We start from the raw sequence: 71354 nt of genomic DNA, 5'->3' as shown, positions 1-71354 counted from the left end.
CTCCAAAATAAGGCACCTCCTGGTCTTTTTATGCACAGAAAGTATGGTGAGGTTTCAAAACATTTCAGGCTGCTGCGCAAAAACGCTGGTGTTCAGCGGCGCGTACTAGAGTGCACCAGAGTGGAAGATCAAGTGCACTGGGCACCAGTAATCTAGACCCAAGAGAACTTGTCAAATGAGGGCCTTCAAAGGTATTCCTTCGGCCTATTCTTCTCCCCACAAAAGCCACAGATTCTATGATCTAAGTGGGAGCGCAAGCAGCCTTCGTGCAACACTATTTAGACCTTTGCCGACAGAGTCTTCAGCCAGTGCCCACGTTTGAGGACACAGACCCATTATTCCCTATTGAGCCACAGCAGATCAAACCTGATGGCGTGAGATTGGGCGCGCACACACCTTCCAAAATAAAAAGAAAGAAAGAAGTGCAGTTGCAAAAGCCGGCGAATTTAAACGTGCAACACAATCCTCCGAATCCTCCACTCGGAGTGGTTTTGCCTTGCCCGCAGGTGCGCCGTAGATCATACAACACCGAACGACAGCCGATGTACCAAGGAGGAGAGTTATCAGCCTGCGCTTACGGCGCGTACAAAAAGCGCGTGCTTTTCATCGTAAACAATGAAAAGCACAGCCGACCTAAACATGAGTGCCGGCACGGCCGCTTAGCACGGCCGGCATGGTACTTCGTACTAGTTTCGGCCATGTTTCGGCGATCAACAACGATGACCAAATCCAAGAAATAATAACAAAAAACAGGTGACGTCACTTCCGTGGGGCGCTCCAGCCAGCCGCGATCGGGCGAGGCTGGAGCACCCCGGGGGAGAGGATCCCGGGGGTGCAGCAGCCTTTGCCCAAAAAAAATGACGTAACTTCCTCCACACTTTTCGCAATGCATTGGGATGCTAGGGGCCTCTCCTGAGTATTCTTTCCTCCATGAGTGGACCAATCTCAGGGCCACTTTTTGATACATGGGGCCTATGGGGAGTTTCGCAACTCCTGCTACAAAGCGTGTCTATGACGTCACGGTGACTAGGTGACGTCATATTAAAAGAGAATAAACTCAGGCTAAAAATAAATCTTGATATTGTAATATTAGTGTGTCACTGCCAAAGATATATGCAATACTATTGAAGTAATTGCAGTGCAATGCATTTACGCATTTTTTTTTTGTTGACTTACGTCACTTTCGTGGGGCGCAGCAGCCAGTTCGTGGGACCTGACGTTCAGGAACGGTGGACGAGCACTACTGCGCATGCGCCAACTAGACATCAAAAAACAAAGAAAGCGACTTTTTTTGTGCCGGATGTGACGTTATAATTTAAGAAAAATGGCGCGGTCATCTAGCTGCGCTCTTCTCGTCGTGATTTTGCCCATTTTGCCTGCCGTTGCAGCGGTGCATAGGTGTTTGGCTTACGATTGTAATGAAGGCGCTCTCAAAGAACTTCTGGAGAGCACTTACGGTGGTGTGCAGCGTGTGATCGGGACGCTGAGTGTGTGCGACTGCCTAATTTTCGCGTAGAACGTTGCGACGGTGACACAGGCGCTCTGCATCAGTTCTGCCGCCTCCATTTACGACAGTGATGAGTGCGTTCCCGTCGAACTTCTGCACTGTGTTTTATTAGAGCGCCGTGTTGAGGCCGCTGGACGTTTCATCGCCTACGTGCCGTGGCGAGAGGCAGCAACGCCGGTCAGACGAGGGCACTGGGATGGCGCATGACCACTCCCATCGTAACCAAGCTAGCCACTGCAAACGTAGACCACTTCTACGTAGACCACAGGGTTGTGTTTTTGTTCCAGTACAACGGAGTTAACCTGTGCGAAGGTATAATTGTGTGTTCGGAGTCGTGAGGCAGGCAGGTAATGTTCGCCTTTGCGAAGGTGTAATAACTACCATAATCTGTCTGCTAATCATTTTATTGGTCTGAAACCTTAAGCCAGCTGATAATAGGACATGCAGCCCGGTGGGAGGTAGGGCTGCGCACAGGACAAAGGTTTTTTTTGTTGTTACCAGCTGTAGGAACCAAGCCTTAATAATACACATCCAGGCTTCAAGTAGTGAATGAGAAAATATTAACTAGTTGCACTTAGCCCTGGTGCCAAGCATTTTTTTTCCGTGGCCCTCTCAAGTTACCGTTTTTAAAATTACCCCTTCTAAGGCACGTTCAAGCTGGTATAATGCCATGCATTCAACAGATGCTGGACAGTTCACTCAATATGTCCTTGATGTGTGCTGTCACATGCCGAAGAACAATATTGTACTTCAGTTGGTACTTTTAGGAACAGATCTTATGATGTGCAATGCTTTCAAGTTCATTTCTTCTGTGTTTAGCGTGACTGAGGACTTGTCTGCAGCAATCTTACCGCAAATAAGTTATTGCTTGTCGAACAGTACCACTACAACTTAAAACTGAAATTAGTCAGGGATGAGGTTTTGCTTGTCAGTTTTCTCTCTCCAGAAGTGTGGCAATGGCAGCTGAGCAGTGGCGTTGCTCGGTAAACTTGCACCCGGGGCCCAGAAAATTTGTCTCCCCCTCACATATACAAAACAATTATTAATAATAAAACTAGTGTTATTGTTATTATTGATAATATTAATGTCTTCTATTGTTAGCATATGAAGGCCGGTTCACACTTGGGACTGGAGTTACCAAAAGCGATTTCTGTCACTCTTGTCACTTGGCATTGCCCTCATTGTGCGACAAGAGCGATTGGTCTCGACAAATTTTGTGTCTTTCATTTGGATACCAATGTAAAAAAAACTTTTTACAGCTACTGAATGCATGGGCTTCGAAACGTCAATGCAAGCATGCATAATATGCGACATGCGATGCGAAATGAAGCCACAGGATACTTGATCTGTAGTTATTTACAATGAACTGGCAATATATTAGAAAAGTAAGCAGCAAGATAAGAAGCCGTGTGTTATTTAGGCAATAATAGCTACACGAGCTTGGTTTAGAGAACCCCAGACGATGACTCTGGTGCAGATCTTGATACACAACACCGACCTTTTCAGTGAATTAGACATCGATAAAAATCCTAACAGTAAGGAGCATCATGGTGTGTCACTCGTGAGCATGAAAACACCATTAGCAGCCGAGAAAGGAGTGGCCAAGAGCTACTTGCGGCAGCACAGGGTGTAATGCGCCAAACCAAAGTAGGGTAGGGGAAAAGTGAAGGCTGATATGCGGCAGTGTGAGAGTACCACATCTACAGTCGATACCAAGCGAATGGATGCCTGCAAGAGCAATGGAGATGTGAGAGAGTCTCGGGCCTTGTCAGAAAACGACACTATAAGGTGGTCGCCACAGGCGTTCGGAAAGCTTTGCAGCCCGCTGTGGCGACTAAATCATGCAGACGTCCCGCGGGCCTGGAGGAGGGTGGCCAGCAATGATAGGGCTGTTTAAAGGCAACACATGCAAGACAAATAGTCGCTTCATTCGCATCAATTTTCCTGTGTCTAGGAACACACCTTGAACAAATTATGCTTGAAGGACCACAGGCGGAGCCTGGTGAAAGAAGGCTGGGGGAGAGATAGAAGTTGTCCCAGCAAATAAACAGCCGGACTTAAAAAAAAGCTATTTCCAAGTATTGTGCAGGAAAAGTGGTATAAAATGTGAAAGAAACAGCCGCCCCATAAATTCGGAAAAACCGCCTGCGCCTGCCCGTTTGTCACTAAAGGCAGCCTCTGTGGCAGCATGCAACTGCTGGAAATTTCTCTGAGTGAGAATTTCAGTACGTTTGAAATAGATACATTGTCGGGTCTCTTTATTTCTATGGTTATGTGATTACTGAGAATGGAAGCAGATAGAAAGGGAACATTTAGCGTTGAAAGAGACGACTGGCCGTACACGAGTCGTCTAAGTGGCTAGTGCACGGCTAGTCGTGTGGATGTTTGTCTGCGACAATGTTGTCGTTTCCTTTCGTACGTTGTAAAAAGATTCCACCACACATTTGCAAATACGTTAATTGACATTGGCGTCTTGGGAAAACGAACACAGTATAAAGTATAAAATGTGAGGTTCGGGCTTACCAGTGAAGCAGCCACCAGCAAATGGAGGAAATCTGAATCGAAGGAGGTTATGAAGCTCTTGAGTAAAATATCAGATTCGTACGGGCCCAAGTGTATCAGCGCCACACGCTGGCTCACAACCGTTTGGTCGCGTCTATCCCGATGTGTTGGTGACAACGATTTCATTGACGTCGTACAGTCAACTAGTCCAAGACAGATCCTAGATGAAACAACCTTTTCCCAGTAGCTGAGGAAATAATATCGCCCTCTCCAACCAAAAGTAATAACCAAGAACAAGACGTTTGGGACCCATCTCGATTCCCTCTTCCTTCAGGGGTGACTGGGGTCGCGTTGTAGCGCCGGTCACTCACAAAGCGCCTCGCTGTGGAGCACGGTGCCTGCATGTACACAAGTGGGAGGGTTCGGAGGGAAGGATTTATGTTCTTTGCATCTTTTCCTCCAGTTGGTCACGCTTCTGGAGCGTTTCACCGAAGCCTCTTTTGTGGTCTGATGTTTTGCAGCCAGACGTCGTCGTCGTGTTGCCTGAGTCGTTCCAGTAGATTTTTCCTCCCCAATGCATGGGGAGGGGCACTCAGCTCAAAAATCTTGCATACGACACCGGGCGTCCTGTCCTTTGCCGCACAGTCTTCAACATTTTTTTTCTAGTAATGTACACAAAGCACTCAGCAGAATGCTTTCACTAACACAGAAACTGCCCCTCACTCCCACCTCAATTATCGTGGGGTCTCCCGACCATATTCCGGGATGGGAGCACTCAGCGGATCGAGTGCCTAATGATAGAAAGTGGGTGACGTACCTGGTGTTTATCTTTTTGTTATGCACTTAATTTCGTTGTCCTGTCCTTTTTTTTCTCACCCTCCACCTTGAAAGATGAACCTACCAGAGCAAAATATTTAGGTCATCCGCTTCAAATATTTCTTCACTTAAAACTCCTTGGGACGGCCACACGAAAGCCATGATAATATGGAAAGAAGATGAACACACGGCTGTCCGCTTTATTTATGTTCGCAACGCAGATGCTCATTTATATTGCTCTTAACTTACAGGGGAATGAAATAAAAAAACGTAGACTGACCTGATTAAAAGTTAGGTAAATAAAATAAATGCCTACATAACTGTTCTATTTCTTGCATAATTTGTTCGACAAGCTACTTGTCCGTTGTTCTATTAGTTTAATTACACAAGGCTGCATGGGATACGCCCCTTCCATATAATGCCATCTTCGTACAATTGCCATGTGCTGGCTGTGTCGCTTGGCACGATGAAGGAAAGTCAACGACAAAAAATATGAGCTATCAACACCCGATATCAGATCCTTCGCAATTGCTTAAATCGCGAATCGGTTGGTTAGTGCAAGCACTGAAGGAATCGGGTGCAACCAAGGGGAAATCGCGACAACCCATTTGTCTCACCTAATGTTGGACACCTGAGCTCCCACCTCTCCTCTTCCACTGGCGCCCCTCCTCCCAACACAGGCTTAATTTGTACAGTTAGCTCCCCCGCACCAACCTTCATTGCATGTTTCACTACTTTCATTTCGTTTTAATTATCAGTCCCCGCTTCCTCAAGATTCAGTCTTCCCCATATTTATTTTTTCAGGTCATTTTCACCTTGGTTTCCTTCTGAAAATATGACAACCGGACCAGGGTACACGGTCTTCGACGCGTCACTGCGAAGACTACAGAAAATGCTAAACATTCACCATGACCCATACACAACATCTCATGTGCGTAAAAAAAGCCACATAAATAACCGCCGAGGACACATGACCAAAGTCTCGTAGGCTTGGATGCCTCCCCCCTTCACTCCTCCCCACTACTGATCTCGTCCGCCGCCCCAACAGTGGTCCTGGACGTGGCTTTGTTAGGCCCCTGTTGTCCCATTGAAAAGCAAGCTCGCTCGCTACACCCCTCCGAGCGTCACAGTCATATACCGACGCATCCCCTCTCTAGGAATCGTTCCTTGTTCGCCTCCGCTCACCCTGCAGCCAATTAACTCCTCAAGCCGTGCCCATCCTCGACTACCGTGACATTCCTGGATGCCAAAATTCTCCTCGCTTTCTTCCATTGTACCAGGAAACAAATTTGAATAGACCAGTGGGGACGTAAATTGAACAGGCCAAAGCTGTGGTCTCGTTACAGTTGTCTTCCAGTTTTCGACGTCAGCATTACACATTGTAGCGGCCCAAGTGGAACTCCCCCCCCCTTTATCGAGGGGCTGGTACCTGGGGCCCAGGGACCCCCGGCCCCCCCTTAGCGACGCCACTGCAGCTGAGTGTTTTTTGTCACTACAAATGACAACTTACCTTTTGTATATATATTTAAAGGTGTGTGATTACCAACTTGGCATTTGTGAATTGAATACAAGTTAAACTTGGCTGTGAATTCAATAAAATATTTTTGAATAGGAATAGTAACAGCTGGCTGCGAATTGAATATTTTCAAACCACACTATCTTTGTTTTGGTGTTTCTAGAGTGTATAAAACATAACTACACCAAAAAAGACAGCTTAGGCAGTCAGAACTAGACACATCTCTGTTCAGGCACTTGTGCTTGACATAAAAAAAATTTAATGTAGCAGAGAAAATAAAACATAGACATGCAAACCAGTGCAACAAGAATTTTGCATACATTGCCATAAAGAAATATGGGTTCCTCAAAATACTGTGAACACAGTAAGCATATTAGGTATATTTAATATGATAGGCAGCAGCCCCCCACTCTCCTCAATGATTGAAAGGAGGCTGGGCATGCTAGTTGCCGGTGGGACCTCACCAACAAACCAGCAATAACGTTTTATTTCTCACTTCTGCTATTATATTTATAGGAAACCTATTCTAGATTATAAGTTTTGCTTTCGTAGTGTTGCACTTGACCTAACATACACCACAGTTAGCGAACACTTGCTTGGTGCAAGGCTTCTGCATTAGGCTTTTGGCACGGCTTCGGTGTCATGCAGAAAAACCAACCCGCAAGGTCTTATCATGTAGTGAAGCTTGAAAGTTTGCACGTCTTCAGATAGAGCAAACATTCGTTCCTCTACTATTTGTAAATTTCAAATATTTGAAACAGCTGCAAATCGAATATCAAAAAGTACTCGCACAGTATTCCAAGTTGCGAATGTTCACACACCTTCAAATATACTGCCTGGTCACTTCAGTGTAAGTGTACAATAAGTTTATACAAATAATTTCATGAATGAAAGTTAAAAATGCCATAAGGTGTTCATTATGCTAGTTTGATGCATTTATTTGAAATCACTGATAAGCATTGGGTGCAGTTGATTGGATGGTTAACCTCTCTGTCTTCCCTGTACTATCTCCTACATCCCCCCAAACTCAACGGGTATGGCTTCATTTCTCCTACTCCCTTCTTTAGACACTGCTATGCTTTCCTTTCTTTCTCCACCAGATTCGACCTCCCTCAAAGAATACGCCATTGCCCTTGCAATAGAGCACGCTACTCATACTGTTCCTACCACCACGCCAGTATATATCTTCTCCGACTGTCAGTCAGCCCTTCGTAATTTCGCTAACCATGAGACCCACCCACACACCACTGATTTCGTCACTCCGGGACTTGAATCGAATCCTCGGCCACGCTTCACACTGGTTTGGGTTCCTGGCATGTGCGGAAACGCCTTAGCAGACGCGCTCACCCGAGTACCTTTCCCGGGTTCTTGTACCACCCACCGACGGTTCGTACTCAACACCGCGCTTCCCGCCATTACCAATTACACGCCCAACGTCTATCACGCACCCTGTACCCACCCCCCAGTTCCCGTCTAACTTGTGAGGCTGCGTGCCTCATTCGACAGGCTCAAACCTCTTCACTCCCCTCCCATCACATTCTTCACCACATCTATCGGTGCCCTGGCCATCCTTCCTACCCCAGGTGTTCTTCCTACCCATCCATCCCTCATTCTAATCGGGACTTCACCCCACCATCTCTTACCCAATCCCTCACTTTCATCACTTCCTGGGAGCTCTGGCTGTCTTCCCCGCTGACAGTGAACATCCAGGCTGCCCAGGAAGCTCTCTACTAACACGTGCACCGGATCCGCACAGGCATTCAGGAGTACTGTGTGGATCCGGTGAATTGAACTTTCAAATTAGGACCAGGCATTCAGGAGTACTACGTGGATCCGGTAAATTGAACTTTCAAATTAGGACCTGGACTTAGAAATAAGTGTTTGTTCTCTCTCCTTCCTTCCTTTACAGGGTGGGCATTCATAGGGGCCTGTGTTGGGTAATATGTTGTGTTGTAGTATGTGTGGGTTTGTAGACATCTGTACAACGGCTTCGGACTTAGAGGTTGGTGAGGGAATCTGGCAGGTCTTTTCTGCTTTCTATGAATCCGTGGCTAGTAAATTTGAGGGCAGCAGTGCGTGCCGCCTCATTCCCTTGTAGAAAGGCGTGATGTCCTGATGAGGTAGATGATCACTAGCTTTTGTATGCGTCGTAGTGTATTTGAGGTGTGATGCATCCTCCTTGATAAAGGGACATGATACTGGGAAGCACGGTGGAATCTGTCATGGCTGTGCTTGCATCTGTTTTTTGCAAAGTTGTGGAAGTGGTAGTGGTGAGTGTGGCGGGCATCAAGGGTTTCTTATGAGTGATTAACGGCAGACGTCCCAGGGTTGGGTACCAGGGCATTGTGGAATCCCTGGCAATGAGGCCGCCGACCAAATGGCTGGTGATGCTGCTCTCATGACTACAGTTGACGTTACAACAGTACCTTACACCGACCTAAAGACACACATCAGACGACAGCTTCGTAACACATGGCAATTACACTGGAGTCAACAAACAGACAACAAACTACACATAATAAAACCACAACTTGGACGCTACATAACTGACTCACACAACAGATACACTGAAGTCGCCCTGGCTAGGCTGCGGATGGGCCACACACATGCGACGCACTCCCACCTGCTCACTGGTACTTCGGGACCCACGTGTAGCAGGTGTGGAAAGGGCCTATCCGTAGTCCACATACTAATCACATGCAAGGCACTTGACACAACACGACACAAACATTTCCCTGAATTATACAGACAACACATTCCTTTGCACCCATCATACTTTTTAGCCGACGAACCAATGTTTTCTAGTCAACGTGTTTTTAAGTTTTTAGCTGAGGTAAACTTTCTGCAGCTCTTGTCATATCATGTGTAATCACCCTGGCCCTATACACCAGCCATCTCCATTGTCTTTTGTTTTGCATCACCTTTACTTTTAGTTACATGTTTTAGTACTTACGGTCTGATGAAAACTCAATAACTTCTTTGGCGCTCTTTGCCCTCGTTGGCCTTGCGCCATAAAACACCAACCATCATCATCATCAACGTCCCAGGGTTTTGTGCTTAAATATGCATCAAAACAGTGAACTGAATGAAGGTGGCTACGCAGGCTAGTTGAAACTTCATCGTGGAAATTTTGGTCAAATGTCAGGCATGACTCAAGGAAAGGATAGGGACAGGAATGAGCTTCGTCAACGAAGCTTCATTTCCCTCTGAGAGTGATTACAAAGTAAACAAAACCCTCATATGACACTGGTTTAACACCACATGTAAAAAGCAATCACAGCTGCTGCACACTTCACACTAATTATTCAGTATTGTATAGTGCATCTGTCTCCCACATTTATCACATAGGCCTCAAAGATTTCTCGTTCCTGTTTTGTGCCATACAACTTCAGCACTCTCGTCGTATAAATTCTGGCATGCAGCCACCTGGCGTGCATTGAGTCTTGGAATGGAGCACCAAATCGGTTTCTGTTCCAGTCGTCAGCAATGCGGCATGCTCCCACCACCGCCAGTTGGGGGCTTGTCTGCCCTATCTACCATTAACATACATTGAAATAGGAACAACAAAGCATGTGACTTTTAGTACATGCTGTGCATCATGGTGACGGGCTGTGTAGCCACAGGAGGAACAAAGTTACAAGAATTCGTGTCCAACAGTGTTATGGAAATTGCATTTGAGAATGTTAATTTGGCCCACTGCCGCATGTCGTGCGGGGTCCCGCTACGGTTATCAAACTTTGTCACTGTGTAGGAACAAGCAGAACACGACGAAGGCTGATAGCAGAAGCACAAACGGGCACCAAATATGGTGGTGGGCGAAATAAATATTTTCACAGACCGAGCAGTGCCCTCTCGACACCCACATGCAAGTTGGTCGAACTGGAAGTACATAATACCTTAGATAAACTGCACGAAGCTTACCATCACTCCCAAACCTCCCGCCTCAACCACCTACCAGACGAGACACCCTTGAACTCCTCGTATATCCAGCGCCCCAAGAACAGCTACAAAGTGTGCCCCTCCACATCCGTCAACACATTTGTACAGCTCCCATACCGCGATATACGCATCAATACGCTCGTCAGGAAAGCAACCCTCTGGAGATCAACGAAGCTAACGTGGATAATTACAAACTTTTCATTTCTGCGCGCCAAGAGTCCTCTGCAATGATTTAACAAGAATATGCAGCCCCGGAGAGATTACAAGACACGGGATTCGACGAACCAAAGCGACGCGCAGGAATCACCTTTGTAGGTCGCAATAGTCTTGTCTTGTTATTTCTTAGTCAACGACCGTGTGGTGAGCGACAAGAGTTTCGTGCGAACGATCGTTCGTGGCTGGCCGGTCGCAATAGTCTTGTCTTGATATTTTTTAGTCAATGACCGTGTGGTGAGCGACAAGAGTTTCGTGCGAACGATCGTTCGCGGCTGGCCATGATAGCACCGCCGTTTGAAGTTGAAGGCATACGCGCACTCGCACGTCGGAGATGAAACGCCCAGCGGCCTCAACACGGTGCTCTAATGAAATGCAGCGCAGAAGCTTGTCGCGAGCGCACTCATCACTCTCGCAAATCGAGGCGGCACAACTGATGCAGAACGCCCGTGTTCACCGTCGTAACGCACTACGCGCAAATAAGGCGGCCGCACACACTCAGTGTCTCAATCACACGCTGCACGCCACCGTGAGTGCTCTCCAGAAGTTCTTCGAGAGCGCCCTTATCACAATCGCAAGCCGAACACCTATGCACCGCAGCAACAGCAGACAAAAATTACGGCGAGAAGATCGCAGCGAAGTAACCGTACAACAGCCGCCATTTTTTTAAAACCATGACGTCACGTCCAGCAAAAAAAAAAAAGTTGCTTTCTTTGTTTTTTTATGTCTAGTTGGCGCATGCGCAGTAGGGCTCGTCCACCGTTCCTGAACGTCAGGTGTTCGTGGGGAATTAGCTCTTAACATCCCCGGCAGCCACCAAAGCACGTGCTGCCTCCACCGGTGCGATAACGAAGACTGCGACATTCTTTGTAGACTTTTCTTTCTCGCAGTATAGTGTTCTACTCGCAGGATTGCAGCATTTTTCAGTCCTCGGGAATCACGCCTTAACGCAAAACTGATGCAGCATAAAAAATGTTACTGGTTTGTCGACATCCCCTTAGAGACATAACGCAACAAAGTTATTCATTTTGCGTCTGCCGCGAGTTAACACTTCTTTTTCCGTCACTTTCGCTTACACTGAGATGGATATGATAATGACTAACCAACTTCTTTGTTCGGGCCGATTCGGGATTCGGCACTTCCCTGTCCGGCAAGTCCGAATAAGCGTGAGAGCAGGCGTTTCACACATGTAACAGCCAGTTTTGACAGAGAACTGGCCATGAAAAAGAACTTCGTATTAGCATAATGTGAGCACTGTGGATCGAGAAAAAATTTTACTTGGTGAAGCTTTTGGAAAAGGAGTTCTCAGCGTTCTCAACGTGGGACTCTTTGTCATCGCGTGCGAGTGTGTGATTGGTGTAAAGGGGCCGTATACTAATTAGAATATATTATTAATTACGCGCCCGCAATTACGCGCGCCCGTTAAGCGGTCGCGCATGCTTGGGAAAAAATAAACGTCACTGAGTACGGCTCTCCCTGCTAGGGGCAGTGCATCGTGCCGCGATCGCGTCGCGCTCAGCCGGGCCAGTTCGGCACCCCCGTAGCGGCGGTGACGCGCGGAGAGGCATAGCCGAGTGCACAGCAATGTCCGCGCGCGGCAGTCGGCGTGGAGTGGCTGCGTCCCACAAGTTCGAACGAGCGGGCCGTCGTTGGTGGTACCGCGTCGTAACGACGCCGTGAGAATTCCCGGACGAGTTGGCGACGGCGCCGGTGACTCCGAGAGAGCAACGCTGCCGAAGAGCGCGGTTGAGATCGGCCTCGTTTATTATCATAATTTATAAGTTGTCCCGCAGTTGGCGGCGGCGTCAACTGCTGGAGTGCCCGGGCGCCCGTTGTTGTGGTGGCGGTGACAGGAGAAAAGTGGAAGGTATTCATCAGCGGCAATTAGCATCCGAGGTGAGTCGATGGCGGGCCGTGCGCGGCAGGCGTCGCGCAGCGCGCAGTCGCCGCCGCCGGTTATCATAATTTATCGCAGGGCGTCGCGCTCGATCGCGGGCGCTCCGCGAGCGCTGTGGCGGCCCTGCGAGACGCAACTCGCGCGGCGGGAGGAATGCAATTAGCGCGACCGTCGCGGATCGCGCTATTTGCATAATTTATCTTCTAGCTTGTGAGCAATGCGCGCATTGTTCTTGCAAAGTTAGCAGCGCGTGCCGAACCCCTGCGCTGCGGCCGACAGCGTTGCGCGAGCGACCCTTTGTCCGGCGGCAGCATCTGGCGGTCGTGCTTTTAGCGCTTGGTCGCGCCAGACTCACCGCCGCTTTGCTTGTCCGTGGGTGCCGAAAAGAAAGCTTGTGAGGACAGCTAAGCTAAGCAAAACTACGAGTCTCTAAGTTGGATCTATTGAGCGGCCCGTCCGAGCTGCTCAGCCTGGTTGCTTTTGTTTTTCCTCGTCAGGGAGGGAAAAGCGTCAGCAAGCTTGTTGTCATGTGCTACGGCCGAGCACGAGGCCGCGTGCTTGAGTCGCGACACTTGCCGCGGCTCCGCCAAGCAGCGGCGCTGTGCTCGTAAAGATAACTCACCAAGATTGTGGGGAGTGACAACAGCAATTTCCCGTGAAGTTTGACATATTTGGGTCGCAACTGTCTTTTACCCAAACGACCTGTTTTGAGGACGAATGCAGCTTATAATTGGCTTCAACTGAACAAGCTCAACAAAACCTTGGATGTTTTTTGTAAGCAGCATGCATTTCATACCTTCAGCATTTCATACCCCAACCCTTGCTTTCCATATTTCAGCATGGGGTGAAGATGTAATGTGCATAGACAATATGCGTGGGACAATTTTTCAGAAAGTCTCGTCTATTGCTTTTTGTTGGGACCACCTGCATACTCCGTTCTGTGTAGTCCAGAGTTTGACGGAATACCGTCTGATCAGGTAAAAGCATGGTTGTGACGATGAAACATAGGTCACTGACCAAGTCAAAGAAGCGGTTTGACGTTTCGGTACCCCTACGGGTACCTTGATCACAATGAGCATGTGCGTGGAAAACGAAGCTATATATTGGGCATGAGGCGTCGCAATGAGGTGGCATAGATACGGTGCAGATTGCCGTCTGTTCTGTTGATAGTGTCGGCCGTCGTCTGAATGATGAGGGATTCAAGCAGCAATCGGGAAGACAGATTGCGCTCGGTTGTCAGAACTTTCGCCTCGTCCCAGTCGACCACGTGTCCCGTTTTCTCACAGTGCTCCGCCAGTGCGCTTGTTCTTGCATGGCCCTTGTTTACGTCGTTCCGGTGCTGCGTTAATCTTCTGTGAAGATTGCCCGTTTCGCCAATGTACACTGATTTGCAATCGGCGCACGGAATCTTGTAAACAACACCTGGGAACTTGGAGCGTGAGAGGGGGTCTTTTACGTTGACGAGGTCAGAACGCAGTTTGCTAGTTGGCACGTGCGCGATGTGCACACCGCGTTTCTTGAAAATGCGTGCGAGAGCTTCACTGATATGTGGGACGTAGGGAACCGGAGCACGCTTTGGCGCGCTTCTTGTGGACGCTTCTGCTCGCTCACCTTGATGCATAGTTGTGTTCGTCGCCCTCTTTGCCTCTTTTCGGATAAAGTGCTTTGGGTAACCATTCCGTTGCAGGTCTCTTTCGATCTTCTTCATTTCTAATTTCAGGCTTTCCGGTTCAGAGCACGTCCGTTTTGCTCTGTTCACAAGTGACGTCACCACTGAACGTTTATGGGACTGGGGTGCGCCGAATGGAAGCTCAGGTACCTTCCGGAGTGCGTAGGTTTCCTGTATACGCTGAATGATAGTCCACTCGGGGAGCGTTTTACGAGCGTGTCCAGAAAAGGAATAGAGCCATTGGATTCCTCTTCCACAGTAAAGTTGATTGAAGCCTCTGTATCATTCAGATGCTGTAGGAAGCGTCGAACATGCTGCTTGTCCATGATGCAGAAGCAATCGTCGACGTACCGTACGAAGAGCTTCGGCTGTGGTTGAAATGATTCCAATGATCTTTCCTCAATCGCTTCCATCGTCAAATTTGCGGTTGTGACCGAGATCGATGCCCCCATGGCCGTCCCAAACGTCTGCTTGTAGATGTCGCCGTTATACGTAAAATACGTATTGCTTAGGCAAAAATGGAGGAGCTTGCAAAGCTCGGCGGCATCAAACGGAGTGCGGTCCGGAAGCCTTTCGTCCAATTCCAAACGTTTTCTGCAGGTTTCGACTGCCAGTTCGACAGGAATGCTTGTGAACAGTGAACACACATCGAAAGAAACCAGGACGTCGTCATCTTCCAGAACTATACCCTTCAACTTGCCAATAAAGTCTTCCGAGTTTCGTAAATGCTTACCTGTATTCCCCACCAGCGGTGCAAGGACCTTGTGCAGGTAGCGGGACAACCGGAGGAGCGGCGAACGTGTAAAATCCACAATTGGACGTAACGGGGTTCCATCCTTGTGAATCTTGGGAAGTCCATAAATTGCTGGCGCAGACCCGTTCGTGCAGAGAAGGTGATAGTATAGGCTTTTCTTTGACGGGGGTAAGCCACTGAATATCTCGGAGAGCAATTTCTGCAAATCCTTTTGAATTCTCGAGGTGGGATCTTTTGTAGCTTTGGAGTACGTCGTACGGTCCTCAAGTAGTGCCGACAACTTGTTCTCGTACGCAGAGCGGTCAAGGACGACTGTAACGTTTCCTTTGTCGGCAGGGAGCACAGCAATATCTGCGTTCAAGTTCTCGGAAAGGGCCTGAACTTCAACCAAGGTAAGTCACCGGATGCCCGCAAGATGATATGCGCTGTCGAAAGCGCAGTTCAACTACTGGAGCAAGACGTACAAGATGAAGTATGCACAAGCGCCATCGGTGTTCTCTCCAGGTTGCGCGGAACAAGAGATGCACAGGCCATCACTAGAGCGGAACAGAAGGCCATTCAGTCTCTGCGGTCGAACGCAGATATTTGCCTAAGCAATACGTATTTTACGTATAACGGCGACATCTACAAGCAGACGTTTGGGACGGCCATGGGGGCATCGATCTCGGTCACAACCGCAAATTTGACGATGGAAGCGATTGAGGAAAGATCATTGGAATCATTTCAACCACAGCCGAAGCTCTTCGTACGGTACGTCGACGATTGCTTCTGCATCATGGACAAGCAGCATGTTCGACGCTTCCTACAGCATCTGAATGATACAGAGGCTTCACTCAACTTTACTGTGGAAGAGGAATCCAATGGCTCTATTCCTTTTCTGGACACGCTCGTAAAACGCTCCCCGAGTGGACTATCATTCAGCGTATACAGGAAACCTACGCACTCCGGAAGGTACCTGAGCTTCCATTCGGCGCACCCCATGTCCCATAAACGTTCAGTGGTGACGTCACTTGTGAAGAGAGCAAAACGGACGTGCTCTGAACCGGAAAGCCTGAAAGAAGAAATGAAGAAGATCGAAAGAGACCTGCAACGGAATGGCTACCCAAAGCACTTTATCCGAAAAGAGGCAAAGAGGGCGACGAACACAACTATGCATCAAGGTGAGCGAGCAGAAGCGTCCACAAGAAGCGCGCCAAAGCGTGCTCCGGTTCCCTACGTCCCACATATCAGTGAAGCTCTCGCACGCATTTTCAAGAAACGCGGTGTGCACATCGCGCACGTGCCAACTAGCAAACTGCGTTCTGACCTCGTCAACGTAAAAGACCCCCTCTCACGCTCCAAGTTCCCAGGTGTTGTTTACAAGATTCCGTGCGCCGATTGCAAATCAGTGTACATTGGCGAAACGGGCAATCTTCACAGAAGATTAACGCAGCACCGGAACGACGTAAACAAGGGCCATGCAAGAACAAGCGCACTGGCGGAGCACTGTGAGAAAACGGGACACGTGGTCGACTGGGACGAGGCGAAAGTTCTGACAACCGAGCGCAATCTGTCTTCCCGATTGCTGCTCGAATCCCTCATCATTCAGACGACGGCCGACACTATCAACCGAACAGACGGCAATCTGCACCGTATCTATGCCACCTCATTGCGACGCCTCATGCCCAATATATGGCTTCGTTTTCCACGCACATGCTCATTGTGATCAAGGTACCCGTAGGGGTACCGAAACGTCAAACCGCTTCTTTGACTTGGTCAGTGACCTACGTTTCATCGTCACAACCATGCGTTCTGTGTACGTGCACTCATTGTGATGAGCACGGCACAAGAAGTGAAGACAGTCACTTGGGAGCAATGCACACTGCTTGTCCTGATCATCCCCTACTTTGCTTTGGCCAAGGCCTAGCCATTGAAACGTGTGTACAAGAGCGGCATTTCAAGGACAGTTTGCTCTCCCTGAATTTTGCCAGTCGCATCCAACTTCACAAGGCCTTGGAAACAGTGCGGGCAAAATCCTCCGGTGCCTTCGTAAAATTGGAGCGAGTGCAGAAGTGCCCTTTCGATGGACTCCCATTTTGGAACCCCTCCATTTGGCTTGCGCTGCTCACTTTTGGAACAGAGTTGTGGTCGCTCGTGGCAGTAGATTGGAGTTGGCAACCGGGCTGTGAAGTCTAAGGAAGTGTGTGAGGCCATCTCATTTTGTCGTAGTGGCGGGGATTTCTGAGCAGCACAGGCCCTGGCGGGGTGTGGCACTCAAGGACATCTCGTGGGAGTGCCAATCTTCCACACTCTCATGGGGCCTCCTGTGTAGGTGCAGTAAAACCTTATTGCAAGAGACGCTTGCATGAAACCGGTTTGGTTGGTTTTTCTGTGGTTGCCATGTTAGCCACACTGCATGCAAAAGATCTTCGTTACAAGAGACATGTTTCTCGCATCCCTGGAGTAACGAGCTCGTTTTTCTGTAGTGCGGTTTACTCCAAACGTTGGTGGCACTAAGCTAATGCAGGAAAAAGAAGCTAGCAGAGCACGATTGAAGCGCGCACTGCTAAGTGTTTTTCAAAAACCTGTATGAAACTTCTCAGTTGCACATAAACAACATCCATCATTGCACCTGCAGTGGCCTACTACTATTCAGCAGCGTCATCTCTGTCTGTTTCTTTACGGATGGCCAGGAATTCCCATGTCCTGTGCGTGAACTTATCTGCAGTCGTAAAGCGCAATAAGATTCTGCCGAGCAGGCAGCAACCTACGCAGGCAACCACTTGGCTGCCTGCGTAGGTTGCTTTCCTTTCGGAACATTTCGTGGACGCAACGTCTCGACTGGCCTATGCTCCCCCACATGACTGCAGTAGCCTATGTTCCTTAATGTAATGTGACACTCCAGTTGTTGACTTTCTTTGTTTTGCATTGCGCTTCTTGTTTTCTCCGTGGAGAAAAAACTACGTCGTGCCTTGAGCCTGCTTTCTTCCCCCTGCATTGAGGAACAAGGGCCAACAGTCGACAACAGACGTGATGCTACTACTGGCACCCTTGCACCTACAGTGGTGAATGTTGTTTAGCTAGAAAGTGACCCGATTCCCTGTCGCATGTACAGCCGGCCAAATCTTTCCCTAGCGTGCGCAGGCGGGGATTTTTCTGTCTGCAGGAACAGCCTTGCAGACGATAGGCCCAGCTTAGAGCAGTTTCACCTAATCTCGACCTGTTTGCAACTTGCCTTCTGTCATACGGTGCTCACACATGAAAAGTTACTGCTCGCGCATGCTAGTTAAAGATTTGTCCATCTGTACCTGAAGGTTTCCATATGAGCTCCGTTGTGGCTTCCATATGAGGGTTTCCATATGAGCTCTGCCCCCACTTCTGGCAATGCCGATGCAACCGGTTACGCAACGCGATACACCGTAACGCGGGCCCTTCCCACAGCTGCGGAAGTGACGTTGCCGACTTCCTTCCTGTCGACGTCGTTCACATCGTCGGGCACCTCGCCAGCTCTTGACCGACCAGGGCCGGAATTTCCTCTGTAAAGTCACTGCCGACATTCTTCATTCGTGCTCCACTAGACCACAGCTTCCATCCACAGGCAGAATGCCTCAGCCGCACAGTGCTCGACATGCTTTCTGTCTACGTTTCCTCTGATCACCGGTATCGGGATGCTGCCTTACTGTCCGTGACCTTTGCCTACAATGGCGCATGCCACGAAACAGCTGGTTATCCTCCTCTCTGCATGCTCTTTGGCTTCACCCCTGGATACCTTGCCGCCACTTCGCCTAGCCAGCACCCGGGCTGGTCTCGCTCGTCAGATGGCTCGAACACTCCCCGCTTCATGCCGAGTGTGCCAGAAGTACCTTTATGACGGCTGCCACACCAATGCCCAGTTCCGTTTGGGTTCACTGGTCCTGCTGGCGTCACGTTAGGCTCTACAAGACTACTTTCTCGCTGAACAGGTGCCGTGACGGTGCCGTCCGGCTCTGCTCGGGGGGCTGAATTTAGAAGGGGACGACGGACGCTTTCAGCCACCGCTGGCACTGTCCAGCATCGTGAATGTCCTCAATGTTCCCTCGTAACAGTGTTAAAAACAAGAAGTTGGCAGTGTGAGCTGACTGCTGCGTTAGCGTAGGGCCAGCAGTGTTTGCCGTGAAAAAGCGACCAGCCCCGTTTCAAGCTCCAGTGTGGCTTGTTTCCGTTCTCCCTCCCTGCCCAGCATGCAGCCGGCGCCCCAGCAGCAGCTGGTGGCGCTGGGGAGCCACCAGGCGGCGCCCAAGCGGCTACTCGAGCCCCTGCAGCAGCAGCAGCACGCCGGTGAGTGGCCGCTTTGGTCGGGGGCACGCGGGTGGCGGGCTCCTCAGTTCCATGGCACTTCCCCTCGTGGGGTGTCCAGGCCTGCAGTTGTCATGGCCTTACAGCTACCGGCTGCTTTAAACGAACCTTCATGGTTTTCTTAACTGGCAGGCACGTCAAATAAGTTATGTGGCCAGTGAGGTGATAATTATTCTTTTGAAGGTAAGTTGCGCTTGTTGTGAACACTGAGACCGACACGGGAAAATAAAACGTAGACTTTCACGAGAAGACGACGCTTGTGAAAGTTTGTACGTTTTTTTCCCCGCGTCCGTCTCAGTGCTCACAACAAGCGCAACTTGCCTTCAAAAGGATGTTACACCACCTAGCCCGACATCAAGCTTTACTGATAATTATTGCTGCCAGCAGCCCAATTGCTGTGTTTAGTCGCGCAATGGACCCACTTTTATTTTCATAAGATGTGGCGTGAATTTGGGGGGAGGGTTCATTGTGGGGGAAAAAGTTGCCACAGATTTTAAGAAGATGGAATGCCATACAATAAGGGTGGTAAGACAAGTGCTAGTGAAATCTTACCTTTTTGGTAAAAACACCTACGAAATAATGTGACCCAATTGCTTGCTTTATTGACAACATGCTAGTGTCCCAACCCTTGTGGCGTGTCGGTTCGTCCCCCTACTTGCCGTCGGAGCTCTCTTCCTGACTGACATCGTTTGCAGCTTCCTGGTCATTGTCGGCCCACAGCGCATCATCTTCCGTGCCGTCAAGGCTGTGGGATATTGCCGTGTTTTTGACGCTGCAGACGGTGAGCTCAGAAGGCTCCATGCCGGCAGCATGCATCGGCAGAGCATGTCGATGGTTTCCCCTCGGCCGTGTGTTGTGAACAGAGAACGGGACGGGCACAGGCAGAGGAGGGTGCCCACTGCCTCGCTTCACGAGAACGGGGTGGGGCTTCCCTCTTGCGGGGGCCGTGAAACCTGACTGTGACGGCGCAGCAGCTGCGTGGCTCGCAAGGCCTTCACGCTACTTGATCCAGGAGGCCGCTGCCAGCCGTAGCTCGTGCCCGAGCCTGCCGCTCATCTTCCTATGCTGCTGCCCACAGTGATTGGGCTCATCGCAGTAACCGACGCCCTTCTCCAGGACTCGGCTGCGCGCAGGACCGATCTTGTCGCCAAGGTTGTCCGCTTCAACGACACGCAGATGCGGTGCTGCAACGCTAGGAAGGGATGAGCTGAAGGATGCCCCAATGTGCTCCTTAAAAACGCGTGCGCTACGCCACCCGGTTGGCAAAGCTGCCACGAATTCGACCGCCGGTGGCTGCGCCTGAACCACCTGCGGGGTGAGTCACCGTCGAGAGCTCATGGGTGCTCCCAGTGTCACCCACTTTGTAACTCTCCACACGTTCAAACTCCCAGAGCAATGTGAGGAGAGTGTCTGCGATAGAAATGCAGCTGTTTGGCATTGACCGCGCGGTTTGACAACCCGGTTCGCGAAGCTGTCTGTGATCGCACATGAAGCCAGACACCGACCAAGTAGTGGGCCCTCTAGACTTTCCAGAACGATTCCACTAATGTGGGCGTCCGCAAGAGTGTGCGACCCTCCTGAAGGGGTACTGCCACCTGGGCTGCGCGTAGCCAACCTTTCCCTCCGGCAAGCTTGCAAGGGGCCTCCAAACAGGAAACGAGCGGAGCAGCCCCATGGGCTTGACAGGGGGACTTTGCTGGCGGCAGCCGTGACCCCACTGGAATGCTGTGACAACACCTGACACCAGGAAAATCCACGCCGTAAGAAGGTCGGGCAACACAGGCAGAAAAAGGGGCACCAGTTCTGCGTACTCCTACCCAATCAGACTCCGGCAGGCACCTCGGTTCCTGCCTCCTGGTGAGATGCAGAATGCAGCACGTCCTAAAAGTGCCGTCAGTCGAGGCCCGCAGGACAACAAACCGGGATGACGGCCAGCCCGCTACCAAGAATTCTGCGTGGTGCCATTTGTCTGTCGCTGCCACTGTCGTTTTTGTACCAGCCGACCTATATAGCAGGGGGTGCATGCTCACCATCCAGAATTACCTGGAGGCAGCCCTCACCCCGTCGGTTGCCACCTGGCGAGGGGCACGAAGCTCGCAGTCCTGCCGCACGGGGACGCAACCACGGGTGCGAATCATTCCTCCGGGCAGTGCTTGCAACGCACGAACGCCACATGTGCCCCAAGGAAAAGAAAAAGGGCACAGTGAAAAGGTTTCGCAAGAGATCTGAAAGTCCTGCAGCGGCGTCGAAGACGCTCCTGTCCGAAAAACGCATGAGCCTGACTTCTACCGCAAGCACGGATGGGACACAGACAGTCCAAGTGCTGATGAGTATGCGAAGCTGCATTCAGCATGGAGATCACAACAGAGTAAGGCGTCCAAGAAAGCGCAGTAGTCAAGCCATGAGTTCTGGCAACGACGTTGTTGGCAATACCGAGAGTTTGCAGGACTGCTCAGCTTGCAGTGATCCTCAGAAAGGGCCCGCACTGCAAATTCGACCCCTCCAGGACCCCGGCTCCACGTCCGGGAAGAACATGCGCCCGCAAGCTCTTTTTCCCGCGCTGCCTGGGCCGATCGCTTGGGGGCCGTGGCGGCAGACTGCAGGCAGGCTGGAGGCACGAGAAATGGTGCCTGCGCACAGACATCTTTCCCAGCGTAAGAACTGCGCTGGTTCAATTACGTCTTCTGCGGTGCTTCAGAAGACGCCAGCCATCATTGAAGCACCGCGCCCTTGTCAACGTGAACGGTGCAAGGCGACAGAGATTGCAGTTGTGGGACACCGGTTTCGTTCTTGGCGGTCGTCGCGGTCTTACTGCCCATCGGACAAAAGGAGCCTTTGCGCTGCAGATCTCCTGTCGCCCGGGTCACAGTGCAGGGTCGCAGGGCGGCACTGCCACCACGACAACCCTGCACAATGTTGCCTACCTCCGCTCTCGGTTGTACCATCGCTGCTGCGAACATTGCGACATTCCTGGCCGTCTGATCACCGGACGAACCTCGGGACTTTCTGGCAGGGAGGGAGTGTGTTGTTGTGTTGTAAAGTAAGAATACCATCTGCCTCATCACGTGGACGGGGTGGTGTCCACGTACAGCCGCCGCCGCACGTTGTTCTGAAAAGGAGCCGTTGAGCAGCCAGCTGGGATCACGGCCGGGTCAACTCCTGCATACAGCCCACAGGAGGCCCAGCAGCGGCAGAAGCAGAGCCCTCGGTCACCGTACACGCACGGGGTGAGCAATGCAGTGCCACCCATGCGTCACGACATCCTCCAGCACGGGCTGTGTGGCTCGTGTACCTGCCTCGTGCACCGCGCAACAGCTGAACCAAAATGTGCAGAGAAATGGGGAAGTCGTGGGGCAGCACAAACGTAGAATTCATGAGCACGAAGCGGGGAAGAAAAGCGGGATGCAGGGTGCGTTTGTTGCTTTGTTCACACTCCTTGGTTGCTTCTATGGCTCTATATGCAAGAAGGTTTGTCTTATGTTCAGCAGTGTGCAATTTTTAAGTTGTGAGCCACAGTTGTGCTCGTGTCGCCGGCTAGTGTTTTTTGTGGAATGCTTTCTCAGGGTCCACTGTGGCGTCATATTCAGAGACTGCGATCGTCAACAGCTTCAGCAGCCACGCTGAGGTAAAAACGGTGAACAGTACCTCTTGTATTTGGGCTGCATTTTTTATGCAAGGGTAACAAAACGGGAATTATCACGCATAGAGGGGGGGGGGGTTCATTACACAATAAATACGGTAACTAAAATTGAATAACTAACTTTTTGTTGACTGCAGAAACTGGGTATGTTTGCATTGAAAAATTAGAGGCAGTCTTGTTTCTGCACAGTATCAGAGAGAGAGAGAGAGAGAAAATGTTTATTGTAAGAGCATTTATGGTGTCCTTGTTGGAGTGGTTCCCTCTTCACAGGAATCCATGAGCTGTCTTAGCACCGGCTGCCCTCTCGGCGAGCAGGAGCTGGTCCGAGAGGCAGGGGCTGGACAGCACTGTGTCCCACTGCTCTTGAGGATTTGAAATGCGGGGAAGGGGTGGTGGGTGCATGTTTTTTCGACACTCTAGAATGGTGTGTCGTAGTGTGCCAGGTTCTGGGCAGTATTGCATTCTGCTGGATACTGGGTGGGCGATATCAGGTGAAGCCTAATTGGATGCGGGAAGGTGTTAGTTTATAGGAGTCTAAGTGTTGTTTCTTGAGATGTCGTGAGGTTTGGGGGAGGTAGCGGGAAAGTCCGTCGATTAAGCGTGTAATGTTGTACACGGTATCAGTTGGAAGAGTTCTTCTTCCAGCGTGCCTGTGCTCCGAAATATCTGACCCCAAATTTGAATTGTCGTTCGCATGATTTACGCATGCAAGAGAGCTAGGATTGGCACAAAGCTCCTCCACGATGTGACGCGGCTGTTGCGTGCCACATTTAGTCTGACAATGGAGTGGAGGCATTGGCAAAGACGATAGCTGTCTCCCTTCCCCTCTCAGCAGGCGAAATCGAGGTACGACAGCTCAACAGTCGCTGCAGTCAACAAAAAGTTTTATTCAGTTTTAGTTCATTGAGCTGTTGACAGTGATAATTGTGATCTCACTTTGTGTCCCCCTCGCCACAGGTCTTATCTGCACAGGTGGTCTTCACGTGCCTCCCAGTGCCTAATTTTAAGAAAACCATACAGCTTAATTTTAACACCCGATGTAAAAAGGGCAAAAGGGGCTCCCATGTTTGGGGGAAATCATCGAGGTAACTGGGCCTCATTTTGTTGTGGCTGCTCTGAAACACACTCCAAGTATTCAGCAAGTGTGCAGAACTTCACAAGGGAGCTTTGCTGGTGGTGTTTGTGGTAGAACGCGTTGCACTCGTACCGAGCAGTGCTGGCCAGGAAGCATTGCAGAAACAATCTCTCCCCTCCAATAACAGAAGAAAGACAACAAACAAAACATGGAGGGCTGAGAGAATGCGTGCATACTCCACGCGGTCTTTCTTTTCACTTGTTTATTTTTTCAGGGGCGGCTGATTGATGGGAAATGACAGTAGTGGTCATTACTCGAGCGGAGGCCTTTTCGATTGCCCCCTTGGTGGGCCTGCTTTGAAGCGAACTCGTGGAAGTACTCTGCCTGGTTTCCTGTTTGTAGAATTCACTGCCTGCTCTGGGCCGCAGAAACCACACTGCTTGGTTGCGCATGAGTCCCCCACCTGCCCTTGCCGTTAGCACAGGCCTCGCTCAACCACTGCCCAGCACACCTGGAGGTTCTGAACTTGATCGGGGGGCGGGACAACCGGGCATCGTCCTAGCGACTTCTTGGCAGCCCAGAGAGAGAGGTGGTGTGCTGAGCGTGTGGGGGGGGGTGTGTGTCGCAGCCTCGGCCAACGGGGTGCAGCAGCTGCTGAAGGCGGTGTCCATGGGGGCCACCCTGGTGGGCGGCAGCAGCGGCCAGCCGGCCCTGTTCACCATCGCCCCCGGCATGCCGCCACAGGCCTCCTCACTGGTCAGTCTCTCGGCCTGCCTGCATGCCAAGGGGCCCAAGTAGGGCGGGCCCCTGGTTGCCTCCTGCTCCCGTGTGCCCTCTGCGTAGCCAGCAGCTCGGTGGGGGGGGCGTGTGCCTGGCCTGAGCTCCGTGGCACTCTGCCACTTCCCGTGGGCCTCGCGTGCTCCCGCCAGGCTGTACAGAGAGGAAACTCCCCCAGGCGTCCACTGCCATGCAGAGGCACCTCGCCTGCCTGCAGAGTAAACAAGGCTCTCAAAGCGCAGTGTCCAAGGTGTGCACTGGTACGCCTTGCGCGACTCGCTAGCTGGAGTGGAACGTGGCTGCTTGTGTGAGCTTTCCGAGCTGAAATCCAGTTAATGCGGTGACATGGAATCGAGAGTTGTGGTTAGCAGTGCGTGCACTATGAATCACTGGCCCCACCTAGGCTCGCTTCACTGGAAGGGTCAGTCAATTACACTTCCTGCACTTGTTCATGGCAGTGCATGCCAGGATTTTGCCCCTCTGCTGGGCCATCTTGCCTTGGTGTTTTATTTGTTACTTTTGGGTACAATTTCCTTATCAAGCACTGCTGCATGGACGTGTTGATGTGTTAAGCCCTGGTTGTCTAAGTTAACATTTTCGTAGGCTTCTTTTGTGGTGATATTTTAGTTCGAAGCGAATACTCCTTGGGGTCGAATACTTTCGAAGCGAATTCAAATAGTTGTCAGCTATTCGAAGAAGAAAGCTGAACAGTTTGAAGTTTTTCTATGCAAAAATTCTTTATTTCTGAGGTTACAGCATACAAAGGCATCACAGAGAATCTTGTGATAACATATCTTAACCAGTAAAAAAAATTTCTGTACATGGATGAGTTGTAGAAGAAGGTGCTCCCTCCTACACAGGTAACAACCTAAGCACATACATGCGTAAAACAGCTATGAAAGTCATTTGGTAACATATTTCAAGTAGCAAAATAGTGGCATTATGACTAGCAGCTGCACATGCAGTGCAGAGGGCACTCCCTTCGACCAGTTACAAGGCCACATCACACATAGAAAATAAAAAATATCAGAAAATCGTTTGATGACATGTAGTCTCTCTTCATAATGGCACGGCATTTGGTACACTGAGCTTCCTGGCCTGGTGGGACCTTGAGGAAAAAAGTTCCTTATCGCGTTGGCACCAGTGGACACATTGGCCATGTCGCTTGACTGATGGAGGCCCACTGATGCAGTTCAAGCGCAAAGTGCAATCAACACTGCACACGTGCCACAGGGTGGGGCACGAGTGACTACCATGACTGTAGTGCCAGTCTATTCTAGGCACTACACCTTGACGAACATGCGTGCGTAAGATGGCTACAACAGTGCTCTGAATGTGGCTTCGCTTGTCTTCACTCCACATGTAGTCGAGATGTAGGCCTGATTTCAATGGCACTGCTGCCTGCCTAACGAAACCGAAACTCCTGATAGTACTTAAACGCAGTTTTGACATTTGTTCACCCCGAATACTTGAAAATATCAATAATTTTAAATTCAGGTCGAAGTGAATTCGAATATTGTAATATTCGTTTGAATATTCGTAGCGCTCGAATATTCGCACAAGCCTACCATTTTCGTTTTAAAAGACCTTGGGCTACTTATAAACCCGCAAATTCTGGTCTGTACAGTCTTTAGCCTGTCTGCCCGTCCCTCAATTCAGCCTTTGGCCAAAAGCTTAAATAATTATTGACAAAGAGGTTTATATGGGCAAAACATTTCCAAACTACTGAATCTGGTGTCAATGCTCATGCTTGTCAACATTGTCGGACAAAAAAAACGTTCAGCATATTTGAGAGAAAACATCAATACGCAGTGTTCTTTTAATTAAAAATATATGGCGGATTGATTTTCACGATAGCAAATAGAAAAATACATCTTGAAAACAATGGTTGACCCAGAAATACAGAGCGCTCGCGCACGACACTAGCCCTCGTGGCGGCATTCCAAGGAGATCACCAGTAATGGAAGGTCTCAGTAGATGGCGTGCGATGAAATAACCTCCACCGTGTTCATCGTGGGAGGAGTGAGGTGGGAGGCAGATGGGATGGGAGACATGTATGTGGAGAGGTGTCATTTGCTGCAGCTGATTTTTGTAGCTATGACAGTGATGCTACCGCTGCTCCAATTGCGCCAAACTGCGCCCAAGTGCTCTGGCTGCTACATCCTGCTACATTTCCTCTAAATTTGGCGATTCTGCGCCCAACCTGCGCCCAAGGTTGTACGCCGACTTTCAGAAACGAAACTAGCTACTTGAGGTTCCCCATTGAAAGTGACATCGCGGTGCACCGTTTTCAGGACGCAATCCGGGCCAAACCAAGGCAAACTGGCCCTTGTTGTGATAACGGCGATCATGGTTTTGTGGCTGGCGCCTCGTAGGCGTTGTGAAATCTCCCCCCCTACCCGAGACTGAATTCCCGGCACTGCGCTTCGCACCTATTAAAGGGGCCCTGAAAGGCATTTTGAGCACACTAAATGAACTAGCGCAATCGCTAGATTGGGTCGCCAACGTCACCTGTGCCAAGTATTACTCTTTTACGCGCAGCGGAAAGCTCACACTTTTGTTGCAAAGTTTGTCGCTTTTTTCTCACTCTTTCCTTCGTGTTTTTGGACGCCGCCATCTTCACATGTCTACATCACCGATTCCCAGATGTTCGTCATGAGCTAGACATCCTGCTATTGGGCGGCTTTTTCACGCACTTCCGGCAAAGAGATTAGTCATCTGCTCAGCGTCGGCTCGCCGGCTGATCTGCCAGCGGAGTGCCGGAGTGCTTTGACATTTTACGACAAACGAAACAAGTGTAAACAAACGCTTAACCGTTTGTGTTGAATGCAACACGGGCATAACACGACGTGGATTTTATCTTACGTGAGTACGTACCATAAAGAAAGTCCCGTGGCACTTCTTTGGTGCAATCGCAGAGAACGCCCTGAGCCGAATGCCCGGGTTTGACGCGTACATTTTATTCAACTTCAAAACAATCCAGAGATGCGTTTCGAACGAACGCAACGTCACAACATGCGTTGCAAGTCTGAACCGCGATTGACAGACGATGAGTTGCCTCCTCCTGCCCGTCGTAAATTCGGCACTCACCTCACACCCGGTTTGCGGGGACGAGCAGCAAGTCACAACTCTGGCGCGCAAGCGAGAAGGCTTTTAGCCACGCACACTGCACATACCCCATGCGAGGTTGAGTGGTACGTCGTTCGAGAAAGATAATCCAGACCATGGGAAGCACTATCCACCCGCAGAAGTACAATGTCGCATTTCATCGCGAAACGAACGCGTCCACAACACACAGGAGGCGATGCACACACACACACACAGCTTCGGTCGCTGCATTGGCTTAGCTGCAAGCTTCGTTCGGACAATCAGCGATGCTACGATGATACAGAGCTGCGTGAGGACGACGTGCAAACCACTTCACGTATTTAAAAACACAGGGGCAAAGAACTAGGTTCATCGGAAGCAAAAAATCTTTCCTCCATTATAGTGCCTGAAATATACTGGCTAGTGTGCCGAGGGCGGGCTCCAGGCGGGCGCCGGGAGCGATGTACGCGGCCGTCTGCCGCTTGGGGCGCTGCCGTGCGGGAGTGTGCGCGTTCATCCGGCCCGAGCAGATCGCGCGGTTACCTCCGAGCTGCGCAGCAGACGGCAGCGGCAGAAATTTCCATTCCCGCTTGCGACGAAAGCGAGTGAAAGCGACGGGAATTCTGTCGCGCAACCAAAATTTGTCCCGACCATTCGACAAAAACGATCGTCGCGCGACAAAGCGACGGAATTCCTGCCGCTCTCACTCGCTTTCGTCGCAAGTGGAACGGGCCTTTATGCGCAATCTCCGCCCCACATAAAACAAGCTCTTGCTTGTCGCCTGAGCATACGGTTGATATCTGACTACGTTACACTGTGCTTGCCAGTGTATTTAAACGATGTCACTAGGTTTGAAACGTACGCGCTCGGCGTGCAGCTTTGTAAACGCAAGCGGTTTCACATACGCACGCTATTTTGCTGCTAATAGAGTTTTAGTACAGCGTTTGTGGCCTTTGCATACGCTAAACGCTAAATTTTTGCGTCCCGCTACGTGACACCGCGATGGGAGCTTTAGTAGAGCGTCTCATCAGTTTTGCGTAGCGACACACTAAGCATACGGCGCCATCTGTCAAATGTTTTCCGAAATGTCTCGCCGGCTGATCTGCTAGCGGAGTGCCGGAGTGTTTGGACATTTTACGACTATCCAAACAAGTGCAAACAAACGCTTTCCCGTCAGTGTTGAATGCAACACATGGGTGCAGCTTGTCAGAACACGGGTTCTCGCTGATCGAGTGCAGCGTTGGTTTGCTCTTCGCCTTCACGTTCATCGCCGCTGATAAAGCGATCCGATCCGGCGCGTTTTGTGCGCGGGTTCTGTGTCGGTTGAAAATGTCTTTTTTCACATGCCGCCGGTAGTAGGAATTACAACCACCGCAAAATAACACCCGGCACCAGCGGGGCCAAATCTGAGACCGCGCTTTTTGGATAAACAGTGCGCGGTGCACCAAAGGGAACGAGCGCACGATTCTCCCCTGCGGCTGCGAGTTCGCCGCCGATACCAACTGCAGCTACGTGCACCGCGAAAGGGCAAGGCCAGGCCGCACACATGCGGCCAGGTCATTCGTTCGCTTTTCCAGCCTGTGACCATGGTGTCTACAGAGATGAAAAAGCCGAAAGAGCTGGCCCGTAGCAGACGGCAGTCTGTGGGAGCGCAATAGCGGAAGTACGTCACCGCTGAGGAGCGGAGCATCATGGGAGGGGAGGCCAACAGCGAAGAAACAGTTGAAAGGAGGAGGAAATACGGCGCGACGATAATTCGCGGTTTTTGATTTACGATTTCTCAGCTAATACTCATCGCTTTAACAAAATTCTTGCAGGAGGAGATTGCTAATACATTGCTTTATTTGGTTACATGTACATCCATGCATCGGCGGAAGGCATTTCAGGACCCCTTTAAGCTCGCGAGACCGGCTGCCGCCGTCGAGACCGGCCGCCTCGCGGTCTTCGGGCCGCGATATGCATCGTGATATGCGTGCCGTATTCGCTCGCCAACGCGCCCCGACAGCGTACGCGTCGACCGGGTGCCTGCGGAGTTGTGCTGGATGAAAAGTAGGCAAGAGATGAGGACGCAGGAGTTGTAGTTACAGTGGAATCTAGATGATACGAATTTCTGATAAGTCCCGGCGAAATTGCACTGTTTGAAATGGGAAAAATTTTGGCTCTTACGAACGGACCTGCGGTGCCCGGCGGATGATTAGAACGAGTCGGCGAGGCGCCCGACTGCCGAGCGAGGAAGCTACGGCGGCGTATGGGCTCTCTGCCCTCTCTGTCGCTCTTTCTCCAAGAACGGCCAAGCTGTTTTCTGCTCGCGAAACGTGCAGCGCACTCCACAGGCATGCTGACGCCGCCGCGAAACCGCCCGCGCGCTGCGCGGGGCACGGCCGGTCGCGGCAACATGGCGGCGGTTTCGGTCGCGAAGTGGTGTGGGATGCTCGGGAGACCACTTCTAACCAGTCTTTAAAATGCCACTCAAAGCACACACGAAGTTTCTTGTGCGGTAAATAAGCTAATAATGTGAGCGAAAACGGTGCTATAAAACATCATCCGCGCCGCTAGTGAAAGCGTCCATGAAATATCTGTCGGGGGTACTAAGCCTAAACATCTCCGTCGGAGCCAGCCGGCTGTCTAGAGCGCTTCATAACTGCCGCCATGAGGCGTACGCCTTCCCATTGGCGCAAGTCGTCAGGCTCCTTCCACTGCCACACGCGTCGCGTGTTGCGCCAAATCGCTGACGCGGGCGTGAAAATATCGCGCGCACAACGCCGATGCGCACGAATCGCGTGCAAAAACGCTCCTGTAGCGAGTGAGCTTTGGCACCGCGAGTGAGGAGATGAAAGTCCAGAAAGGGCCGCTCGGCGACATGGAGGTTAAAAAAAGCAGAAAAACGTCACGGATTTCGTCACGCGAAAGTAAGAAAAGAAATAATCGAAAACTTGTTTTAGTGCTTAATTTTTTGGTCTGTGTTGTTCACACGAATTTCGGATTATACGAATATTTTTCACGGTGCCGCGAGATTCGTATCATCGAGATTTTACTGTGAACAGATGAGAATTTACAAAGTGCAGGGGGGAGACAATAGTATGCAAGGGCAGGAAATGGTGACATAGTTCGGGCCGCGTGCCGGCGAGCGAGTACGGCAATTTCACGACGCCTGACGTTGTTTCCGAGCTTAACGAGTACGGCAGGCATATGACGACGCCCGTCTTAGATTTCACCTAGAGTTCATAGAGGCATAGAATTCACATACGTGGAAATTGAAGGTGAAATGCGCGCTGGTGATCTCGCAGGGAATTAACATATACAGTAAAACCTCGTTATAACGAAGTTGAAGGGGGAGTCGTAATTACTTCGTTATAAACGTTAGTTCGTTATATACAGTATTCTACCGCTAATTAACAAAGAAAAGAGGATGTACTCCCCACCGAACCTCACAGCAGCCGCCACAAGAGAAAAACGACCGTGGCGTGGAGAAAAACCACCGAAAAAAAATAAGAACAGCAAGAATCAGAACTTCATTCGCGCAAAATGGCTCTTCACTGATCGAAACAGCACATCAGCCGTTGCGGCTCACTTCGCAAAAAAGAAACACTTGATGGATTGCTGCCGCGTTTTCTTCAGACGAATGATGGCTTTTTCAGCTGCAGCCGCTATTTCGATTCCGTCCTCGCCGTCATCATGCGCGCCAAAGAAGCGGCGCAGCAGGTCTGCCGCATCCGGCGCTTGTGCGGACGTCGGTACGCTGGACTCGCCCGCTGTCGTCGCAGTCCTCATTAGGAACCCCGGTCACCTCACGTCCAATTTCCTCCTCTGTTAGCTCCTCCGTCGTTACCGCGTCAGCATCGGTACTGACGTATGTTAGAAGGTGTCGCAGTCGGGGATGACACCGGCATGAAGAAGAGCGTCCCACGACGCCAGGGATTGGTCGCCTGCGGCACCCTCATTGACGGCAGCATCTAGATCGTCGCTGTCACCACTGCTTATGCATCTGCCATCCGATTGAAAAGCTGGCACTGCTGACACTTGAATGATCGCACGCAACACCAAAAACCGCGGTCGGCGCAGCGCCCCAAACATGCCCGGCCTCCGGACGCGGAAGAGCGGGCGGGTCCACGCGTTCAGCACGGAGGGGGAGGCCGGCAGACGCGCCAGTTCGCGCGGGTTGCCAGGCGGCTTGTTGCCATTTTAGCGCGCGGGAGTTGGCAGCGGCCCTGCGAGCGGGAGTTTTCAATTACCTCGTCCGTAATGAGACATAACCGTCGCGCGCTATAAGACATTGATCTGTCGGTCGCAAAGCGGTCAGTAAGTGCTCGTTTTGGGGGGGAAATGGTTCATTATACCCATTGCGAGGACATTTTAGCTTCGTTAAAACGAGGTTTTAAATACATGGGCATCTATGGGAATTACGATTGCTTCGTTATATCCATTAGTTCGTTATATACCGTTTCGTTATAACGAGGTTTTACTGTATATAGTCTCGGGGTAGGGGGGCAATGGGCTACCTTGTCATTGACGGAGGCGTTTTGGTTGCTTGCGGCAGACGTGTCGTGAAGGGGCAAGATTCAGCCTGGTGCTGCATGTTTGTGGCCAGAAATGGCTGCCCGCTGGCTTTGTAAACAATAGCAGTACTATCGGTAGCTTGTCGTTTGAGACCCTTACGGTGGCAGTGCTGACGCTGCTAAATAGTGATGCATGTGCAACACGGGGAGGAGCGTGATGTTCAATTATGCAGTCAAAGCCGCGGCGCTACTGATGTTGGTGGTCAGTGCTCCCACGATAGCCTTCCAATAGTGCTCGATTTTACATAGCATGTTCGTTGTGACGAGCATTTTTTAGTTTGTTCATAATAAATCTTCTATTGTGTAAAAGTGAGAGCTTGCTTTTTTATTTTTGTTGGGCAGGCCGCTGCACAAAGTTCAATGCAGACATTCTTCAGGAGACTGATGAAAATGGGGACAATATCCATGTTCTGGGTTCTTTTAATTTTCAAGTGCGAATGCACTTTATAAGCGACCCCAAACCATCCACCGCCGGCGGCGGCGGCGGCGGCGTCCGCAGTGCTCCTCTATATTTAAAAATGTCTTTGCTTTAGTGCGCACAGGAGCACTAAATCATAGCAGTGATGCCACCGGCTTAGGCCGCTTTGGAGCAGCTTTTGGAGCAGGCAAAAATGCGTTTCGGAGCAGCAAAACCAGCTTTCGGAGCAGGTGTTGATAGAAGCAATTTTAAGACAAGTATTGCATTCATGATAAATAATCGCTAAAAGCACGCCCTTCAAGATAATAAAAAATGTAACGTCATTAACGGTAAAAATTCCCCCGCATTTCCCCGAGGGGAAGAATGTGAAAGTGCGAATGCACGGTTGTCGGCCCGCTTGCGGCGCTTGCGCTCGGCCCCCGCAGCCCACCGCCTCGCCGCCTTCTCTTCCATCTCTTCCATCGGGTTTGTAGTATCACGTGTACACCACGCAGTTATCAAGCCGCTATAACGCCGCTGAGTCGCCAACGCACGCCGCTGACGACGTAGTTTGAATGCGTTAAAGATATAAGGCGCGTCACTAACACTGATATCACCGTCGCGTCCATGGCTTAGTCGTTAGAGCGTCGCGCTGCGGCCGCAAAGTCCTCGGATCGAAACCTGGCGCCGGATGCTGTTTCTTTTTTAAATATAGAGGAGCACTGCGGACGCCGCCGCCGCCGCCGCCGCCGCCGCCGGCGGTGGATGGTTTGGGGTCGCTTATAAAGTAATGCACTTTATAAGTGACCCCAAGCCATCCACCGCCGGCGGCGGCGGCGGCGGCGGCGGCGGCGGCGGCGGCGGCGTCCGCAGTGCTCCTCTATATTTAAAAAAGAAACAGCATCCGGCGCCAGGTTTCGATCCGAGGACTTTGCGGCCGCAGCGCGACGCTCTAACGACTAAGCCATGGACGCGACGGTGATATCAGTGTTAGTGACGCGCCTTATATCTTTAACGCATTCAAACTACGTCGTCAGCGGCGTGCGTTGGCGACTCAGCGGCGTTATAGCGGCTTGATAACTGCGTGGTGTACACGTGATACTACAAACCCGATGGAAGAGATGGAAGAGAAGGCGGCGAGGCGGTGGGCTGCGGGGGCCGAGCGCAAGCGCCGCAAGCGGGCCGACAACCGTGCATTCGCACTTTCACATTCTCCCCCTCGGGGAAATGTGGGGGAATTTTTACCGTTAATGACGTTACATTTTTTATTATCTTGAAGGGCGTGCTTTTAGCGATTATTTATCATGAATGCAATACTTGTCTTAAAATTGCTTCTATCAACACCTGCTCCGAAAGCTGGTTTTGCTGCTCCAAAGCGGCCTAGGCCGGTAGCATCACTGCTATGATTTAGTGCTCCTGTGCGCACTAAAGCAAAGACATTCGTATCGAAAATATTCAAGTTTAATTGCAGTTAGTGTTTACTGTATTCGTGTTTTCTATATACAGTTGAACCTCATTATAAGAGACATGGATGTAAGAGACAAATGGGTATAAGAGACACTATTCACCCACATGGTTGGCTGCCCTATCTTTCCCATTAAATTGACCTCTTTTATACCAGACGTCGGATGTAGAAGACTGTTGGTTATAAGGGACAAGTCATCCTCCTTGAACTTTAGCCAATAATCTCGCTTGTAACAGACATTTTAACTTCAGATGCAGTGCCACCAGTCACTAATTGCAGTTGCTTCCATTGTGGAAACACAGGTGGATGACAGATGCCTGCAGCCGCTATTTATTATAACTTCAGCAAACACACAGTGGTTCAGTCAGTTATGAAATGATGATGAGAAGCCCTGCCAACGGAAATGCAACTTACAGAAGTGGTTGAAGCTTACTGCCATCCATTGGAGCGCGACTGCACATGCGGGCTCTCCCACTCGCGTAGCTCTCAACCAAGAAGCATCGCACATGTTGAGTCCTGCAAGCGTAATGAATACACAGCGGAAGAAGCTGTGCGCTCTGGCTATTCATCAGGCTTGTGAACTCAACATTTACGATTCATCTTCCACAAACAGTGAAAGGAAAGAAAGCTTGTAGAATCGGTTGTAAAAAACAGTGTAAATATGGTCATGAAGCAAACAAAAATGCAGAACTGTTTCATAAATTCTGGGAGCCAAACATAAATTATAATGAATCTTTTACAACATGCTGTGGCGTTCTTTTGAGCTTATTTTAGTCATACGGTGCCCACATTGAACTAGGGTCTGATTAGTAAGTGAAAACATGGTTCCCTGCTTATAAGAGACATCTCATATAAGCGACAGAAACTTCTCCCCGGTACGTGTCTCTTATAAAGGGGTTCGACTGTTATGCAATTGCAAATTCGATATTCGCACAGCTCTAAACAAAATAAGGTGTCAGGTAATGTTCATCTTTGCTTACAAAAATTACAAAAGAAAGGACTTCTAACAAAGAAACATTTTTGATTTTGTAAATAATTAAGCCTTCTAACGGTTTGCTGTCTTTAAGCATAACTTTAAAAACCAGTAAACTTTTGTTTTGTTTTCGTTGCGTGGATGTCTCAAAAAACATTTTGACATTACTTTGTCTTGTTGTAACTTGGAGTGTATTCAAGAGCAATTTGCCACAAGGCACTGCTTCTCGTGCACAATCCTTCCCACCTGCTGTGCCGACGTGCTTGGGAACTGTGAGGGCATTCGTCCTGTGCGGTAACAAATGGTGAAGAAGTGAGACGGAGCCGCCATGGAGGGTGCCTGGCACCTTGGTAATGACCAGCGGACGTGATGCGGCCACATCCCCTATCCAAGTGTGTGTGGCCCGCCATGCCGTTGCTCGTGGGCTGCTCGTGGCATTTGCAGGCATCGAGTGGCTCCCCCGTAATGCAGCGGTGGCCACCCACCTGGCGGGGGCAGGGGTTGTGTGGGCGCAGGGCAAAGTGGGGACTCTCCTCCTCCTCCAGGGGCAGCAGCAGCAGCAGCAGCAGCAGGGGCAGCTGGCCGCCCTGGGGCTTGCTGCCCACCAGGGGGCCTCCTTTGTCCAGCAGGGCCACCAGGCGGCGACACCCGTCGGGGTGGTGGTGGCCTCGAGGGGAACGCACGCAGTGAGTCTCCCGCTGGGCAGGGCCGAGTGGGCAGGTTTCCCAGAGCTCGCCTCCCCTCGGCCGTAGACTTGCCTGCAGTGTGACCGAGCTGCCCCCAGGGGCTCGTGGGTGGGGCCGCTCGCATGCGCCACACCATGCACCGGGGATCGGGGGTGCGGGGAGTGCGCAGACTTTGAACCTAAATGCAGCCTCACCGCACAGCCAGCCTGTTGCACCGTGACGCATGCGTGGTCACCAGCAGTCACTGCGGTCGCTCCGCTCAGTGTCAAACCAAAAGAACACAGTAGTTTTACTGTTCCGTCGAACCCTGGCCGTTTTTTTTTATTTATTTATTTATTTATTTAGATAAGTGCCCACAAACAGCATGACGCCTTCAGCGTGGTGCACAGAAGAAACAAGGGAAAGGATAGGAAAGGGAGATGTGTACAATGGGGAAAAAAGAGTATAGTAAAAATAACATCAATGGATCAAACATTATAAGGCTGACTCACACGATTCTACAACGCAAAAGAAGAACACACTCAGAACACACTCAGAAGATGTGTACCATAGCGAAAAAAGAGCATGAGAAATGAAAATAACCTCAATGGAACAAGCATTACATGGCTGACTCACCTGATTTTACAACACATAAGTGCACACTCAGGCTTTAGATGTATTTTTAACAGCTTGCACAAAAGTGCTGTAACGATCAAAGATACTCAGATCAGGCGCTTCAAGTGAGTTGTAAAGGAGTTGCATTCTCTGGACAGGGCTTTTATGATTGACGGCAGGATAAAATAGCGGCGAGGAACGGCATCGTGTGGGGACATGAAAATTGATGGAAGTTAGCAAATCGGCAGAGTCAACAGCTCCATGAATGAGCTTGTGAAGAAAGCACATATCGAGGAGTGTTCTTCTGTCACTCAGTCTGCTTAATCCAGTGTGGTCGAGTATTCTGTCATACGTGTAATATATTTTCCTGAAAAGGTAACGATCATAATAGATTCTAACAAATCTCATCTGGACTCGTTCCAGAGACAGTGACAAGTATTGAGGAACAGAGTTCCATACAACCGAGCAGTACTCTAGCCGGGAACGTACAATAGCCCGAAACGGGGACAAATAGCAGGTAGGATCAGTGAATTCTTTCGTGACACGTGTTAAGAGTCCAAGGGATTTCATTGCATCGCTGGCTGTTTTTTCAATGTGGTGTTTAAAACTTAGTGATGAGTCAATGTGCACACCCAAGTCCCGCACTGTTGACGCTCGAGTAATGGAACCCCCATGCAGCTTATACAAAAATTGAATCGGCACCTGTCGACGATGGTATGATATCACATTGGTCTTTGATGGGTTGATGCGAAGCATGTTTGCTGAACACCATGCTGACACGGTGTTGATGTCATCTTGTAGAAGAGAGCACTCGCTAGCCCTGTCGATAGGCCGAAAGATCTTAATGTCATCAGCAAAGAGGAGCATTTCAGAGTGTTGCATGCGCTCAGCCAAGTCATTGATAAAAATCAAGAACAACAAGGGGCCCAGGTTGCTTCCCTGAGGCACTCCAGAAGTTGAGCGAAATTCACCAGAGAAACAGCCCGAAACTCACACAACGTTTGTACGGTTAGACAAGTAACTTTCAAAAAGCATCAAGTACATCTTACATATTCCATAGTTGTCCAGTTTCTGTAACAGCAAGGAGTGTGACACAGTGTCGAATGCCTTTGACAAATCAAAGTAGATTACATCAATTTGGTGTCTTGAATGCACTGCAGGGACCACTTACCACAAGTGCACTTACCACAAGTGCACTTGCCATTAGTATTTTTCAAGGTTAGATGCTGCCGTGCCTGCCGTCTCGAACAGGACGAGATAACAGGCGATGCCCTGGCACAAGCAAGAGGGGAGATTCTGTTAATTAAGCTAGCTGCTATCTGCAAGTAATCAGCTCCGTAGGGGCGTCTTTTTGCTGCACGGCACTGCTTTTCTTCCTGGCAGGGGGTGTTGCCTGCCTTTCTCCTTTTGTTTGTCACCGAAAAAAGTTGGATCAGCGCTGTTGTGCTTATTTGAATTAGCACGGCGCAGTTGCACGCTATTTTTTACGCAGATTCAGGAGCACACATTACTTGGTCAACAGACTGGGCTGAGGTATTTTTTTCTCATGTTTTGTGAACATCAGCATTTATTTGATTGAGGTCAGGTTTATAGTTGTGCAGTGCATAAAATTAATTATCTCTTGTTTCTGCCTAGTTGTTTTTTTTTTTCCTTTCATTTTCTTTCTCTCTTACTTTCTCTTGGTTTCTTGTTTTTTTTTTGTTCTTTTTTTCTTTCATTCGTTTGCTTGGTGTCGAACAGCTTGTCTGCAAAAGGGACCATTTTGTCTACTGCTTGTCATGACTGCTTCATTTGTCTCAAGGGCAGGTAAATGTAGCCATTCAAAGCATCGTTCGTCTCCAGTTTTCTCATAGTTACCGCTCTGTCTGCCGTTTTGTTTAAATTATGTAAACGTACATTTTCTAACTCACTGGGAAAGTGGTCAATGACAGCTGAGAAAGAGCGATATCGAATTAGGTGTGTGTGTGCTTAGAAGAAGCCGAAGGTTGCAAATGAACGACGCTTGCCCCTAGAAATGTGCTAAGCTCGAGCAGCCAGCCCTGACAGGAGGCTGTGTTGTTGCCCTTTCCCGCGGCAGCAACTGGTGAACGGGCCGACGGGAGCCACGGCCCAGGTGAACTCGGCGCAGCAGATCTTCCTGGCAGCCCCGCAGAGCACCCAGCTGCTGCTGCCCAGCCCCCCCAGCGGTGAGCAGAGGCTGGTGCCTCACTGGGGAAGCACTCGTTGCCTGCGAACCTCAAATCTCTGCTCCCAGCTGGGAACTTGGCTCAACTGTGGATGGGCTCGGACATTTCAGCAGTGCAAATAGCACCACGGAGGCTTAGAACACCCCAGTGGAGGCCAGTGGACTGCTGCCATTTTTGCCTGGCTGGTGACACCTGTGGGAGACATAGAGTTTCATACTAATATATACTAGAGGGAAATCTGGCGCCACTGTCTAGGGGAGCCGCGCTTCAGCGAGCGTGCCGTCATGCACCGAGCAGGCACATTACACTTGTCCTTGGCATGGCTCACGAACAGTCTGAAAAGTTGGCTTTGGCTGCGAAAATGCAACAATATTACTGCAGAAAATTAATCGAATTTGTTCTGTTATTATAAAATTAAAGCTGCAGAAAGATTTATTTGTCAGGGATTATTTAGAAGCTTCATAGAAGATGAACAAAAAACAATGTTACCCCTTTTGGCTTTGAGATGAAAAAGAAGCCGTGTGGCTAACCTAGCCAAGGAGGCGGGGAACATTGCTAGCTGCAATGGCGCCGCCCACGGCGGCCCGCAAATGCAGCGCCAGATTTCCCTGTTAGTATGAAACTCTATGGTGGGAGCATTGCCGAGCTCCTCCTGCAGGGATGATTTTCGTGCATGCTCGCCTGGGCTGCTCTTCTGCTGAGGAGTGTGCCCTGCATGTTTCTGTGGGCGCCCTCCCAGGGGAGCCACCGAGCATGGAGGGTCTGGAGATGAGGCGCTGCATGCGCAGGCTGCGTACCCAGGTTGTGCAGGGCCCTCCTGCTCCTCTAAAGTTCCCACGGGGCCCTGGGCCTGGCCACTCTCGTAGTGCGCCGGGGCGCTGCTTCTAGCCAGGGGCCACAGCTGGCGCAAGCGAGGGGGGGTTTTGGCTGGGCTGCACTGGGCAGCAGTACCGGAGGCGGCTGTGCGACCTTTGGTGCAGCGGCGGCCGGCATGCTGGGCCCCCTGCTGCCCCTGACGGCCGGCGGGAGCCAGCAGGTGGTGCAGGTGGTGGCGGCCAACGGCACGGTGCTCACCACCACCCTGGCCAACCTGCCCGCCCTCTCCCAGCAGCTCTCCCTGGCCGCCGCCCTGGCCGGCCCGCCCAAGCAGCAGCACTTCGCCGCCACCGGCCACGGTGAGGCCCCCTGCCATCGGCACGCAAACTGTGCGGGATGTCCCTCCCGTTTAGCCCCACTTCCTCTGCCGCGGTGTGCAGGAATGGGATGTTGGCGAGTGCGCATTTCCCCCTTCTGCCTGGCCGTGGGTGGACAGTGCAGCAGAACGGTGTCGCTCTTTGTTCAGTACTGCAAGCCATGGGTGGCCCCAGCGGGAGTGCAAGTGTACACAAATTGTTACAATGACAGTAGAAATAGACATCAAAGGTAAAGGTCAGAGAAAAAAAGAAGTGGGGGGGGGGGGGATCGATGAAATAATCATCAATCTTGTAACCGTTCAATAAAGGAATGTACATTTCTTGACATAAACATTTCTGGAGGCAACGCGTTTCAGTCACTTGTAGTACGAGGGAAAAAGAGTGTTTGGAGTTGTTTGTGTGAGCAAAAATCTTGCTTCCTTTAGTTTCAGCCATAGAAGAAAGAAAGGCATTCTCCATTTATGTTCGCTCGTGCATTTTTCTCCGGTATGGCCGGGAGGGCTGGAAAAAGGAAAAGAAACAGCAAAAAAAAAAAAAAAAAAAAAAATTGCCTCCAATGATTTCCCGCTAGGGGGCTATGGAGTTATAACCTACTCCACATGAGCTGTCGCTTTTGCGACTTTTCATGCGGAGAAAGGCCATTCAACTTTCTGAATTGTGCGTCAAGAACATTGGCAAGTCACAAGGAATCTCCTATGGCCATGTTGGCCACAGTGAGTGCATTTTACGCAAGATTTCAGGCTGTTTAAACATCGCATCAGCTAGGCCTCACGAGAGGAACGTTGCAAGGCCGGCGAAGGAGAGCGCCTCGAGGAGCCAGCTAGCACATGCTCGCACCACGCGCATGAGCAGCAGCGCGAGCTCTCATCGGCGAGCTGCGGCTGCCTAAGAGCTGCACGAGCTGGTCCAGCCGCAGCTGCTCGTCGCCGGCGCAAGCTCCCACTACCCCACCATGAGCCAAGCACCCGACGCAGCGATACACGCGCAAAGCAAGGAACTGAACGAGGAGGACAGCGCTATGCACACCGACTCCACCGAAGAAAGCGGCTCGCCAGCGAAGTGGGCATGTGATGAAAACAGCGGCAGAACAATCGATTTACGGAATCAGTGGAAAGTGACCGAAAGGAAACAAAACAAGACCGTCGCCACTCGAGGAGCCGCACCAGCCGCACAACCAACCTCCCAGCACCCGGCCCCGGAGACGGTGCAGCTTAAACGTTCCCGGATGCCACCATTACCCGTAGACGACACGAAAATCATTTATCCCCCACAAGCCGGCCTTCAACTTTCCAAATGGTCCCTCGCAGAAATTACTAACGCCATCGGAAGAGCAAGCAAAATTACGCAGAAGGAATTCTACGACGATGTTCGCATTCAAGTGCAGCACATCGAAAACCTCGTCATTGCAAGTATGCCAAGGAAAGACCTGGCTTTCGACTTCCTGGGAGAAATCAGCAGCATTCAAATAGGACGAGATATATTCACCATGTGAGCCCATGTGGAAACTCCGGAATGGATCAGCAGAGGAGTCATCAATGGCGTTCTACAGAATACCAGTCCCGGAGAACTCATGGACATGCCAGAGCGATATACCATTGTTGCAGCACGAATGCTTGGAAAATCGTCTGCAGCCGTCATCTACTTTAATGGCCCCCACGTACCGTTCAACGTGATATATCAGAGTGGTGACTACCGTAGCCGGCCCTATCGCAAGACAGTACAGTACTGCCGTTCTTGCGGGGAGCTGGGCCACTGGCAAGACATATGCCCGCATCCAGCTCAAAGTTTCTGCCACAAATGCGGCCAGACCAATCAATCACCTGACCACGACTGTCGACCATGCTGGGAAATCTGCAAACAACCGCATGAGACCGAAGGCACAGGCTGCAGGCAGAAGCTAAAGCCAGGACCACCCCCCCCACAAGGTTCGACAGCAATGGTTCGTAAAGAGCCCAGAACTACAGAGTGGATGGCGGTGCCGCACAGAAAACTTCCCTGGTCTACAAGCAGTCAAGAGCACAACTTCAGATAGCAGTGATAACTACGCACAGAGAAGCAGCAGAGACAGATCCAGAGCGCGTTCGCTATCTCGATCCGGCTCGCGAGCTTTATCCCAAAAGAGAGTGAGCTACGCCAATGTGGCAAGCAAATCTGGAAGAAGCTCCGATGACGAAGCTGCCATCAAAGCCTTAAAGATGAAGATCCAAAGCCAGCAAACTCTCATTGGTAAGCTGCTCCAGCGCTGTCGTGAACAAGAAGCTGCTAAACGCCCTCCACAGCAAGTGCTACTCACAGAGGAGCGAGCAATTCAGCTAACTGAAGACAGAATAACCGCACTTGAACAGTGGATCATGGTAAACCTACAGCAGGTAGTCGTGGCAGTAATCCAGAAGGCCGTAGCGCCTTTTGCGCAGCAAGCATCACACAACACGGCAATCTTTGACACATACTTCGTCGCATACGCCAGGAAGAACTTCATCACCAAAACGGTGCTCGATTCACTCCTCAGCCCTATAGATGCGGCGCGTAAAAAGGCAAGAAAAGAAAGCCACGACGCTTCACGTTCTTGCTCCCTAAGCCGAGATGAGCTCTCTGACGTGGAATCATTCGAAGATGGCAGTCCAAACTAACGGAACCACAGACACCTTACAAACCAAAATCTGGCAATGGAACTGTAGATCTATCAGGCGCAAAATAGCTAACCTCCTAGAATTCACTAAACAAGATCAACCAGATGTGATAGCCCTCCAGGAAACATGCAGCACTAACATTCGCCTTCAAGGATACAACGCCTTCAGCAAAACAGCGCACCGCAGTCCTGACGAAAAAGTCCCTTACCATCCAAGTGCATGAAATCATGGACACAAATGTGGACCATACACTTGTCGAAATTGTACCTGAGAGAAAGACTCGGCAAAGCCTCTTTATTTTAAGCGCCTACAGCCCCCTTCAATACCACCTGCCGAACTTGGAGCAATTTATCAGGAAAATCAGGGACATCACGAAAGGGCACAAAGTCGTGGTCGCGGGTGACTTTCATGCTTTACACACGGCTTGGGGGTACCAGTCAACAACCAAGAAAGGGACCCGAATCCGTGACGCAGCCCAATCTCACCATTTAAGTCTCTGGAACAACCAACCCGAGTAGGAAACAGCGTCTCCAGAGACACTAATCCCGACCTCGCCTTTACCCACTTTATCCCACAGGCGGAATGGACTTGACTAGAGGAGACGTTAGGATGTGACCAGCATATACTACTACAACTCGAGATAAGCCATTGAAAAAGAACTGTTCGGTCCGGGATAGCAAAGCTCGCGGATTGGAAAGGCTTCCGTGCCGACCTCAATCCCGGAAACAGCGAAGAAATTGACTTTCTAAGATACTTGAGAAAGCGGAAGAGCATGCAGAAATAATTAAACTGAGCACAGATACTCCCGCTGTTGACCTTCACCTTTCCCACCTTTGGGAAGCAAGAAGAAGCCTCCTCAAACGGTGGAAAACTCAAGCTGAAACTAAGAAAGCCCAAGGATATGGCACCCTACTGTGCCGGCAAAATTGTGACAAAGCATGTGACCAACGTCAGGGCGCCCTCAGCACGAAAAGGACCTGGCCTCCAAAAATTAATCCACTCATACGCAGGCACCCAACGAGACATACTAGATGAGGTACATACAACGCAAGTTGACCGATAGCATCCCATCGAGACTACTGATCCGTACCGTGGCCCGCATAATCCTGACCTCGATCGGCCCTTCACAAAAGCTGAAATGGAGGCAGCCCCGGCCAAACTCACAAGGAACACTTTGCCCGGCAATGACAAGATTACCAATAAGCTCCTCTGTAACCTACCTTCAAACGCAACAGAAGCGCTCCTCGAGTATGCTGGGAAACAGGCGAACTGCCAGCAGTGTGGAAGCATTTGGATGTGACCACGATTCCCAAGCCAAACAAGCCTCTACGTATTGAGAATCTTTGCCCTATATCGCTGACTTCCTGTGCGGATAAACTTCTTGAACACATGGTGCATGAACGGCTCACGCCTTATCTCGAGGACAACGGCTGCGTACCAGACACGATGTTTGGGTTCCGGCAGCATCTGTCTACCCAGGACATCCTTTTGCTTCTGAAGGAGGACATCATAGACCGCCTGGATCGCCATCACAAGTTTTGCATACTGGCCGTCGACGTCAAGGGCGAAAAGATCCTCGAAAGTACTAATTGTGGCCCCAAAGCTTACAATTATGTTTGCAACTTCCTCACCAATCGTACAGCAACGGTGGGCATCGGCAACCGTCGAGGCGAAAAATTCCACCTACCAAACAAAGGCACGCCTCAAGGTTCCTGCTGCTTTTCAACATCGCCGTGCTATACCTGCCTAAGAAACTTAAGACCATCGAGGGACTGAGGACTAGGGCATGCTCTCTACGCAGACGACATCACGCTGTGGGTGAGGACGCCTACAACGGGGAAACAACAGGACACTCTGCAGGAGACTATCGACGTGATAGTTACCTACTTAGACTCTTGCGGCCTCCAGTGCGCTCCGGAGAAGTCCGAACTTCTCGTGCTGAAGGCTCGAACTCGAGGACGACCACCCAAACTTGTTGACGCAGATTCCAGCGTCACTCTTTACGGAGTGGAAATTCCCAAGGTCAACTCCCCTCGGGTACTGGGTCTTACAATGCACAAGGATGGATCGGGTGTAGCTCACCTTCCCAAGTCACCCACCTCGTTAAAAGAATCACAAATCAACGAAGGGGGCTCCAAGAACAAGACACCTTACGGATCGTTCAAGCATTAATAACCAGTAGGATGACGTACGGCACCCCATACTTAGCCTCAAAAAGCGCTGAAATAAAAAAATTGGACATAATGATCAGGAGCGCAACCAAGACTGCTCTGGGAGTCCCTTTCATGGCATCCACCGACAAGCTGCTTAAATTGGGAGTGCATAATACGTGGGAGGATATGGTCGAAGCCCACAAAGCCAGCCAACTAGAACGCCTCAAGCTCACTCCTACAGGAAGAGCAGTACTCCACTATCTCAATAACAGTGAAACATACAGTCGAATCCCGCTACAACGAAATTGACGGGACGCGCGAAAAATTTCGTTGAAGCGAAAATTCGTTGAGGCGAAATCCGCCCCAACACACCACGGAAAGGCCCTAAAAATAGCCCCGTATGTTTCCGCATCATTGGCAGCAAAAAAACAATGTTTAGAAAAAGGAGTGACGCGCAATAACGTCACGTTTATTCGGATAACAAACATACCAATAGGTTATCTGTGTTCACTGCACGCAAAGAATGGGTTACGGAGGGGGGTGAAGAAATGCAGGCGGAAAACGTATTGCTGCACAACAAGACGTGCCCACCGAGCTGATTACTTTCAGATAGCTGCTAGGCCGTCGGAAGCCCCCCTCGCTTGTGGCAGGAGCAGTGGCGTTATCTTATCCTCTGACGGCACGGCAGCTACTGACCTTGGCAGGCAAGACGCGCGCGCTTGCATTAAACATGACCGCGCGCTCGCGACTAAGATAGGATGACTTGGCTTCAAGACCAAACACGCAAACATGATTTTTGCTCTTGGCTATGAAGAATGGTAGAAGGAAAACGGCAAGGACAGCTGCTCACGAGCCACAACGCATACATGACGGCGCCGCGCAAGGCGCCGCCAGCAGCGGAGCACATGCGTGCGATTTCAATTGGATACAGATTGGCTGTAGCTCCGGCTTGGCGAACCGGGCCTGTGCCTCATGTAAAGACGGCCAGCCACATCGTTATCACCATCAAACAATGGCGTCCGCCTATGAGTTTTCTTTTTTTTTTTTTTTTGGGGTGGCGGTGTGGGCGCACCGCGCATGTTTTCGGTGAAACTAAGCGTCCTGAATGTTTAAAAAGTTACAAATAGCTGGCGCTATGCTTATTTTATTGTGAAATAATTGTTCAAACCCAGCCCAATTCATAGAAAATTTTGTTGAAGCGAAAGCAAGCCAGACAAATGGTTCGTTGTGACGAGGACTTTGTTGCATTGACTTCTATGGCTAGCTGACGGGGAATTGGAAATATTTCGTTGAAGCGGACTTCGTTGTAGCGGGATTAGACTGTACATGGCGGACACCGACCAAAAAGGAAGACTACCATCGGAACTCCGAGAGGCAATCTTTGTAGCACGCATACCACGTAACATGCACCCCTCTTACCACAAAGAAAGAAGAGAGGCAAGATCGAAGGCACTCCTCCCAAAATATGCCAGAGATCCCAACACAAGATACACAGACGCCGCTCGATACCCAGACCACACTGCTTTCGTAATAAGCGTCACGGACCAATGAGGCAGGGAACTGACGTCGGCAACAATACAGGCTCGTAACGCCGAAACGGCGGAAGAAGCAGCCATCGCCTTGGCAATGACAAGCTGCAGCGACCGAGCACGGATATTTACGACCCCCAAGCGGCATATCGGAGCTTCCAAAAAGGACGCGTGTCCACGGCAGCACTTGAAATCTTAAAGACTTCCTGACACCTACGTCACCTGGATCCCGGAGCATGAAGGGATGGCGGGAAACGAAGCAGCGCACGCTGCAGCCCGTGAACATGCCAGCCGGGCCTTCCTGCCGCCCAACATCCATGCGGCAACGGGCGCAGAAGACGTACCCATTACCTATACGCCTCGAGCTTCGCGATCGCTGCGCCGCCTGCCGCTGTTTCTCCGCGGCGTTGACGGGATTTGCGCTGCGTGGCTGATAGGGGCTCGTGCAGTGTTTTAGTTCTGTTTCGCTTCTTTTCGCCTTTCTGTGCCCTAAAAAAAACTTGTTATGGTGACGTCTTTAGACAAAAAGTACGTTTAGGTCTTTTAAAAAGCAACTGCGTCTTCGTAGAGTACGGGATCGCCTGCAAGAGCTACCCGCGGACGCGGTTCTGCGCGCTTCGTCGCCGCTCTTCCGGGCGTCAGCGACGGTAGCAACATATCACCCCTGTCACCTCCAAAACATCAGGCACAAATGAATTCCACTGCCGCCTCGTTTAGACCTGATACTTGCAAAATGAGCGGTTGGCTTCATTTTGCAGCGTGGACAACGAATGCGGCTTCGTTTCGAATATATACGTCGCAGAAAAATATGTTTCGGGGATGTGATTACCCAATCCCGGACAATAACTGATGCCTTTTATAAGAATATAAACCATGCGAAAAAGGTTAAGTATATTCCAAGCCTGTGCGTCGTTAAAATGTGGTCACACACGCCATATAGCAAGAACCAAGGCAAGTTAACGAAACCACGGAAAAATAAATGCTGTGCAAGTGCGGAATTAAGAAACATAATAGCTAGGGGTGTGCGAATATTCGAAACTTCGAATATTCGATTCGAATTTTTTGGTATTCGATTCGATTCGAACGACACTTTTATTGTTCGAAATATTCGAACCACCCAAAACTAAAAAAAAAAAAAAAAAATCAGAGGGTGTCTGTATCTCTGTTTATTTACAGTGGACTCTGTTGATACGATTCTGGGGGTGCGAATTTCGGGATGATACGAATTTCCGAAAAGTCCCGGCGAAATTGCATCGTTTGCGATGGGAAAAATTTCGGCTGTTACGAACGGACCTGCGCGGCCCGGCGGAAGGTACGAACGAGCCGGCGAGGCACCCGACTGCTGAACGAGCAAGTGACGGCTCTCGCTCCCCTGTTTGTCACTCTTTCTCCAGAAACGGCCGGGCTGTTGTTTTCTGCTCGCGAAAACGCTCTGCGCACGCCCAACGCGCTGACACCGCCGCGAAACCACCCCCACGCTGCGCGCGGCGCGGCCGGCGACGTCAACATGACGTCGGCTCCAGCCGTTTTTTGGCGCGGGCGCTCGAGCGACCGCTTCTAACCGCTCTTTAAAATGCGGCTCAAGGGAGACACGAAGTTGCTTGTGCGGTAAAGGAGCTGATAATTCATGCGATAACGGTACTATAAAACATCATCCGCGCCGCTAGTGAAAGCGCCCATAAAATGTTTGCCGGGGTGCTAAGCCTAACCGTCTCTGGCGGAGCCAAGCCGGCTGTCTCGATCTCATCGCAAGTAGTCAGGCTCCTCCATTCTGCCGCGCGCGTACTGCGTCATTTTCTGACCGAGGTAGGCGCTACCGCGGGCGCGAAATCGTCGATGTGGGCGTGAAAATACAGCGCTCGCAGAGCCGAGGCGAGCGAATCGCGTGCAAAACCGCACCATGCGGTTCACGCTTGGCTGTTGCGGCGTGTAGCGAGCTTGGGCACACCGAGTGAGGAGACGAGCGCGAAGCTTTACGTGCTCCAGAAAGGACTGCTTTGCGACACGGGGGTTAAAAAAAGCAGAAAAATCACGAATTTCTTCACGCAAAAGTAGGAAAAGAAATAAACGAAAACTTTTTTCAGCGCTAAATTTTTTGGTCTGTGTTTGTTCATACGAATTTCGGATGATACGAATATTTTTCGCAGTCCCGCGAGATTAGTATAATCAAGATGTTACTGTATCAGCGCGCGGCAATGTGCACGGGCTCGGGCATGCCAGCTACTAGTGTCTCAAGTGAGCGGCTGTTTTCGATATCTGGTAAAGTGGTGGCGAGCAGGAGGTTGTCACTGCTCCCCGAACATGTCGAGCAGTTAACCTTTCTCCATGTTAACATTTAAGTGAGTGCAGACCTTAATCTGTTGAGTGCAATGGTATTGTGTAATTCCTAATTTTACTTTGTGCGATTTGTTGTGCAATAAAGTTGCAGTTTTTGTGTCTCTAGATGGTGAAAACATTAATTTTACAAAAAACCATAAGTATTCGTATTCGAAAAATATTCGAAAAATATTCGATTCGATTCGAACTTTGTTTTTATTATTCGAATTCGCTTCGAAATTAAAAAAATTGATATTCGCACACCCCTAATAATAGCTCTAACGGAAATGAAAAAAAAAAAACAGGTGCAGCTTCTGACATCCTAAAGACGTTTGTCTAAACTTAAGCCAGGTAGGGTTCACTAGACCAACTATACGCGAAATGCACTGCTATTTCGCGAGACATTGGGGGAGGGGGGGGGGGGGGGAGGGGAGGGGGACGCTGTGTACAAATGCGGAGCGGAATCAAGCAACTACGTTTTAGCAATCACACACACAAATCTCGCGTTCACTTTCCTTGTTTTTATACTGCGACGAAGAGCTGATCGTACGGCGGACTCATTTTTGGAAGTATACAGGGTAGGCTGTTCAACAAGCAATGAAAGGTGTCGTTAAAAGAGTGTGGTATGTGATAAGGTCCTCTGATTTTAGTTTCTGCTTCATTCTGCACGCTCCCTGTGCCATATGACGATCGCGGACGTGGATTATATTCAAAGCCCGTCTCCGCGCTGCTCGCAGAGGATATATGTAGCAGATGAATGTTTGCGGGCGCTCACCTCACGACAAGACGACTCTGTCGTGTGCTGATCCCCGAGTATAATTATGCATGGTCCATCGTGCTTTTGTTGAATATTCCCGAAATTAACACACACCGGCTTGTAAATGGTGGTGATCAATATCTGAGGTATATCGGCAAACGTAACTGGCGTGCTGTCAGGTATGAGTGCTCCGCTGATTATGTAAGCGCACAAAACCGATTTAAACCTTAGTGTATAGCCGTAGAATTAACATCTGAGGAACCGGTGGTTACGGAGAAACTGTTAGCAAATTCAGGTCAGTGTAACTACAATCGTATCCATCATACGCCGGTTGCGCGACGCTGACCTGTGACACACACCTGGCGCGTATACAGACGGAATATACCACACTTAGATCGCGTCAGATACATTTACACTCTCGTAAACACACCTCATTTGCGAACAGAATGACTTCTCCACATAAACATGGATTTCAAACGCCCGCAAACGGCAAATCTCGGTCGTGAACGTGCCGCAAAAGCCGCGGCGACACTGGGGAGCGGGACGCGAACTCCCGCGGCTGCTTTCGAAACGGGCCGCTAGGGGGATTTCAGTGGCGCCCCTACAGGCCGCGCTCGAGGCGTATAGGGCAATATTGGAGCACTGTTGACTTGAGCGGAGGAGATATCCCCCACCACACCAAGGAAGAAAGCGTAATCTTTCGTCGCCTCCAAACGAACACGTACGCACACGGAATAATCATGCACCGCATTTACCGCCCGCAATTCCCCCATCTCTGCCCTTATTGCGACATACCCGCCACCTTGCCGCACATGATCCTGGAGGGCCCTTGCCAAGGCCGCCGCCCAGACCCACCTGTGGATAGCCAAGCATCATCAACAACCCTGACTGCCGCACCACAAGCACGCATACAACCGGTCAACCTGACATTGCTGAAAAGTGGGAGGCACTGCTTGTCTACGAGGATCCGGAGAACCAGAAGAATCTGGTTAACCGGGTGAAGACGGCAGCCACCGCCAGAGGTTTCCTGGACTGAGGAGACCTACCACCGCGGACCGGCAAGGACCAAGTCCTAGCTAGTCTTTTCAGACAGTAAACGTTCATTTCTCTCTCTCTGTCGCTCCAATCAACGCCGTGAAGGTGGTTGGAAAGCAAAGCTTTTTAAACAACACCCACAATGATTGCCCATGCGACGTTACTTGAATTCACACACGTGGCTCTACAAACAGTGAAACGAGAGATTCTGCCAGCCGTTACCTGGAATTCGTGGGGGCGGTGTCCCAAATGCAGCAGCGTCGGCCACGGCCGGGCTAGAGCGACGGATGCCGCTGCTGCAGCCCGGACGTGCGTCGGAAGTGAGAGACAGCGGAACCTAGCCATCCGAATGTGCTAGCTCGGGGCTACAGCACCGCGCTGAAACAGTGGGGCATGTGAGCTTAGTGATTCCTATTTATGCCAACTGAAGCTAGGTGCTGATCGGTGCAGTCATTCTATTGTGGCAGGTGAGGAGCAGTGCAGTGTGTGGCCGCCCTGCCGCCGGCCGCAGGGACAATGGAGAAGGGCCTCTTGCTGAGCTGGTCGGTGAATGGTTGCCATGATTTGAAGCGCAACAACAAAACGCGGACGATGAAATAGAGTTGACGAGACAAGACAGCACCTGTCTTGTCTCCTCTGTTGCACTTCCAGTCAGGGCAGGGACAGTGGAGTTTGTGTCAAGGGGGCTCCAGCGCGGGTCCGCAACCACCTGGCCAGATGACCAGTCCCGTCCTGGCTCCAGTCCCACGCGGCTGCAGCACCAGTCTCCCCTCGAGGGGCCATGGAGGAGCTCTGTGGGCGCAGCCTCTAGCCAGAGGGCCGAGTGCCGCAGCCCCTTGTTGCAACGGAAATTTTGACATCCACCTGAGTGCAGCCATACGGCTACAAAGCAAAGCTATACAGCTTCCTCAGAAACTTTGCAGTTGAAGAAAATTTCGTCCTGGTCCAGAATTCGAACCTGGGACCACTGCTTTGAAACTGTCGAACTTTCCTTTGCAGAAACTTACTCCACCTCGGTGATTTCCCCTAAAGCTGGTCGATTGTTGCTCGGTGTGCAGTGACTGTGGCGGCCCAGCAGCAGCAGCAGCAGCAGCAGCTCCACCAGCAGATGCAGATGCAGCAGCAGCAGCAGCTGTTTGCCCCCGGCGGCTATGCTGCCCTGGCGGGCCCCCCCGGCAGTGGCCCCCCTCCTCCGGGCGTGGCCGCCGCCATGCCCCAGCTCTACGCCAACATCAATGGCCAACTCGTGGCCGTCTCTCCTCAGGTACTGTGGCCGGCTGCAGCCCACTTCCTGCGAGGCTAGGCTGCAGGCCATCCGCAGCCCTCGCTCGGCATTCGCATTGCATAGGCGGGCTCAGACAAACGCACTTCGCATCGTTTATCCAGTCAGTGCAGCAGTATCTCATCTATTAGGCCTGCAAGAAGAAGAAGCACCGTGCAACGTTGGCAACAACTGCAGCAACTAAAAGCAGTGACGCATATTCGAGATGCGACGTGATTGAAGATGTCCAAGGTGGAAAGTCAGACCAGTTTCAGTTTCGGTTCTGTGAAACGACACGCTTGGCATCCGACGTGATCGTTGGCTGGGCATTTTCGATGTCTCGGTTATCGGCATGCCGTGCTTCTGCCATGTTGCCGGCTGTAAAATGCGTCGCATAAGCCTGCCAGCACTGCTTGTAATCGTGACATTCACAAGCCCAGGCGTGCACAGCGGCTGAATGCCCTGCGTGTCAACGGAGACACCCAACCGTGAGGCCCTGCCTTTCAAGCTTGCCTGGCGCGTCTCTGCGTCGCAAGAGGCACACCAGGCCAGCAGTTGGCTGATACGGCACTATGCCTGCAATTTCTTGTAAAAACACTGCGCTAAATTGAAACTAACAAAGACAAAGGACGGCGGAACACAAGATGCAGACTTACGAAAGTGCGACTATCAACTGGCATTCCAATTTCAATCGTTAATTTCAATATGGCGCAGTGTTTTTACAAGAAATAATGTACTGACTGGCCCGGAAGCAAGCTCTGATGCCTTCAAGCTGTCGGCGCCACGCCAACAAGAAGTTACCAGCGCACCATTGTCAGTCTGCAGGCAGTCTTCCGACTCACTCATGGAGAAAACATTACCTAAAAAATAAACCAATAGAAAATACCAACCTAGAAAAAAAAGGACATGACTTGAGGGATTCAAAGCTGCTCACTGCAATGCACCACGTCCAGTGCTCCAGACCACTCGGCCACAGCCCCAGGCGCTGACACGAGGCAGAAATATAAAGTTCATACTATCGTGCAGCCCGTTCATCTTTTTTAACTTTCAGCAATCCCAGCAGCGTAGATGAATATTTTTCGAATTTGCTTGTGCAGTAAGCGTCCCTCAAATCTCCACAAGTATCCCATCACTAGCGGCTACATTTCTTGGGTGGGAAAAGCAGTCGCAATGTGTAGCCGAGCTAGAATTCACCCTTTGCTGCAAAAAGTGCTCCCCGTACCTCGGTTTTACGCTTCGTAGTAAAAGTTGAAGGTGATTTTATCTCCTTATTTCTGCCTTTATGGGCCGCTGGGTTTTCTACTGGTGCATGGGCAACGTACAGCTCCAACAAAGCAAAGTGAGCGAAGCGTCACATGTGCACTTGTGTGCAGCTGCTTTGGCTTCAGTGACTTTAGGAAGCTTGATGCCGTCTACAAACTAAGAATGCAAAGCCAGGTTCTTACTGGCGGCCTAGTTTTGAGTGAGCGAGCCAGTTGTGGCACCGGCCGGTGGCTCTGCCAGAGGGTCGGCCAGCCACGCAGTAGAACAGCCGAGTAAGTTGATTTTGCTTCTAAATGAAGTCGTGTAAACGCACCCGCAGTGGTCGAAACATAGCCTAGGGACTCCAGACTTCAATTTGCGCACGTAATCCCGCAATGTTTACGGGGTCCCTATAATGCAGCCTGACCCATTGCAACCCAATGCACACAACACTAAGCATGCACCTCGAAGGCGCCGCTGTGAAGGGGCGGGGGGGGCGTGGCGTAGCCAGGTGTATTTTTCGGGGGCTGTTATTCACCACCGGTAAAAGAACAAACAAAAAGAAAGTGGCCCTGTGTAAAAAAGTATCTTGGTTATTGTTTAACTTTGACAAAGCCTAAGGGTTAGTATTGTGTTCTCCGTAATGTCTACTACATAGAAATACGAGTGCGCACAGGGCTCTGAGTGCTTGATTTGTAAAGAATACTTATCACCTCACAAAAGGCACGATCGTACGAAAGCGGAAAGCCTCCTCATTTCTAGAACAGGCAACACTTTATGCGCAACCAACCAGCGCTCTTGCCTTTCAGTGGTGTGTACGCAGCAAGGGGGTGAGAGGACATCTGTGGCGTGCAGGTGGTGAGCCAGCCCATGCAGCAGCAGCAGCAGCTGCTGCAGCTGCTGCAGCCCCCGCAGGGCCTGCCCGTCTCGTTCCTGCTCAGCCCTGCCGCCCCGCCACAGGTGAGGGGGTCAGTGGCCCTGGGGGGGGGCCTCCCTGAGGAATGGGGGCGCCACCAATGGCTGTGGCCGGTCACTGCATGGGAAGAAGGGGCTGGGGGGCGTCCGGGGAGGAGTCACACAACTTGAGCCAAAATATTACTTCTTCCTCTGCGCCTTGTGCTTCATGACAGGCAGCGACCTATTCGGGGCAGTTGTACAAAACCAAAGGTAGTGCTGTATTTACTCGAGGCTAGGCTGGTTCTGATCCTAAGCTGACACCCGAAAGTCCAAAGCCGTCAAAAAAAAGAAATCTACCTCAAATGCAGGCCGAACAAAAGTGGCGAGGGCAGCGTTCACAAAAAAAGAAAGCAAATTTATTAAACAGGAACACATGCGGCTCCTTCTTCATCGCTGCTGACTTCCTTGTCGCAGTCGCCTGTGCTGTCAAGCGCACTTCATACGTTGCCCTTGTTGAATGCACGCACAGTAACAGTGTCTGGTAGTCCCATGCTGCCGCTGCCCAGGGCGCCACCTGTGACAGTGGTGCTCGTTTGATGCGGCCTGTTGCTTGCAGCTGGTGATCTTGCTCCGTGAGTGTGCCACTTCTGTCGGCAGTGCTCGAAGGGTTGGTTAATGCTGCATTCGAGTGGTGGCCACGGGCCTGCCATCACGGCAGAGCCCATTTTCGCTGCAGCAAGCGCGGCTGTCGCGCCGTCAGTGTCCACAGTGCGAGTGCCAGACAGGGAGCGCGTTCTTTTACAAACGAGCTCCGGGCGCCATCGCCACACCATCCGCACCCGTTTCGGTTTGAAAACTTCCTTGGCCGGCAGCGTGTTCCTCGTAAGTCATCGCTCGCCAAACGGCCGCCGCTTCCTTGGCGCCGTTTCCTGCCACCGGCGTCTGTCCCCTCCTCCCTGCCTCGCAGCATGTAGTGCTGCACTGAAGTGCGCTGAAGCCAAAGCGCTTCATGGATTTCTCAAGGCTTTGAAATCTGTCCATGATAAGGCTTGCTCCCGTGACGGCTCCCTTGCTCTCGCTTGGAACACTTCTGTCACCACCGGAAGGGCTCTGTGCGAATGAACTCGGCCAGTGCAACCTCCACGTTGGGGGGTCTGTGGTCTGGTGAACGCTATCGACCCTTGTTGTGGTGCATGCACAAAGCTGATGCCCAGCCGCGGCGGCCGCGTTTCTAATGGAGGCAACAAGCGAAAATTCCCGTGTGTACGAGATTTCGGCGCACGTTGAAGATCCCCAGTCAAAATTCATCTCTGGGAGCCCTCCACTACGACGTGCCTTATCGCCTGCATTGCATTGGCACGTTAAACCCTACAATCAATCAGCATGTGAAAAGCTGCTCCCATCGTCTTCTTCACTAACAGACGTTTTCCTCACGTACTCCAATTAGTCCCGGCCAGCTTGAGTGTGATTGGTGCATAAATATATAAATAGAAAAATACTATCAGCCTAGATTCAAAGGAGTACAGGTGCTGCTGTGTGACAGACTCCGTTTTCGTTGCCTTGGTTATCGTGCGTCTTCATAGATGGTGCAGCAATACCGCTCAAGGGCCACTGTTTGACCAGGCTTTACCTGCTGTATTTTTGTTACAGGTGATGGTAATCGTTTCGGGTCGCATAAGGTATGTGACTCCACAAACGGGGCCACGCGAGTAGCCATGTTGCGCATGTCGGTTTGCCAATGTCGTGTCAGACAAGCCCAATGCACCCGACGAATGCGTTGAGCAGTGTTGGCTGGCAAAGTGCTGCACTGACTGCTACCGGTGTTCACACGTTTTTTGGTAACTTCCATTGCTCACCCCAGCATTCTTACCTCTATGAGAGGAATGTGCACCCAATTCAAGTGCAGATATCCCTGTTTAGTCTCCCATTGCCTCAGCTATGTAGTTGCAATGAGCTGCCCTTGATACGTCGTGACTTCAGTGCGGGAAATCAGCTGGCAAGTTGCATGCCTCATGATGCAGCAACACCTGGTTAATTCTGACAGTATGCAGTAGTGAATGTTTCAACTAATGACGGGGAAGAATAGCGACAGGCAGCCGGGCGTCTCAGCACTGCGATGCATGAACACACCAGTGGTGGTCGCTGGTCCTGGATAGGCTGCTGTCCTCCCCCGTGCGGCATTGCTCCACTGCTTTGTCTATGGGGCAGTACCAAACCCAGGCTTTCCTGTTTGTGCACACTTTTGACGCGTGGGCAAGTCTGTGATCGAGAGCAGCCTGCTGTCACAGGCGGATGTGGCGGAGAGAGCTCTGTCTCCTCCCTCACATTCAGGCCGCCCCCTCCCGCTTGCCCCCCGCGGAGGAGGCAGCGTGCCCGCAGAGCGGTGCGGCCGTAGCAGTGAGCATTGCGTGCAGCCCCCTCCGCTGATGCTGCCGGTGGAGGAAGAGGCCGAGTCCGAGGGCGAGGTCAAGGAGGAGGAGGAGGAGGAGGAGGACGAGTGCCAGCAGCCGCCTGACGACGCCTACGGCCCCGACTCGCCCAGGGTGAGCACCACGGCCACGGAGCAGGGATTGTTGAGGAGGCGCCACAGGGCTTGCTCCGGCGGCGCGATAAGGTCACGGCGCCGGGCATGGCACCGACGCGCCCTCTGTCACGAGGCGCCAAAGGGAAAAGGCTCGCCGGTTCAAGGTCACTCAGTGCAGAGCCGGCTCCCGTCATGGCCAGACGATGCCGACGAATCCCTCACCCGACTGGACTGTCATTGGAGTCGGTTTGCGGCGGAAGAAATCTTCATGTTTCAAACATCGTTGTCGTTAGACGAAGGGGCTTCGATTCTTTTAGAACGCGAACCCTACAGTATAAAAAACATGGTTGAGAATCTAGGCATTATGAGTTCCAGTGAGTGATGGTTCTTATCCCCTGCGCCATTAGTAGTTCATATTTAGACTGTCCTAACTCCCCCGCCCTGCCTGTGCAGCATGAAAAGCGCTCGCAAACCTGAGACGCCCGCGAGAGGCGAGAGTGAACCACTTGTTGCGAGAAGGCGGCATCGGCAGACATCGTCTGCTCTGGGATTCCCTCTAGTGCTTCGTTTCAAGCGTGGTACGGCTTGTAACTAGGCCAGTGTTTGTTAGTAACTGCTTAACTGCTGCTGAAATGTCCAGCACTTCTATTTGTTTATTTTACAGAAAGAAATCTGGCTATTTTCACAGTATGTTCGACGATATTACGATTTTTGTGTGTAGCGTCTGTAGAAGACCATGTAAACTATGGCAACGCGCTTGAAGCGTCATCCGTCGTGGTGCTGCTCCGCAAGCTGCGTTTCCTCCTCACCAGACAGTGATGTTAACGCGCCGCCTGCCCGCGCTGTCCCAGCCCAGCGGTTTCCCCTCCTCAAACACTTCTTCCTCCGTGACCACCGCACACGCACTGCGGCACGCATTCCAACACTTTGTGCTGCCTGCTCCCTGCGGCTGCACAGTGATGACGACGGTGGCTTTCCCCTCACTGGGCCAGCTCTTAATGCTTTGGCAGTTCAAGGCCCACTGCACTCGAAATTTCAACCTACTGGAAGCGCTATTTTCTCATAGTCTGCCTAAGACGATTGCAAGATACAAAATATGGCAGCTGAAATGCGCGTATGCTTGGCGCAAACGACCGTCCAAAACGGGAGGTTTTGAAACCCATTGAAGCCATTGCGGCCACGCTGACGTGACGTTCCAGCCGGCGAACGAGCGGCCACTCGTGGTGGAGCAAACCTGCGCGCAATGCTTCACCCTCGCAGCAGCCCAGTCGAGCTTGACCAGTTCCCCTGGCTGGCCGGAGGAACAAGCACCCGGCCAGCCACAATGTCACTTCCGCTTCAGGGCCGTTTGCGCGACCTGCCGGCAGGTGCAATGTGGCCTGCGACAGGGATGTTGCACTTCTAATTAACAATGCTGCTAACACGGGGCTACCAGGCATGGGTGTGTTGGTTTTGGTGGTACGTACTGGACGTTTAAAGTAGATTTGACCAAGGTGAAATTTCAGTGCAGTTCGCCTTTTAAGAGTGCCGCCATGTCGAGTGTGTCAAAAGCACTTCTTTTGTCAACTCTGTCTTGGCATTTCACTCTCTTTTTTTTGCATCTGTGGCTGACAACTTTTTGCGTACTGAAGGTATAACACTAACAAGCCTTGGTATTAATGTGTAGTTGTTGTGCCCATCCTCATGCTTTACAGTGTGTTCACGTAATAGGTGACCGGTAAAAAGCGCAAAGGCTCATGGGTTCATTGTTTTCTCCCGCGGAGTGCCGCCACTTCCGGTTTGGGAGTGTGTTCACGTAATAGGTGACCGGTAAAAAGCGCAAAGGCTCATGGGTTCATTGTTTTCTCCCGGGGAGTGCCGCCACTTCCGGTTTGGGAGCTCTCCTGACCTCGGCCTTCATGCACGTGTGTGCTTGTTGTTTATCGGTTTTTACCGGGAAAAAAGACGCTCATGCATCGGGAATTTCACAACTGACAACGATTGACCCTACAAGGGGTTTATCTGACAGGTAAGCGCCCCGTGACAAATAAACAACACGCACGCGCGCGCCTGAAAGCTGCCGGCGTACGGGAGGACAGGACAAGTCTCGAACTGGAAGTTGCAGGAGCAGATGACGTACCCGTGAGCCTTTGCGCTTTTTACCGGTCACCTATGAAGGCACCCCTCCTTTTGCTCGCCAAAATGTTGAGTTTTTGTTTTCCTCCCCATGAAAAATGCTTCTTGGCCGCAATAAATGCCAGCAAGATGCCGGTGTAGCACAGCACACCTGCCGTGCAGGTTTTAGGCAAAGCACCAGGTCGTAAGAAGCGTTCCACTCACTGCACCTGCCGAGTGGGCTATTGCTTGCGACGCTCCCGCGTTGGCACCCCTCGATGCCCAAGGACCCGTGGGCATTGACAGTGGACTGGTGAAGGAGGCCAGACGCGCAGTGCTCAGCCTGATCCGAGTCTCTGTCCTGATCCTGTGTAGCAACCAAATGCCTACACACGGGGGGAACAGCGCAACACAGCGAGAAGAAAGTGGCAACCACGAGCGCTGACTTGCAACTGACTTCAATTTTCGAACTAAAGTTTGGATTTGGGCTGGTTGGTTCATGATTAAGCGCTTTAAACGAGGACAGCGAGAGAAGAAGACACAGACACTAGCGCTAGTGTCTGTGTCTTCTTCTCTCGCTGTCCTCGTTTAGAGCGCTGTTTCCCAGCTTAATTTTCGGCTTGTGACACGTATAGGCTGACAGTCACAAATACAAGAAAAGCAGAAATAGCGGGAAAGCTGGAGATAGCCACCAGCGCCGTGTGCCACAAACACTCGCTGTGGGACAGAAAATGTGTAATCATGCACCGACTCGCCCAAGCTCTTTCAACGAAATGTGAAAGAGGGAGAGTGCAGCTGAAGTGCAGTGTGTAACGCAGTTGGCGCCAGGCTCGCCTCACGCGGGGGCAAGAAGAGCCCACTGGCGCTGTGCCGTTCTCTTCAGAGCACTGCGAGGCCGATCGAAGGGTGTGTGGGCTGCCCCTCGCAGGTGGAGCTGGAGGCCCCCCCGCAGGGCACGGAGATCCTGGGCACCGGCAGCCCCCCCGACCAGCTGCAGGCCATCAGCCACGCAGCCGTAAGCACCTCGCTCTGTGGGGAGAGGCCGTTCCAGTCTGCGGTGGCAGGCATCGGCGCAAGCACTCGGGCGAGCTGCAAGAGTGTGCGGGGGGAGATGGTTTCTCAGCGGCTGCGGCTCTGGCTTGTCCATGCCTTCAGTGCGGTCGCATCTTGTGGCTTGTTTTCGCTTTCCCTGGGTGCTTGCTTTGTCCAATGCTTTCTTCGCAAGCTTTTTAATTTCGTCGAACCTCTGTCTTGACCCGGATGCAGCATTTAATGACAGTGGCATCGATTGCCTTCAGCAAAGAATTTGCCTTTCGTAATTCCACCAAGTGGCTTTGATTTCTGTAGAACCCTGGCTGCATCCGCTCGCAAAAAAACCACCGTGCATCCGACACTTGCCTCGGGATTAAATGTCGCGCTCTGTTTCAAGTGGTCCCAAGTGCTGCCCATAGATGAGCAAGCGCAGCAGAGGACACAATGTGCAGGGGCTGTACAAGCCCGTGGCAGCATTGCCTGGGGTTTCCCTGGGCACTTGTTGCCAAGCCGTTGTGTCGTCGTCCGCACTGGGGAAATAATTCACGAGGTAAGCGACGCTGCCGCAGTACTTTTTCCCAGTAAGTGCAGGTTGAGGGGAGGCACTGCTCCTAAAACAGCTTCCTCTAATTGTTAAGTAAACTCTGTGAAACTTGTCGGTCTTGCTGCTTTTCCTGCTCATTTCAAATATGCGACTATTTTTTTCAGTTGGTCAATTAGTTTAATGAGCTGTAAAATTAGTTCCAAGCGGTGCATCAAAAAACCAATTCTCTTATGCACTCACCAGGGTTCGTAGTATTGGAAAATATAAAGATTGTTGATCCAAAAATGGCTTATTATCTCTAATTATCTTGGCAACTGAATGACTTACTCAAAAAATAGTGCCATATTTGAAATCAGTGGAAAAAAAAGCTGCAAGACTGACAAGTTTCACAAAGTTTATTTAACCATTGAAGAAAGCTGTTGTAAGAGCACTGTCCCCCCTTAAATAAGGTATGTTCAGGGCAACCTTTGGGTCTACTTAACCTTTCGGGGCATAAGTACATAGAAAAGTCACGCTTAAGTGCGAGAGGTGTTCTTGAAAAATGTTGTGCTGATGTGCGACTTAAAGAGCTGCTGAAGAGCTTTTCAAAAAAATGTAGTCCATGCACAATTAAAACAATTTTGAAGAGGTTGTTGCTTTTTTAGTGTTGGATCGCTTATTGCTAAAGTGTTTTACTTACGTTGTAAAACGATTAGCACACTTTTTTTTGTTTTGATGCACTTTAAAAGCTCAAAGTGCTACAATGTTCATTTCCAGGAGCAACTCCGGCTGGGGCTGGAAATATCTTTTCCAGCCAGAATTAAAAATTCCACCTCCAGCTGGAAATCTTTCGAACCGGGTCACAAATTTCCCGTGAGAAAAAATTTGTCGTCTGGCTGGAATTCAATATTTCTCACTGGGAAGGTTACGCTTCCAGCGTGAAACTGATAATCACAGCTGGCGCTGGAAAATTGCGTTGGCAATGTGGCTGGAAATCCTCATGTCCAGCAAGAATAGTTATCTGGGTTGTCGTACCCTGAATCGGTGAAACCAGACACCGATGTGGGGAAGTCTTCAATGCCCAAGAAGAGTGCAATGTTGTCAACTTTTTCGCGTAGGAATGACCCGTCGACGTTCACTCCTGCCACTGTAACTTCCTTGAACTGTTGATTCTTGCGTGCAGGTAGCGCCATCCTTCGTCCCCTCGTTGCATGGCATGCTCATGCTTGAAGTGCTGGTGCCGGGTCACTCACCAGCCTCTGCAACTGTTTGGCGCAGAGAAGTGTAGGCTTAGCATCGCGGCACTAATTTGATCGCCGTTCTCAAAATCATCTTGGATGACAATCTCTCGCTCAATTTTCTGCCATACAGTTGAACCCCTTTATAAGAGACACGTACCGGGGAGCAGTTTCTGTCTCTTATACGAGATGTCTCTTATAAGCAGGGTACCATTTTTTCACTTACTAATCAGACCCTAGTTCAATGTGGGCACCCTATGACTAAAACAAGCTCAAAAGAATGCTACAGCATGTTTCAAAAGATTCATTCTAATTTATGTTTGGCCCCCAGAATTTATGAAACAGTTCTGAATCTTTGTTTGCTTCATGACTGTATTTACACTGTATATTTTACAACCGATTCTGCAAGCTTTTTTTTCTTTCCTCGTTTGTGGAAGATGAATCGTACATGTTGAGTTCACAAGCCTGATGAATAGGCGGAGCGCACAGCTTCTTCCGCTGTGTGCTCAGGCTATTCATTATGCTTGCAGGACTCAACATCTGCGATGCTTTTTGATTGGGAGCTATGCCAGTGGGAGAACCCGCATGTGTGATTGCGCTCCATCCAATGGATGGCAGTAAGCTTTAACCACTTCTGTAAGTTGCATTTCCATTGGCAGGGCTTCTCATCGTCATTTCATAGCTGACTGAACCACTGTGTGTTTGCTGAAGTGATAATAAATAGCGACTGCAGGCGTCTGTCGTCCACCTGTGCTTCCAGGATGGAAGCAACTGCAATTAGTGACTGGTGGCACTGTGTCTGAAGTTAAAATGTCTATTACAAGCGAGATTATTGATTAAAGTTCAAGGATGACTTGTCCCTTATAACCAATCTTCTGCATCCGATGTCTGTTATAAAAGAGGTCGATTTAATGGGAAAGATAGGGCAGCAAACCATGTGGGTCAATAGTGTCTCTTATACCCATTTGTCTCTTACATCAGTGTCTCTTATAACGAGGTTCAGCTGTACCATCATGCATTCTCTTGCATGTTTGCCTTCTTTCTTGCGATTGCTTTGATTCTGGACAGCGGCGACGAGCGGTTGCTACCGCAGCCTGTGCGGTTCGAGCCACTCTGTGGGCCGTGCAGGCATGCGCAGCTGGCGTGTGTGCGGATAGCACTGCTTAGAGAGCACTGGCCCTTTTCAAGGCGGCCAGTGCGTGCTATGCTGGAACCTGTGCGACCCCACGTCGGGTGAATCGTGGTAGCCCTTGGTCGCACCTACATTCCAACAGGGGCATCCATGGGACTTTTCCTGCACTCCACGGCCACCGGAATTGCCCCTTTCACCTCTGCACAGACAAGCTGTTAATGTCACCTCCGTGTGACATAGCAGCCCCATTGCAACCAAGGTTCTCACAGTACCCACATGTTGCCTTTTAATGCGCAAAAAAGAAATTTCACAATTGTTTGCCATATGCCCCACTGCTTTGCAAAGGGTGTTGCGTCCCCGTCAAGCTGGCTGTGACCAGCTTTTTGCCCTCCTTCCTGCATTTTCTTTTGTTGTTGTTGTGAAGGGAATGCACATAAGTGAAATGAAATGTTACCCGCACAATCGAGGGCCAGACGAGGGCCAACATTTTGTGCCCACTTTGGGACAACTGAGAAATGGCCTGCTCTGTGTGCCTGCTCTACTACTAGGCCTGGCCGAGATTCAAGAGGGACTGCTGTGCTTGCCGTTTAACGTAGGCGTGCCCGGAGGCCCCCACCCTGACACCGTCGCCCCCCGTCAGCATGGTGCCGGCCGCCAGCGGGCTGGCTGGCTGCCCACCGGTCGTCAGCATCGCACCGGCCAGCTTTGCGCCGCCTGTGAGCTCGGTGACCGGTGTTCCGGTCACCAGTACGCCCACCAGTGGGGTGCCGGCCAGCAGCACTGTTGCAGGGTCTCCGGAAGGTACGCAGTGTCCGGCACGAATTGAAGTGAAATGTGCCAGTGGGGCTTCCTGGGGCTGCCAGATGTCCAGCTCGGGCTACCTGTTGCACGGCGAGGCACTGCACAGCAGGCACCGTGCAGCCAAGGCGTGGCGTAGACCTCGCCCATCGGTCGCTCACCAGCACCGGCCGCACGGGGGTTTCGCCTCCTGCTGGTACACTTGCTCCGTGGCCGCATTGCATCTGAGGGCAGCCCGGATTGGGCAGTGTGCACAGGGGCGTGCCGACCAGGGCTCAGTTCCTGGCAGGGCCGCCCCCTGGACAGCCACTTTTCCCTCCTTTCCGGACGGGGCTGGCTTTCGTCCTCTTTTCTGGGGCACGGTCCTCGGCAGGTGCACCTGGTCCCTTCCGTGTGGCCCTTGTCGCCAGCACTGCCGAGGCAGCCCCGTGTGGCAGAGCCAGTGCGGGGCTTTCTCCTCACCGTCCCCCTCCTTCCCCCCCAGCGACCGTGGGTGGCGGCAGTGGCAGCGTGGTGGACGGCATCGACCTGGAGGAGATCAAGCACTTTGCCAAGGCGTTCAAGCTGCGCCGGCTCAGCCTGGGCCTCACCCAGACCCAGGTGGGGCTGGCCCTGACCTCCTCCGAGGGGCCCTCGTACTCGCAGAGCGCCATCTGCAGGTGGGTGAGGCCCGGTGAGAGCACGTGGGGCCTTGAGTCCAGCCCAGCCTCCTCCCCCGTGCAGGTTCGAGAAGCTGGACATCACCCCGAAGAGCGCGCAGAAGATCAAGCCCGTCCTCGAGCGGTGGATGCGGGAGGCCGAGGAGCGGCTGCAGTCGGGCGGCAGCCACGCCCTGGCCGACCTGGTGGGCGGGGGCGTCGGGGGCGCCGAGCCGGCCAAGAAGCGCAAGCAGCGCACCTCCTTCACCCCGCAGGCCCTGCAGGTGCTCAACCGCTTCTTCGAGGCCAGCACCCACCCCACCGGTGGGTCCTCCTTCTGCCCGGCCCCCGAGGCGGCCCTCTCGACCGGTGCGCCCCTCCGCTTGCAGGTGCGGAGATGACGGAGCTGGCCGAGCAGCTCAACTACGACCGGGAGGTGGTGCGGGTGTGGTTCTGCAACAAGCGGCAGGCCTTCAAGAACACCGTCAAGAGGCTCAAGGCCGACCTCCTGCGGCCGGGCCAGGAGGGGGTGGGGGAGGAGGACCTGCTCTGCAACACGCCCGGCAGTGCCCCTGCCGGGGAGGAGGGGGAGGAGGAGGAGGGGGCCAACTTATGAACCCACTTCGAGAGGGAAGCGGTGCGAACACTCTGCCGCCACGAGGGGCGGTGTGCTGCTGTGTGTGCCTGCTGGGACTGCGCGAATTCGACGGCAGGCCTGCCAGGGAGCGAAGGGAGCCTGCGTCTCTCTCAGGGGTGACATCCGCAGCTGCGGGCGGCGTGCTGATGGCCCCTCCTGGTACCTCATCGCTCGAGTGCCTCGGATACTCATTTTGGTGTCGGCCCCAGTCTCACGGCCCTGCCTGCTGTGAGCACGCCTTACCAGGGGCCACACTTTCCCACTGCACTGCTGCTCGGTCGCAGTTTTACACTGCCACTGTGCGCACGCCAGGCCCAATGGGCGTCGCTGTCATGCTTTTCTTTTCCACACGCTTGGACCGAGGAAGCACTGAACTAGGCAGTCTGCAGCTATTGCCAAGTATTGCTGGCTGTGCCCAACACGATCCGAATCACGCACAAGTGTCGGCGAAAAGTAGTGGTGGGGCTGCAGGGAGTGATTCTTGGAAAAACGGTGGTCTTTTGGGGTCAGCGATGCATCCGCACCTTCTCTCTTCATTGCACTCCTTGCTCACGGTGCCGTGCTAATGACGAGGGTGCATGCCGTGCCGCAGTTCTGGGCAGCCTGTGAAGCGGGCACCCGCTGCTGGCCCCCACCGCAGGCAAAAACACCCGGGCGCACGTGCCAACGAGAGTTCGTCCCTGTTTACAAGACACAAAGAAATAAAAGCTTGCAGGAACTAAGACGGACTACTGCAGGGTTGTTATGTTGGAAGAAGAGAACATTTTTCCTCTTTGTATAACTTGTTTAACATAAAGGTGGCGCGGGCGTCACTCTTTGTAGCGCGCACTGTTCCACACATTTATTTTGTCATGTTCACACAAATGACAGCTTGACTCCGAGCGGCTGCCGGCTGGTTGGAATGCACCTTCGCCAGTGACGGGCCCCTTTCAGTGCTGCCTTCTCTTTTGTCGTCGTTCTTTCCCAAGAGTGGGCATGTGCTCAAAGAGGGCTCGCGCCCCAAGGGAGGAGGCCTGCATGCACAGTGGGGAGAAACCAGAGTTCACTTGGTGGAACAATCGCTGCAGGCACAGCCGGAGGGAAAAGAAACGGGTGCCGGTAGTGCAGTGCCTCTGTGTGTCTGCACTCTCTGCACAGCTGTCCACATCACTAAAGGTAGCGACTCGCCTGGCTGCCACTGCTCAGGCGAAGGGTGCAGGCAGGGGCGTTGATGGATTACTATCTGAACAAAACGTGTTATGCGTGGAATCTAGTAGAGCTATAAACCGAACAACTGCATTTTTGCCAGTGTCATTTGCAGTGATAACGTTGTTGCAGTGGAACTTCTAGCTGTTGATATTGGTTTACACAAAATCCAGGATAATTAGACCGATTGTTATGTTCCTATAGTTTGTCTCGCAAACATGAGAGGATGCTACTTGAAGTGTTATGTAAACATGCGCTCAGATTACTCGTAGGTTTTCTCCCATGATTTTGGCATTGATTGCGCTGCAATTGCTGTTAAAGCAAAGACATACAAAGCATCTGTACCTTCTTGTGGGAGGCCGGTCAGCCTACTTTGCAGCTTGCACGCTTTTGTTTCAACAATGCCAATGTTACCACCAAAACGCACACAACGTGCACTTGTGTCTAGCTTACTGTCTAGAAATACAGTCTGTCCACTTTCCGCAATGATTTTGGGCAAGAGTCACCCTGGAAATAAGTTCTCTACATGCCAATATCACTACCCAACAAGTTCACATGATTGCCCAGTAAATTTTATCTGACTTTGAATAATTGTGCTCTTGACATCTACGATTTTCTAACTCTTTTCAAATAAATATAAATGGAAAACCTGATGAACTTGTTCTTTTTGCTTTCTGCAATGCATTTGCAAGGGCCCAACAGGGCTCCTTGCATGCTTCCACTCTGCTAGCGAGGAAAAGTGGGAGAATAAATTAAAGGCCAGAGCAGATCGCTTGAGGTGTGATTGCAAGAGTCGGCAGGCCCATTACCTGGGAAGCCCGCTCCAGCGATCAACCAGCCTTAGTGGTTGAGCCTGAACGCCCACTCCGCAGTCCAGGGCACTGGACATTGCGAGCACCCATTGGTTGAGCGATGGCCGGGAAGGAGGAGGCAGTGGGCCTGTCGCAGGTTCCTGGCAGGGCGGTGGCGCCAGGAAATCACCACTGGCTCATGCAGTTCATTGAATTGGATGCAACCACCTCTCTTCCTCGCCAGTGGCGTAACTATTGGACTTACAATCACCCTCCCATTCCAAGGGGATGAGGCAGGCCACTGCCACCGGCACAGTACCCCGTTGCGTGATCCTCGGGAACATGGGGAAAAGTGAGCCCACTTGTGCCCGGGTAGCAACAGCTGTCTCGTCGCATGACGAGCGACGAGAAAAGCGTGCGCACTGATCGGTTGCTGGGACTCGAGTGGCTCTACTGAGCGAAGAGAAATGGCGAAACCCCCCTGGTCCCCAATGGCGCAGCACCGCAGGCGTGGAACACGATTAGTGGCGCATCGTACATCCGGCGGCTCAGGTTACGCGAACCGCCCGAGCAGGCGTGAGAAAGCCACCTTCAGCGAGCCGTGAAGTGCGTGTTCACTACGGCAGTGGTCGTAAATAGTGTCTGCTATTGAGCGGGTAGTGTTAAGTGAATACCGGGACAATCAACTGGCGAAGTGAGGTCAGCATGGAACAAGCGGCAGCTTTGTATGGGGAATGGCGAAATATGGGCGCAGCTTGCACTAGTGGTGCATGGCTGGAGAAATGGCAGAGCTGGTGGCCCCACCTGGCTCTTATTCTGGGCTCAGCTAAGTCAACGCGTGGTTATGCTTGGAGGCTCGGTCAAGTTTTCTGTGGGTTGTATGTTTTATTGTCAGTACAAGACATTTGTTTGGGGAATCGTGTTGAGTTGTGTCGCACATAGCAAAGTAACCCAGAGGAAGAAGAGGACATGGCTCGAGGACGTTGGGGAAGAAAGAAGATGAGAAGGAAGAGGAGCTTTCGGACGCCATGATCGTAGTGACAAGCAAGTCAATGTGATTGAAATACAGTTATTCTGTCGTTGCGGTGGCTTCGGACTCCATTCTTCCACAACTTATGGTGCCGAAATCCAGGAACGAAGTCGGAGCTACGAGATCGGCAGATCAAGAACCAAGCAGACTGAAAGCAGTGACTATGTCTACCACGTAGAGGCAAGTAACGCAGCATGCACAAGTTGAAATAAAAGAACGGTTCGTAGGCAGCAAAATACCAGGCTCCTCAATGAAGCTAAGATGGTGCTGGATACTGCGGATGTGCAAACGTTGGGTTCACTCATAGAGCGTCTGCAGTCAAGCAACGATGCGTTGAGTAAGCTGAATGCCCAGTTTGAAGACGCTATACCCGACGAAGAGTTCGCGGCTGAGTATGAATCAATGCTGAAATATGAGGACGCCGCCAAAGGCATGCTGGGCCAGCTGAAGGCCAAGGAGAAATTACTTTGGAGTGGTTCACGCCTGCCTGGGTCAACAGCCCCAGCTACGGCGGCGGAGTCTCACTGTGACGAGCGTCATCGGCTGGTAGGCTCCGTGAAGCTCCCGATGCTGCAGCTGCAAACTTTCAACGGCGAGTTGTGCTAGTGGCTGAGCTTTTGGGCACAGTTCAAGGCAGCCGTCCACGAAAACCCCAGCCTGAGCAATGGAGAGAAGTTCAATTACCTTCGGTCGCTGCTGGGTGGGTCGGCTGCTTCATCCATTGCCGGGCTGCAACCCACGGAAGATTGTTACCCACACGCCGTGGAAATTCTTTCGCGGCGCTTCGGTGACACCCCCCCATTGTGCAGGAGCATTTAGCGCAGCTTCGAGTGCTTCCTTCAGTGGTGTCCTTGAATGATGTCGGCGGACTGCGATGACTGCTGGACCACGTGCAGTGTCATGTTCGTGGACTCGCGGCTCTGAAGGTTTCCTCGGCCACGTACTCCACGATGATGACTGATCTGCTACTGAGAGCCTTGCCATCAGGCATTGTCGTTGCTTATCACCGACAGATAACACATAACTCGCACAGATCAAGCCTTCAAAAGGGTGAGTCCTCCGTCGGTGGAGCAGCTGCGCCTGCGACACCAGCGTCCTTTGACGGTGAGCTTGATGCGCTTTTGACCCACCTTATGATCGAAGTAGAATGCCGAGAACGGAGTGTGGGTGAAAGCACAATGGAACACGCTCGGCCTAAAGCGCAAGATGGAAGGAGAGGTTTGGGCATGCCGCCAACGGCAGCTATGCTAAATTCTAGCGCCTCGGGCGGGTCCAATTGTCTGTTCTGCGACTCAGACCAACACCACACGCATTTATGCGACGGCAACATCAGTCATAAGGATCGGATAAGGAAGTTGGCTGCTGACAGACGGTGCTTTCGGTGCACTTTGAAATGACATTTTTCTAAAGAGTGTCGCTGCAATGTCACGTGCGCAAACTGCAACGGGCGACATATGTCATCGATTTGCGATCCTACCTGGCAGCGCAGAGAAACTGACAGAGCAAATAACGTGAGGAAGTTGAATGCCAGTAGCCTTCACTCCAGCAATCAACCCATTCTAGGCACGGAAATACTGCTGCAAACTTGTCGGCTCTGGATTTATGGGGGTCGGCAGTGTGCGTACGTCCATGGCATTGTAGATGGAGGAAGTCGGCGCTCTTTCATCCGAGAAGATGTCTCCCGTAACCTTCGTTTACGGGAGCTTGGGAAGACCTGCTTGCAACTGAACATCTTCGGTCAGGATACGTCAGCAACAAAGGAATGCCATCTAGTGGAACTGGTCATCCGCAGTCAGTACAATGACAAACTGTTCTCTGTGGAAACCATTGAAGTTCCTTTCATTTGCAAGGACATCGTGCAAGTGCCAATGGAAAGTGACTTTGTTTTGTCTCTCGAAGCTACCGGTCAGCCTATTGCGGACAAGCTTCTTCAGTCAGGCATGGCGCCGGTGCCTGGAATTAGCCTGCTGTTGGGAGCTGATCACCTCTGGAAGGTTATGACAGGAGAGGTGCATCGTCATCCCAGAAACAATCGATTAGTTGCACTCAACCCTGTCTTCGGGTGGATGCTCCAGGGTCCCCTTTCCGTACTCAATTCATCGGGTGGTGCATCAAACGTCTGCGAGTTGAAAGTGAGCCCCAACTGTGAGGCGGTGGGCTAAGTGGTTAGTAGATTCTGGGGTCCTAGAAATCTCGAAATGTTTGAGGCAAAGCCACTAGATGACAAAAATGAAAGGAGCGTGCCTTCCAGACACTGTAAAGGCGATGACAGCAAAGAACCAATTCTGCGAAAATGGCATCAAGCTTGTGACCGACGCAGGCGTAAATATTATAGCGACAGGCAAGTACGACAGGGCTCCAGTCAATATGCAAGGAACGTACGACACTTTTCTGTAGCCAAGGTACACCATCTTCACAAGTTCAGTCTAAGAGCTCCCGCGGCAAATGCGTTCCACAAAAGGCGAGCCAAAATTGGAGCAGGCACAACGCGAAATGAAACAAGCTACAAAGAAGCGACATTCAGTCGTCTCACGTCGTAGGTCGCCTAAAAGCTTTTATTCTCAAGTTGCAGAAAACAGTGGGGAACTAAGCTGCGCACATCGCAAGAAAGGTAGCGAGACAGAAGAGGGCGTACATCACTGAATGAGAAGGAAGTTTATAAAAGTTGCACTTCTCGGTGGAAAGTAGTTGGTGTGACACCGAACCATTTTGCTCCACGAGACGAACTCAAGTGTCTTAAGTGTACCGGGAAAGGCATTTGAGTCAAAGGCTGTACGGACAACGCCAGGAGCTTGAACTACATTTTTTGTGGGGAGTGGAGGATTTGAGTCAAAGGCTGTACGGACAACGCCAGGAGCTTGAACTACATTTTTTGTGGGGAGTGGAGGATGTTGAGTTTATTGTGTCGCACATAGCAAAGTAACCCAGAGGAAGAAGAGGACATGGCTCGAGGACGTTAGGGAAGAAAGAAGATGAGAAGGAAGAGAAACTTTCGGACGCCATGATCGTAGTGACAAGCAAGTCAATGTGATTGAAATACAGTTATTCTGTCGTTGCGCTGGCTTCGGACTCCACTCTTCCGCAACATATCGTCGCGTCTGTTATTGAGTAGCGGCTATTCGGGAGTGACGCACTTCTTTTGTGACCCCATCTCCCCCTTTGTGAGGCTGTCGCACCTCACATTGACTTTCGAACATGCCGCTTAAAGTTCTCCACGATTGGCCAGTCCGCAATGAAAGTCTTTTTGCGGGGGTCTATGGCACTCTGTACTGGTGCTACGACAGCGTTTCTGCTCAGTGCTCTAAATGCACATTCCAAGTGCATGTACCAGTGTGAGGGGCAGTACAACTGAAAGTTGGGCGAATTGCTACATCATCTTGGGAAAAACACAGTGCGCAAACGAACGGGACAACAAGGGAATGGCGCAGCACAAGCGCTGGTGCCAACTGCGTCCTAGCATGTAGCGCGTAGGGCACTGAGGAGCAGGGACACTGTCGTGCCAACGCGTCTACCAGTACGGTGTTGTTTATGTTGACCCCGACGCTGTTTTCGTCGGGGCCAGAGCAGACACCACCGCAGCCGTCAGCGTCACAACTGCTCCGAGAGGATGCATCTCTGAGGCCGACCACGAACCTATCCTGCACGAGGCGCTCTTCGACTTGAACAGACGGGTAGTTACAGACACTGTTTTCGTCGGGGCCAGAGTAGACACCACCGCAGCCGTCAGCGTCACAACATGAAGTTGTGACGCTGACGGCTGCGGTGGTGTCTGTTCTGGCCCCGACGAAAAAAGCGTTGCGGTCAACATAAACACAACATACGGAAGCACCACGGACTGGTTTTTGCCATTCTCCGTATGCGTGCCTTTGAGTTAGCGACACCAGTCTAATGGGGGTGGTGGGGTAATGAGACGTGCAACCAGCTGCTCAGCTTAACGGGCAGACAGCAACAGACTCGTAGCCTCCTCTACTGCCAAGCAATTGCTGACCAAAAAAATGCTGTAATAGGTATTGGCAAAACAGCCCCTTTGCGGACGGTTGTTGCAGATACAAGACCAAGACGCTTCCTCTACTTTGGTGACGTATTTTCATATTTTTGCAGTTCTCAAGGTGTCTGGTAGCGCAGATTTATGTACTGTCATCATTTCTCGCCGTAT

At 51.3% G+C, this 71354-nt stretch overlaps 1 protein-coding gene across 8 annotated transcripts; it reads left to right on the top strand.

Annotated features, from left to right (window-relative positions):
• Positions 1 to 11776: 11776 nt before the first annotated feature.
• On the top strand, positions 11777 to 66030 carry LOC144168784 (uncharacterized). Of its 8 annotated transcripts, none has more exons than XM_077697751.1 (14): positions 11781 to 12389; positions 19012 to 19109; positions 24471 to 24598; positions 35643 to 35783; positions 38455 to 38563; positions 39544 to 39738; positions 51235 to 51440; positions 53535 to 53639; positions 55991 to 56119; positions 59123 to 59209; positions 62716 to 62920; positions 63402 to 63576; positions 63641 to 63879; positions 63945 to 64306. In XM_077697751.1, the coding sequence occupies exons 2-14, from the start codon at positions 19013 to 19015 to the stop codon at positions 64169 to 64171; spliced, it is 2043 nt and encodes a 680-aa protein (XP_077553877.1). In that variant the 5' UTR covers positions 11781 to 12389; position 19012; the 3' UTR covers positions 64172 to 64306. The 8 variants fall into 8 exon arrangements, with proteins under 8 accessions (XP_077553882.1, XP_077553879.1, XP_077553877.1 ...); XM_077697752.1 differs by lacking the exon at positions 11781 to 12389 and adding an exon at positions 12407 to 13164; XM_077697756.1 differs by lacking the exon at positions 35643 to 35783 and having other exon boundaries at positions 11777 to 12389.
• Positions 66031 to 71354: the final 5324 nt, after the last annotated feature.

The sequence above is a fragment of the Haemaphysalis longicornis genome, unplaced genomic scaffold, assembly GCF_048455015.1.
Source record: "Haemaphysalis longicornis isolate Haplotype H1 unplaced genomic scaffold, Haemaphysalis longicornis Haplotype H1 scaffold_2, whole genome shotgun sequence".
Classification (NCBI taxonomy): Eukaryota; Metazoa; Arthropoda; class Arachnida; order Ixodida; family Ixodidae; genus Haemaphysalis; species Haemaphysalis longicornis.
The sequence above is the reverse complement of the archived record's forward strand: the minus strand, read 5'-3'. Positions and strand labels throughout refer to the sequence as shown.

What these genes read in the sequence shown, in the direction of transcription:
- LOC144168784 (XM_077697749.1), top strand. An exon ending in GCAGCAGCAGCAGCACGCCG is followed by an intron (nt 19,110 to 24,470) that starts GTGAGTGGCCGC and finishes TGTGTGTCGCAG; the next exon opens with CCTCGGCCAACGGGGTGCAG. An exon ending in GCTGCCCAGCCCCCCCAGCG is followed by an intron (nt 38,564 to 39,543) that starts GTGAGCAGAGGC and finishes CCTTTGGTGCAG; the next exon opens with CGGCGGCCGGCATGCTGGGC.